The sequence below is a fragment of the Capsicum annuum genome, unplaced genomic scaffold (genome assembly GCF_002878395.1).
Source record: "Capsicum annuum cultivar UCD-10X-F1 unplaced genomic scaffold, UCD10Xv1.1 ctg79479, whole genome shotgun sequence".
Taxonomy (NCBI): domain Eukaryota; kingdom Viridiplantae; phylum Streptophyta; class Magnoliopsida; order Solanales; family Solanaceae; genus Capsicum; species Capsicum annuum.
In genome coordinates, this window is record NW_025890065.1 from 24,216 (window position 1) to 95,155 (window position 70,940).

Below are 70,940 nucleotides of genomic sequence, written 5' to 3' on the forward strand. Positions count from 1 at the left end.
GAAAAAGCATCTGAGAAATAGGTAGAGTGTTGAGACATTTGGTGACAAGTTGAATCCTTCTTTGAAAATTAAGGCAATTATATTGAGAATCACAAGAATAACTTGGCTATCAATTGAATGACATATCTCAATTAGGTCAAACAGTGGCTGAGTGATCCTATATCAAGAGGAACAAAAAGAAAATCAACTCCATAAAATCATGAATCATTCGATGTGAGGGATGCATAACAAAGGTGGAGTTGTATGTTGGACAAGTATAGAAGGAGAAGAAGTGGCACACATACTCAGTTAAAGTTAGTATTGTTAAAGTGTCGCAAGTGATCTTTATTTTTCATTTCATATTACATGATATGTGCTTGCATTTTCAAGGATTGATAGGATGAAGGCATTTTATTCTGCTATCCAAACATTGTGTCATTCTTTGTTTACCCTATTTGAGCCTTAGTTCTATTTTCTTTCGTACCCCTTTTTTTGAATCAGGATAGAGTCAGCAACATCCAAGAAAAGTGTCGAGTAAAAAATAAAGTCAGCAAAATGTCAAAAAATAGACAAAAATGTGTCCAAAAAGAAAGAAAAGAAAAGTGTCAAGAAAAATAGAGTCAGAAAAAAATAATCCAAAAGAGAAAAGAGCCAATAAAATAAAAGAAAGAAAAATTATATCAAAAGAAAGAACAAACTGTCGGAACTATGTACGACTTGATTCTCATCTCTTGGGAGTGAAATACGTAGGCTGCCCTACTCAGGGCTCGGTACAACCAAATTAATTATTTAGAGTCACCCAGCCAAAATGAACTGGGGTATGATTTAATCCTTATTGTTTGAGTCGATTCCAAAGGTTATAAGTCCTACCCTACTTCAAGTGTCGTTTGGACCCCATGCCATCCTTTCTTTCTAACCTTATCCAAAATTCAAGTTACAACAAAAGAAAAACCTTCAGATCAATCTTTGAGAATGTTAAGGATAAGAATGCAATGCATATGATAATGCAATGTGGGAACTACTTTTCTTTCTTGGCATAAGGAATCAGGAGAGGGATAAAAATAAGAGTATTATTAGTAAAAACCCTCACGGGCACTGTAAGATGATTGTAAGTTGAGAGAGATAAAAATGAGAGAGTCTTATTGGTGAAAACTCTAACAGGCACTATAAGGCGACTGTGAGTTGAGAGAAATAAAAATAAGAGTCTCATTGGTAAAAAACCCTTACGAACATCATAAGGTGATGGTGAGTTGAGAGAAAATGATAGAGGCTTATTGGCGAAAACCCTTCAAAGTGTTACTAGTTAAATAAGGTCTTAAATGCAATTAACCTAAGAAAACAACTCAGCTTCATAGCCATTAACTCAACAACACTTGGTGAAAGTTTGGGTGAAAAGATCAGGCATCTTAATCCAAAATGCATGGCATAATCACTAGAGTTGACTATCATTTTTAAATAAATTTTTCATTTCTTTGATTCAAATGGGGACATTCATTGTCTTTTCTTTGTTCTCTTTATTTTTATTTTATTTTCTTGAGTCAGTTATTCAAATGAAAATCATTATCATTTTTCTTTTGTCTTTGAGTCAAGTCTATGTCAAAACAAGTAAGAAAAGAGTTCAAAACTGGTTACCAGCTTCTTCAATTGCACAAAGCAAGACAAAAGCCAGTATATGAAAGAGACATGCCTGTGAGCCGAATAAGGCATGCAAAATATTTTATCAGCAGACAAGCCTGGTAACTCATGAAAATATCAAGGTTTAAAGAGTTTATCTGAAGAAACATGGCAAAGAAGAGATGCTATATTTGTTTTACAGTCACTCTTAATAATCTGAGTTTGGGTCAATGGTGTAGCAAGTAGTGATATATGCTAATGGTTGGAAGAAAGGTTAAATGTGATGAGGGAAAGAACAATTGCCGAAAAAGCTAAAGACATAAGCCAGCCACCATATTTTTAAACTCACAAGTTTTCTTTGTATGAAATAGGAACACATGTTACATTCAGATCAAGGATTTCAGAGCCTAAACATTAAAGTTCATAATTTCTCACTTCTACAAATGCAAAAGGCAATATTGCTGCACAATTTTGGTAATCAAAACCGTGGTAAAACTCATAATTCAATATCTCTAGGAGACACACTTCCTTGTCCAGGTAATTCAAGTTCATTTATTAGGTGATGCACTTCCTAAATTGAACCTTCACTCCTAGAAGTCGCACTTTCTAGTTGAGCCTTCCACTTAACCCTTAGGAGACACACTTCCTTGTTAGGGTAGTTTAAGTTTTGGCTTGTTAGGTGACATACTTTTGAACTTAAGCCTTTACTCCTAGAAGATGTACTTTTTGGTCGAGTCCTTCTATGCAACCCCTAGGAGATGCACTCCTAGAAGTCGCTTTCTAGTTAAGTCCTTCCACTTAACCCTTAGGAGATACATTTCCTTGGCTGGGTAATTAAAGTAACATTTGTAAGGAGACACATTTCCTTGGCTGGGCCATTCAAGTGACATTTGTTAGGAGACACACTTCCTTGTTTGGGTAATTCAAAAGACATTGGTTAGGAGATACACTTTCTTGTTTGAGTAATTCAAAAGACATTTTTTAGGAGATGCACTTCCTTGTTTGGGTAATTTAAGTGGAATTTGTAAGGAGACACATTTCTTTGTTTGGTAATTCAAGCGATATTTATGAGGAGACACACTTCCTTGTTTGGGTAATTCAAGTAGCATTGGTAAGGAGACGCACTTACTTGTTTGGATAATTCAAGCAATATTTATAATGAGACATACTTCTTTTTTGGGAAATTCAAGCAATATTTGTGAGGAGACATTTTTTTGTTTGGGTAATTCAAGCTGCATTTGCGAGGAGACGCACTTCCTTGTTTGGATAATTCAAGCAACATTTATAAGGAAATACATTTCCTTGTTTTGTTAATTCAAGCAGCATTTGTAAGGAGACAAACTTCCATGTTTGGGTAATTCAAGCGACATTTGTAAGGATACATACTTCCTTGTTTGGGTAAATCAAGTGGCATTGGCAAGGAGACACACTTCCTTGTTTAGGTAAATCAAGTGGTATTGGCAAGGAGATGCACTTACTTATTTTGGTAGTTCAAGCGACATTGGTAAGAAAACGCACTTCCTTGATTGGGTAATTCAAATTTTACTAGTTAGGTGATGCACTCCCTAACTTAAGTCTTGATTCCTATATGATGTACTTCCTGGTCGAGTTATTCCCCTTGATTCCTAGAAGATGTACTTCTTAGTCGAGTCATTCCCCTTGATTCCTAGAAGATGTACTTCTTGGTCGAGTCATTCCCCTTGATTCCTAGAAGATGCACTTCCTAGTCGAGTTAATCCCCTTGATTCCTAGAAGATGTACTTTCTAGTTGAATCATTGCACTTAACCCTTAGGAGACGCACTTCCTTGTCAGTTTCATTTGTCAGGTGGCACACTTCCTAATTTGAACCTTTACTCTAGAAGATGCACTTTTTAGTTGGAATTCCTCAGTTTAATTCTTACGAGATGCACTTCCTAGTCTTGGTCATTTAATTTTACTCTCAAGAGATGTATTTCTTGGTCATAGTCTTGAATCATCATTGCAACATACAAGTAATTATGATTGGATTTGATATTCATTAAAGTCCTCTGATGATAAACTGGGCAAAATTTAATTCTGGTTGTTTGGAACTTTACTTTTTGGAAAATGGTTTGTTTGGGATAATTTTCTTTTTAGTTTTGATGTTATTTTAGGAGACTGCCTGAAGAACATGGAAAATAAATGAAAGTCAAGCAACAAGGTGAAAAAGCTGAAAGTGAAGATATAAGGTGAAGAAATAGAAAATCAACAAATTAAAAAATATTAAGTCAGGAGCACACCTGGAGAACAGGGTAAAAAAATTGAAAACCAAGCAACAAGTTGAAGAAATTACAAGTCAGGAGCCCGCCTGAAGAATAAGGTGATTAAATAGCAAGTCGAGAGTCAAGGAAAGTTGCATAAATAGGACTTTTGTAATTTCATTTATTTTTTACCTTGAATTATCATTTTGATGTAATGACAAAGCCGCGGATCAGAACCTCGACAGAACCTCACTCGACTCTCCAACTTAGTTGTCCTTCTTTCTTCTATTTCTTTCCTTGAATAATGGTCGGGTCAAAATTTGGTCTCGTTATCTAAATTTTTGTCTGAAAACACTATGTGCTTACAACCAAAAAGAGGCATGATGTAGACACCCAATTTAGTCCCTCCCGAAAACCCAATTTACCCATTTTCACCCTCGTCTTACGACGTACCCAACCCCATGTAATTATCCCTCCATAAAATAATAAAATAACAAACTCTCCAACAAAATAACAACCCCTCTAACTAATTTTATCTCATCCTAACCTCACCACCCTAATCCAATCTCTCATACCTCAGCCCAAGTCACCTCAGCCCCCTTTCCTTCACGTTTTCCCTTTGTTTTCCCATAACGGAATAGAATAAGGAAGATATACACATTATATCTCCCACATTGACCCCACCATTTTTTGTTTTCATTTTATCATACATACATAGACACTATATTTTTTTTGGGGGGGGGGGGGGGGGGGGGGAGAATTTCCATTTTGGATAGAGATGCGCACATCCATAGTAACAGAGGGAATAGAGACTACACAGGAAAAACAAGGGAAAATTTCCATTGAATACAGAGACCCTCCATTTTTTATTTTTCTCTAAACAATAATTCACACACTACACACGGATAAATAGACGACAAATAAAATATTCACAAGAAAATCACACGCACAGTCACTAGAGAAAGAAAACAACAAAGAAATTGTATGATCGAGAAATGAAGAAAGAGAGAGATGCAGTAGAGGATCGAGAGTGCGAAAATCAGAGAGGGAGATTAATTTTTGAGTGTTCCGGCGAGATTCTCGCCAGAATTAGCACCAACTATTTGAATTAACCCACCCGTTCTGAAAACCCCAACATATCGCATTGTTTCTTTCCAATTTTCAGGTGATACCATAAAAAACAAGTGAGTAGCAGTAGATCCATGAGTCCGAAAACAATTTAACGCTGGTACTGTATTTGGATTTAGGTTTTGTTTATCTCAGTGGATTCGTCGTGATCTATTTCGGGTCTTCATTTCTTGATACCAAGCTGAGTGTTATTCATTTTCCTTCATGGGTTTTGTGTTCGAATCGAGTTTCGAAGATTATCATGTTGGAGTGGGCTTATAGTTGAGTTGCGGTATTCCTTGAGGTTCCGAAACGACTTTATTATCTTTATAATTCACTCAGAAATACCTGAAAGGTCCAATTCTCTACTCTCGTTCTTCATCTTCTTTATCCTAATTTATTTAATTAGCTCTGATTATGTGTTTGTTGATTATGATTGTGAGATTTTGTGATGATTTAATGTCAAACAATTGATCGTCATATGAGTTTTGGTGTGAAGGCATGGATAATTATCTCGTGGAAGTCGTATGTTTAAATGTAATTTGGGGTTGGATGTTGGAAATTGATATAAAAATAAATATCGATTAATTTTGTTGTATGGATGACATTGAACGTGTTGGAATTGTGATAAATTGAAATGAATAGGCAAAATGGTAGGCTCGGGTAGGCAAATTTAGGAATGTTGTTTTTGTTGAATGTTTGAATGTGAAATGTGTGTTGAATGTTTTCTAGTTTATCGTACTTGATTCAAATATATTCATTTGGCCAGGGAATGCCCCGAGGTTTCATGTGCTTATTCACCGAGGAATGCCCCGACGTATTATGTTTTCGAAGGAGGTTCGTGATCAAGGCCCAAGGCGTCAGGTAAAATATTGGAGCATAGTTTAGGATTAGTGTAGGTTTGCATTCTCATATTTTTTCTATTTTAGGACTGTATAATTGGATTGGACATTATATTTTTGGGATTTGTTTTGTTTGTTTAATTATGCGTGTTTTATGTGGTTTATACATTCGTAGTGCAAAAAATAGACGAAATACACCACCAAGCGACCGTGGCCAAGCCACGGGATCAAGGGGTGACTAACACCTTCCCCTCGGTCAATATAATTTCTTAGCCGGAATCTTTGTTCGCAAATCAGTTTAAAGAGTCAAATTATTTTGAAAAAAGATTTTCCAAAGGTGACTTGACACACCGGATTTATGTCAAGTGGCGACTCTGAATTTAATTGTAAAAGATCCTTTTCAGAACAAAATTTTTATCTTTTTGTCACTTAATAATAAAAATCCTTTCAAACTTAAAATGAATTCTTTTTGGTTAAAAAGGGGTGTGACAGCACTAGAAGCAGGCCTTTTAACTTCTCTATGAACTCTCACCATTTATGAACTACAACTAAAAATGAATATGTAGTGGTCGATTTATCGACCACTGATCTATTAATAAAAATGGGAAAATGGAGACAAAATAAATCTGCAGTGGTCGATCTATCGACCACTGGTCTATTAAGGAAAATGGGAAACTACCTCGGATCAAACATGCAAATCAAGCTCCAACTTCTCCACATATTGGCAATGCAATTCACAACATCAAGAACACCATTCAAATGGGTCCAATTCAGTACAATAAATTTAAAATCAATACGCAATATAAATACAAAATATTTTTAGTCATTATCCAAAGTAAAACACGATTAAACATGCAGAATCGACAATGTTAACTAAAAAAACTCAAATTTTGACTAAAAAAACTCCAACACAAAGAGAAATAAAAAAATATACTAAAATGGATCTAAACTGAATGAGGAGGAAGATTAAACTTACCTGAGTAAGGAAAACTGAAAAATTTTGACTTGGAAAGCAAGAGTCGCCCCAAACTTTTTTTCTCGAAAAATATCAAGAAAAATTCGGAGAAGAAGAGGATTTGAGGAGAGAAAAAAGTTTTTGAATTTATTAAATGATTTTAATCAATGTTTGAAAAATTAATAAATATAAAAAGGGACCATATTGTAGTTCTTATAAAGTTGTATTCTCTAGATTTAGTTTTAAAAGTGAGCTGTTGGAAATTTTCAACAGACATTTGCATTTGTAACTCTCAGGGTGCATTCGACTGTAGGATGGACTCTGAAAAGGGGTCGTGCTGTTTTCGTGTCTATGTGTTAAGCTTTGTAAAGTGATCAAGTTTTTGTGGCATTGTAAAAAGATTCGATAGCGATTAGACTAATTTTCAAGGTGCATTGGGCTCTGAGATGGCCTTTGAAGCCTCCCATTGCTTCAACCAGGAACAAAAATAAATATATTTATTGCCTTACCCCAAATTTATATGGTTGGGTTGTTCAGGGTGATGGTTATATGCCAAAAGGAGCCGTAGGAGAATACTTATGAGGGAAAGGGGGAGTTGATGAAAGCTTATATCATCTAAGAGCTAATTAAAGTGGAAAACATAGGGTACCAAGGAACTTCTAGCTAATCTGGACTATGTAGCTGAATTAGTACATGAGAAATCTGAATCAAGTGCTAATATGAAAGTGTATTCAGTATTGAAAATTCATCTATTGTATCTCTAAAAGAAAATTAGTGCAGCTGGCCGCTTTGCTCGGGAGCTGCGACTAGGCAGCATGGTCGGGATGATCACCTATATTAAAAATAACAGAACATAAAGAAAGCAGCTTTACAGAAAACAAGGGTTGAAATGATGTACCGTAAGTAAAGAAAACTTGGCCCAAGAACAACTGCATTTAAAATAAGCAATCTAAGAGAAGGCAACAATTTTTGAATTTTAAATTGCATCCCATGCTTCTTGTTTGTGGTTTCGATTAGGTCTACTACTATTTACCTGATCAGAATCATAAATAAGATTGAGTAGCATTATTTCATTAGCAATATGGATATAATTGATTGTGTTTTCTTGCCTTAGCATGCTTTCAACATATCTTGGAGAAGATCAGATGTTTGCTGTAGTATGTGAATCTCGATAATTTTCAAGCTTGCCTCCAGCTTGCTGATTCGGCATTCAATCTTGTCATTGTCGTCTTTGAGGTCAGTATAGAGTTCTCTGTCTTTTATGAGCTGGTCAGTAAGGGATGAACACTTTCTTTGAAGCTATGGTATTGTAAAAGGCCTTTAGAATGCTTCCAGAAGTCTTTCTTTGGAAGACTTAAATGATATATGGAGGGTCGCTATATTTCTTTTAGGTTAACGTCTTGATACACACTCAAGCAGTGGCCCCACCAGTTGAACAACTCACTTTCTCAAGCATTGTTCAATGCAGCTTGTTCTACCAACCTTCTAAGGATAGCCTAAACGATAGCCTATCAAATCCTTGAAGGTTGGTTGAACAAGCTGCATTGAACAACACTCAAGAAAGTTAGTTGTTCAACTGTTGGGATCACTGATCGAGTGTGCATCAAGACGTTGACCTAAAACAAACATAGTGACCCTCCATGTATCATTTAATCCTTCTGAAAAAAGACTTCAGAAAGCCTTCTGAAGGCCTTTTTCAATGCCACAACTTCTAGGAAAGTGTTCCTCCCTAATTTAACAACTCACAAAAGACTAAGAACTCTACGTTGACCTTAAAGACGACAATGAAAATATTGAATACAGAATCAGCAAACTGGAGGCAATCTTAAAAATTATCGGGATTCACATACTACAGCAAGCATATGATCTTCTCCAAGATATATTGAAAGCATGCAAGGGTAAGAAAGCATAATAAATTATATCCATATTGCTAAGGAAGTAATGATAATCTTGTTTGTGGTTCCGATCAGGTCAATAGCAGTGAACCTAATCGAAACTACAAACAAGAAGGCATGGGATGCAATTTAAAATTCAGAAATTGCCATTTTCGCTTAGATTGCTTATTTAAAATGTAGCTGTTCTTGGGCCAAGTTTTATTTACTTACGGTACATCATTTCAACCCTCGGTGCTTGCAAAGCTGCTTTCTTTATGTTCTGCTATTTTCTATGTAGGTGATTATTCCGACCACGCTACCTAGTCGCAGCTCCCCAACAAAGTGCCCAGCTATACTAATTTTCTTTCAGAGATACAACAGACGGATTTTCAGTACTGAATACACTTTTATATTTGCACTTGATTCAGATTTCTTATGTTCTAATTCAGCTACATCGGACAGATTAGATAGAAGTTCCATGCTTCCCTGTGTTTTCCTCTTCAATTAGCTCTTAGATGATATAGGTTTTTATCAACTCCCTTTTCCCCTCGTAATTATTCTCCTACAGCTCCTTTTGGTGTATAATCATCTTCTTGAACAATCCTTCCATATAAATTTGGACGAGGGGAATTTCTATTGGTATTCCATTCTTGTTTGATGCAGTTCTATGCTTCGAAAGCCTTCTCAGAATCCAATGCACACTTAAAGTTAAGTCCAATAGCTATTGGATCTCTACAATGATACCAAATATTGATCCCTTTTCAAGACTTGACACACATAAACATGTGCAACAACCATCATTAATTCGTAATAGAGTATCGACACATCTTTATAGGCCCCTCAGCCTCATAAATTCGAACCTATCAAACTAAAATATACAATGCAGGGTCTTGTTTGGATTATTACTGCCTAATCGGTTAAAAATTGCATTCACAAAATCATTGTACTTTATGTGTGTTGTACCGATGACCTTATCAGTAATACATTACTCCCACACATGAAAGTGGATCCATCCATCTGCACGCACCTTATTCTTCCTAGCCTATCTATGGCTTGATTTGAATAAACAGATGACTAACTTGTTGCAATAGATGACATATCTGTTAAAATTATCAAATAATTATAGATATCTATTACGACAGATGATCAATTTGTTGTAATATATGACTTATTTATTGGAAAAATCAAGCAGATAAATTCATCTATTGCAACAGATTGTCACTATGTTGTTAATTTTCAAACAGATATAATATATTTTGCAACAGATTACCCATCTGTTAGATTTATTTTAAAGAAATTCTCTTTTCATTTTGAAATATAATAAAAGATAAAATGTTGTATTTAGATCAGTTTTTTTATTTTACATATTCGAAAAGTCACTGGTTTTATTTAATTAAGGGATGCATTTATACATAACTCCACTTCTAGATATGGCTGATCCGGATTTGGACAAGGTTATTTTGTGCGACTCCTTGCGGAAACTTGAAAGACAGATTCATGAACTCTGGTGGGAGTTAGGCGACATGAAAGCAAGGCTGAGGATGGTCCTGCTGCTGCCGGATGATGGGTCGGTTGACAATAATGATAATAATAATAATTAGGTTATGTTTTTTCTTTTATTATATCGAATCTACCCAAGGATATATTTTTTTTTTACTGTATATATTTGTATATAATGGATTCAAAAGTCTATGTTTGGTCGACTTTGGATTTATAATTCTTATTTAATATTTACTTTTCATTTTTTCTATTCCTTATTTATGTCGGCCGTTGGAGGTAAGGATTGAGCATTTGTGGCAACGGATGAATCATATGTTGCAACAGATGGTTAATCCGTTGCGACAGATGGATCATATGTTGCAATAGACAGTTATTAATAAAAAAGAGTTATTATTGTTATTGAGGGTGAAAGTCATGATTTTTCAATTGTTTAATATGAAAAATAGTTCGTAAATAAATAATAAAGAAATAAATGCTAAACATAATTTATAATCGTAAAAGAACGGTTATTTAATTTTAATAACTGGCCGTGAATTTTTGCTATTTTTGTTTTTAAATTATTTATTTATTATATAATAAAAAATTCACACGATTGGATTAAGGTATATGATGATTGTTAAAAAAAGGTGAACAGTCGTGACTTTTTGTAAAAACTCACCAGCTTCATTTAATTAAGTCATTTCTTTTCACAGAAAACAATACGGAAATAAATGATAAACAAAATTTATAACAGTAAAAAAATATCATTTAATTTAAATAATTAATGTTAATATAAAATAGGTGACAAGTAATGACTTTTTGCCATTTTTGTTTTTAAATCTGTTTTTTAAATTTATATAATAAAAAAATTAGATTAAGGATGTGATGATTATTAAAAAAATAGATTATATATTGCAACAGATAGATTATCTGATGCAACAGGTTGTCGATTTACTGCAATAAATGGTATATATGTTGTCACAGATGGATTATTTGATGAAACAGATGGTGTATATGTTGTCATAGATGGATTATTTGACGTAACAGATGGTATATCTGCTGTCGCATATGTGTTATCTAATGCAACAAATGTAGAATCTGTTGCCACAACTCAATAAAAATGATTAGTGAAAAGAACTAATTATAATAATAAGCTTATAAGTCATGAATTATCACAATAATCAAAAAGTCAGTCAACAACTTCATTTAATTAAGTCATAACTTTTCAAAGTAATGGAACAGTCACCACTTTGTATGCAATTAATAAATGGAGGTGAACAGTCGTGCCTTTTTGCTTAACTCATTCAAGTTCAATCCTCTATAAATAGGTCTCTCCTTACTCGTTCATTCTACTAAATTTATTTCTTGCATCTTGTCTTTCATATTACACCTTCAACCACTTTCTCTTTTCTAACTCAGGTAAGTTTTTATCTTGCTTTTTGTGTAAATATACCCAATTGATAGTGTACGTTGTATTACATTCAGATTCTTTTCTGTACTTTTTTTTAATGGTATTTGTTAATTCATTTGTGTTCTAGATATGGCTGATCCAGTGTGAGACGTTGCTAAGACACCATGCGGAAGCTTCAAACTCAGGTTCATGACCTTTAATGAAAATTATCTGCAATGAGAGCCAGGATACTCTGGGAGATCTGAAGGCTGAGGAGGGCACTGCTGATGCTGGTTAAAGATTGGTCAGTTGGCAATAATGATGATAATAATAATTAAATTTTTTTTCTTTTAGCCTATGTATTTTTATTTAATAAAAAATTTATGTTTGATCGACTTTGATGTTTTAATTCTTATTTATTTTTCATTATGTCTATTTCTTCTTCTCAACAAACATGTCGACGATTAAGGAATAATTTAAATCCAGTGGCAATAGAAAGAATTAAAACTTAAAACTTGACCCAATACATACATTAATACTCAAGTATAAATCTCTATTAGATCATATTAATTAAGCACTTTGTAAATTATTAATGTTGATCAAATAAAAATACGAAAATAAAAACTACAACATACCTGGTATAATATAATCCCACAAGTGGGATTTGGGGAGGGTGGTGTATCTCCAGACCTTAACCCCCTATCTTGTGAAGGCAATTTTTTTAGCCTATGTATTCTTATTTATTAAAAAATTTATGTTTGATTGACTTTGACATTTTAATTCTTATTTAATTTTTCATTCTGTCTATTTTTATTATCAACAAACATGTCAACGATTAAAAAATAATTTGAATTCAGTATCAATAGCAAGAGTTGAAACATATGGGTTATCTATTGGGTTTGTGGTAGGAGTTGTGTTGTGACAGAATAAAGATCTGTTGCACCAGATAACACATCTATTGCAGTAAATTAACATGTGTTTGATTTATGTTACGAGCACTAAAGAACCATAAACATGAATCTAATATATGAGTCTTCTGTTGCAACAGAATATGTATCTGTTGCAACAAACTTAGTCATCCATTTAAATTGTGGGCTCTTATATTGTATTCATGAACGAGTTCTATCCATTGTTGAAAAACAACAGTAACAGTGTACCCAGATGACAAATTCAACTAAAAATCATAATTTTACTTACTAAAGTCACCTATAAAGTAATGCCAAAGTGCAGAGTGATATGCGAAATAAAATTTCACCTAAAAAATTGATCAAGTACAGTGGTAAAAACAACAACAATGACCGACAAGAAGAAGAAGAAGAAAATGATGATGATAATGAAGTGGAAGATGATGATAATGAAGCAGAAAATAATGAATAAAGCAGCTGCAACAATGAACAACAAGAATTGCAAAGAGAGAAAAAACAACAATGGGCGAGAAGAGAGTCTTCTGTTTCTCGTTATATTATAACTAACATTTGGATCAAAGTATAAATCTAAAAATTTATGGATTATTTTATAATTTTCACAACTTTCTTAATCCATAGTAAAGTAATTGTCACTTTTACTCAATTATTAAGACTTGTGTCACCTACACTTCATTTTCAAACTTTTTTGTTGTTACCTACAGCTCAAAGCACCAAGACTTACCTTATTTTAATGGCCAAATGGTTCAGTGGACCTTTGTACTATGTCCGTTTTGTAATGTGAATACTCATACTTACATGTTTGTCATTTGGACCCTTGAACTCACTAAAAAGCAATATTTTAAACTCTTTGACTATTGACCGGACCTATGTAGCATTAAAATGGCTGAATAGGACAAAGTGTGTATAGGCACGAGCCTAGGATGCAAGTGGAGGTCAATTTTTGTTTAATTTTATATTAAAATAATTCAAAAAATTTAAAAAATCCCCTAACTACAGTTTTTAAAATTTAAATAGATTTTTAAAAATTAATTAAAAATAAATTAAAAAAATAAAAATTACCTAATAAAGACATCAAAACAATCAAAATTACACATTTACTAACGACAAAAAATCAAATTTTTTATACCCAATAATTGAAACAATCAATCTACAAAATAGTTATTATGAATCTTGAATTCATAAGAAAAATCTACAATTTATTTTCTATAATCCAACAATTTTACATGCTTTTTGGTGCATTGGAAGTAGAAAAAAAAAGTCAAAACTTTCACACCTATTAGCTAAAATAATCAAAATTAAACAATTATTGCTAACAAAAAATCTAACATTTAACATCTTTTAGCTAAAATAATCAAAATATACAATTCATGCAACAATAAATAAAAAATTTCACACCCAATAACTGAAAAAACCAATATATAAAATGGGTATTATAAATCTTGATTTCAAATGAAAAAAAAAATCTATAATCCAACAATTTTAACTGCTTTTATGGTGTATTTGAAGTAGAAAAAAATCAAAATTTTCACACCTATTAGCAAAAATAATCAAAACACAGCTACCAAAAAAATAAAATTTTTTACACCAAATAACTAAAACAATCAATATATAAAATGGGTATTATGGGTCTTGAATTCATATGGAAATTTTTTTTATAAAATCCAATAATTTTAACTACTTTTTTGGTTCATTGGAGGTAGAATATATTGACTGACCTGGGGTTTATAAAGAAAATAAGAAGGAGAAGAGAGAGTAGAAAAAGAAGAAGAAGAAAGAGAGAGAGGAAGAATAGGAAATAGGGAGAGAGAAAGAAAAAGGGGAAGAGAGGGGAAACAAGAGGAAGGGGGGGGGGACTGTTTTGTTTTTTTATTTATTTATTTATTTATTTTAATATTTAATATTTTTTATATATAAAAATGATGTGGAATATGACATGACAACTGACGTGGAGTGAGTGTGTTACACTCACAAAAAAAGTGTTTAAAATATTACTTTCTAGTGGGTTTAAGGGTCCAGATGATAAACATCTAAATAGGAGTATCCACATTACAAAACGCACATAGTACAAGCCTATTTTAAGCAAGTAAAATTGTAGTAGGAGTCCTAACAAAACTAATATTTTTAAAATTAAAAAGTTCAAGTTATTTTAGGAAAACTAAATTATAGTAGGAATCCATCAAATTACCTATTTTTTTTTTTGGCTAAATAAAAAACCTGGTGACTATAACTGCCTATTTTTTGCCATAATACAAAGCCTATTACAGTATTACATACTAATAGATGTTTATTTTTAATGACCTAATATTTTGAACCAAATTTGATTTTCCTTGGTAGAAAAAAATTCTACTCTCACGTCCATTTTTTTTTCTCATTCAAAAAAGTATTTATGTATTGGAAAATAAAATTTTCGATCTTAAAATAAATAATCGAGACAAGAAAAATATATTGCAACAATCAATTTATTAATTTCAATGCGAGTGTTACAATTTCTATGAATTCTCTGATTCGCCTTTTCAAATATAAATTCAAGGGTTTAAAGCTTGATCTCGAATTTGAACTTGATTTGTTGATTTGAGAGACTTGATCTTGACTTGTGCTTGAATTCAAGGGTTTTTGAGCTTGTTTTTGAATATTGAGGTCTTGATCTTGAAACTTGATGAACTTGATTTGAATGCTTGAGCTTTTTAGAGAAATTGTGGCGTTTGATCCACGAGCTTTCTCTTGCTACTTGTTAGAGTTCTGGGGTCCCTTTTCTGAATTATGAGACCTCTATTTATAGTTGTGGAAAGGAAAAATCATGATGAAGATGGACTTCCTTTGACCAATCAAATACAAGTGACGTGACGTCTTTTATGGGCTTTCATTTCATTGGGTCTACTGCATCATTTTGACATGTGACACGATCCTATTGGCTCATTCACTTGAATTGGCATGCCATGTCATTTGACACGTGACGCTTATTTCGGCATCTAGAATATGACAATATCTTGGATTTAACAAAGTGGGCTCCTCATTTTGTAGCCCAAATCAATGGGTTAGCCCAATGAAAATTGGACTTTAATTAAATCCATATATTTTTGGACTTAAATAATTAATCTAAGTATTTTAATCTGTCATATTTATTTGGGACTAATATATTTTGAATTTAATATAATCCAAATTTTGTATGGATTTAAATTTAATAAAATTGCATCGCCCACAAATGACCCCTGCTTCTAAACTAGTCAAAATATTTAGATATTTGTAGACTAGGTTTGAAGCATCAACAGACCATTACATTAAATTTGGTGTGAATAAAAACAATACATTTAGCCATATCCATGCAATTCTTTTTCATTTCACTTCATTCACTTAAATATATATACTAGACATTGATATGTTATTTTTTTAATCTCAATTTATCTGACACAAATATATAATATTAAAATAATTTTAATTTTTAATTATGGTTATTTATACTACTATTTCTTCTATTTCAATTTAAGTGACACTGATATAATTTCAAAAGTTAACTTATGTGGTAGTAATATAATTTTGATAGTCAATCAAATGATTTATGTTGACATATCATTTTGTGTCTATTTTATGAAATATTATTAATTTTCTAATGCGCTAGTAATAACTAATTGGGGGTGGTATAATAAAATCATGATTGAAGCATCGAAGAACTCGTGTCTTAAATGAATTATAATAACTAATTGGAAGTGATAAAATAAAATTACTTTAAAAAATACTTGTGGAAAAAAACATAAATAGGCATCAAGTTAATTTAAAAATTAAAATTTAATTTATTAATTTTTTATCAATTTTATATTTTTTATTAAATATTATAATTTTTTAATACTTAAATAACCTATAGTAATTAATTTGGGGTAATATAATCAAATTACGATTGAAGCAACTGAGACAGGCAACACAAGTAGGCATGTCGATTATTTTATATTTTTATTTAATATTACAATTTTTTAAATACTTAAATAACTTATAGTAATTAATTAGGAATAATATAGTAAAATAACGATTGAAGCAGATGAAGCAAGCAGCATAAGCAGGCATGTCGAAGACGTGCCTGCTTATTGACATTTTATGTATATATATAGCTATTTTTATATATATATATATATATATATATATATATAATACTGCCAGGGATTTCATTTGCTATAAATGATTTACCTCTTTAGTTTATTTTATTTTTTAACCAATAATGGTAAATGCTGCCAAGACCATGTATATATTTGACATTAATCTGTGGGCCCCATACTCCCTTTCCCTTCTCTTTTTTTACAAGTCTCCAAATAGGATTAGGATAATTCCGCCCCCATTCCTTGGGAATTTGCCGCCACTCAGTTCTTCTGTATTGAGAAAAATCCCTCTTTTATTATCCAATCCAATTAGGAGTCAATTAACAGACACCTAATTTACCTATACTATTGATTGGTCAGCCTCCCTATGCTTGTATAAATAGAGTTAGAGCTCAACATATTTTCTCATTAGTTAATTTCGTTCGGTGAGGCCGGCATCTTCAGAGTTCTCCCTTTGGTTTGGTGAGTATTTAATTATTTTTTCTTTTTCACTGCAACATACGTTCTGAAAAAGGGAAAAATCCTCACCATTTGATTTTTCTTCTTCTTTCCAGTAGGTCTATTAAACCAAGACAACGACTTTCTCGCATATTTTGACGGTTAACATCTACCCATATCTAGGTAAATGTCTTCCGTATAATGATTTTGCTTTCTTTCTTGTTCTTTTCTCCTTTGTTTTTCTTGTTTTCTTTTTGTGGGATTGAAACAGATAGCAATATACAACAATCGGCTTAGGGTGTGAGAGTTTAAATTTGCCTCCGTACACTTTAAGACCGACCAATTTGACTTCAAGATGCTGTCTTTGTAACAATCGGCTTAGGGTGCGAGAGTTGAACTTCGCCTCCGTACACTCTAAGACCGACCAATTTAGCTTCAAGATGGTAACTGTGCAGCATTCGACTTAGGGTGCGAGAGTTTAACTTCACCTCCGTACAATCTAAGACTGATCAATTTGACTTCAAGATGCTGACTTTGCAACAATCGGCTTAGGGTGCGAAAGTTTAACTTCGCTTCCATACACTTAAAGACCAATCAATTTGGCTTCAAGATGGTGGATTTGCAACAATCGGCTTATGGTGCGAGAGTTTAACTTTGCCTTCGTACATTCTAAAACCGATCAATTTGACTTCAAGATCGTGGAAATTTCCTTTTTTCTTTGAATGAAGCCACAATATAGAGGAACTTTCTGTATGCAATCGTTTGTACAGGAATTTTGTTCAACTTCAACTTGTCTTTAACTAAACCTCCCTTGTTTATGCAAATTGCAGTAATGGTTCGCTTTAAAGACTATACCTCTCCATCCTCCAACAACAAGTATATTCTTATTGAGGCTGATAATGGTACAATTTTATCCAAGCTATTGACTTACACTTCATTGGTCAGTAGGTGTGTAGATCCATGGCTGCTCTTGGTGAATTCTCTTCATATGCCGAACTGGACTTTTGAACATGACCCTAATCGATCCATTAAAGTATGGACTCTTTAGGATCCAAACCAATGTCATTTGAATATTGCGAGCACCCTTCCCTGCCTAGGGCATCGAATACTCTAGGGAGATATACGTTGGGGAAGTGCCATTGAGATAGATGGTGAATTTCATCATATTCAAGGATATTGGGAATGGGCTGAGGATATTTTGGCAAGAAGTCAACATACTCTGAAGGCAGGAAAAGTATATGATGCTGTTTATGCTTCTTTATTTACCTATGATCAAAGTTCAAACATATTGCAAGCCTTTCTTGAAGCATGGTTCCTAAGGACAAACACATTGCTGACATCAATTGGAGAGCTCTCTATATCTCTTTGGGATTTACATGAGATTAGGGGCCTACCCATAGGAGGTCTTCTTTATGAAGAAGTAGTGCCTGAATTTAAAGAGCTCACGATGTTGATGTGAAGAATGAGAGATTCATCCCTCATACCTGTGAATTCTTATTTTTAGCCTTTCAGCATCTTCAATAAGGAGAGTCATAATCCAAGAGTTACTCTAAGAAAGTGGATACAGTTTCGGTGTAAAAGAGTCTTGAGATATGAGGAAGCTCCAGTGAGGAAAGAGAAAAAATCTGTTCGCTTGAAGTCAAAACATAACCCAACTGGGACTATTCCGAATGTAGCAAAGTGGTCAAGCACAGATGATATGACATTTTCTAAAATTGGAGTAGGGTATGAACATAGAGTTGATACATATTTGGCAACATTTTTATCATGTTGGTTATGCACCTTTGTGTTTCCTTCTAAGGATGGAAATTTCATTCGTCCAGGAACTTTTTGAATTGTAGCTATGATAGCCAATAAGAACACTTTTACTCTTGCCATTCCTATCTTGTCAAGCATTTATAATGGTTTAAACAGGATTACTAAAGGTTCATAACTTGAGCACATCAAAGTATCCTTTCCAATCCATTATGTGTATGGTTGGCTTGCTTACTATTTTAGCACACATTTTTCTCTAACTAATGGACTATCCATTCCATTAATGTAGCATATTATGGAGAAGGTGCTGCAAGATATTTTGACGAAGAGCATGCCAGAAAGTGTATCTATCGAGGAGATAATATTCTTGGACTTCTACCATGCCGAATAAGTCCAATATTTGTTATTTTGTGGATAATGATAAAGAAGCTGATTCATAGATATGTTACTTCATGAGCCTTCATTTTAACTTTCTCCCTTTTAGGTATGAAGACTTATTCATTCTTGAGTCATATAGGCCGCATCGATTTAGCCTTCAGTTGAATTTTATCAAATTCTCCCTGGTAGCTTAGCAAATGATATTCGCAGTGCATAACTTGATGAAGGACTAAGATTTTATCATATTTTTGTGTTGCGTGGATCTATGGCAAAGGCAAGTTTTCCTTTAGCCACACCTAATGTGCGAAAGCACTCCTCTACTGCGTATAAAACTAGGTGGGACAAAGTTCATGGGAACTTTCTTGAAGCTAACTTGCAATCTTTTGTGAATGCTGTAGGTCCTATTATTGGTACTCCTTAATAACATGGTGAGGAGGTCCCAATTGTGGTTAATCCTCCCATTTTTATCTAAGGTGGTTATTCCATACAAAGTTAAGGGACCTTCACATGTAGAAACTCAGAAAGAGGAGTTGCCTGTCCTGACTCAACAGGCTTCCAATAAACGACCATCTCAAGACGAGACCGATAGTAGTTATGGAGATCGTTGTTGGAAGAAGGTAAAACCATCCTTGGCAAAGCAAGGAAATTCTAACTTCCATGTGGAGATTCTTGCTAGTTCATTAAAGACTCTGCCAGCCATTGAGAAGGTAACAACTTAACTCTCTCCTATTTCATAGTATATAAATCGCCTTTATATACCCCTCATGTGAAGTTTATTTTTTTTCTTTGTGTGTGTAGCTAGACAATGTCCAAGTTTTGGAAGGTCCACAAGATAGTAATGAGTCTGTAGTAGGTCCAGACTCAAGAGAGTTACCTATGTCATCCAAAGAGGTTACTTTTAACCCTTGCGGTAAAGTCCAAGAAAATGTAGAGTCAAACTTTCCCCGGCAACCAGCTGTAACCATGTCTATTTTTAATGGCAAGAAGGTCGTTCCAAAGCTTAAAAAGAAATTTATCATGAAGGCTTGGGCTAGTATCCGCACCAAACTTGCAGCCCTTACTTCGAATCGTGCTTCTTCTATCCAAGATGATGTTGAAGTCATACTCAATGACATGATTGGGATAGAGGAAGATATTTCCCCTTTAAAGGACTTATTAGGGTCTTTCTTTGGGCTGGTGACTTCCTACTACTAAGCATGATCCCCCCTTGTTGATAAAATTATAATAATTAAAGAGTCAAAGCTATATTTAAAAGCCAAAGAACATCTTGATCTTGTATTGAGAGAGAGGGATGAGAAATTTGAGAAAGTTTTTACCGCCTGTAAATCTCTTGAGAAGGCGAGAAAGAAGGTGCAGAAGTTAAAAGATCATCGAGATACTGCCAAGTAAGAAACTACAGAGATGGAATCCAAAGTCTCAGCTACTGAAGAAGAGTTTTCCAAGTGTTCTAATGTCTCTTTTGCAATGAAAAAAGCCTCAAAGGTCGTGGAGAAGAAGAATAAGCAAGTCTTAGAGGCTGCTTTAAAAGATTTAGTCCATTATAAGCTATACTTATATTAACCTTAGGAGATGTCTTCCTTCAAACCTTCTTGTTGCTTTTCTTTACCCTTTTTATTGAGTAGTCAGATCTAATAGTTATAATGGAAACTCTTTTTCTATACATTGCACACTTATTTTAATATTTCTTTTGAATCTCAACTCCAAGAATTTCTTGCTTATTTTGACGTATTGATATTGTCGTATTAAACTCTGGTTTTTTCTCTCCCAAACTTGTTGCTCATTGGCTTCGCATTTTTGTCTCACAACTGAGTTGGACTTGCAACTTCAATTTAAAAGCCTTAAGAATTAAAGTTTTTGACTTCATAATTGATAATTACATATGTGGTAGATATATGTCTTAACTGTAAGCTTTGGGTATCCCAAATCCTATTGAAAGAGCTTCCTTTTCTTTTGATGGATTGCCCCAATTGAGCCACAAGTATTTGATATAATTCCAAAACTTAATTACGATGTATGTAGACTTGACTTTTATATGAAGGATCAAGCAGGGGTACGTATTTTTTTTACACTCATATACCTCAATGAAGAGGATCAAGTCACAACGTAGTTCTAGATGAGTGTTTTTTTCCTAAATTTTGTCTAGGCCGCCTCTTTTGAGGGTTTTAATCTAGCGGACTTTCATTTTTTTTGAGCCGTACACAGTTTATACTCTTATGGGATAGGAGTGTTATCTCCCATTATGGATAGTACTTCTTTAAGAACTTAGTGTTGATTGGACCAACTTTTATTCCATCTACATCGACAAGCTTGTAAGCACCATTTGAATATGCCTCTTGTATGACATAAGGTCTATCCCACTTTGGGGTGAATTTGCCCCAGACTTATGAGAAGTGATAATGGGTCTCCTTACTACAAGTACTTGATCTCCAACTTGGAAGGACCTCAAGCGAACCCTTTTGTTAAAAGAATGAGATAGCTGGGCTTGATAGCATTTACGATTTTATTGAGCCTCCAACCTCTTCTCATCAAGATCTTCTAACTTTGCAAGATGCAACTTAGAATTTTATTCATCCATTAGCCCTTCTTGAATAACCAGTATTAAAGAAGGTATTTGGCGCTCAAGTGGCAGGACTGCTTTAACTCCAAAAGTGAGTGGGTATGGGGTTGCTTGTGTTGGTGTATGATACATTGTCCTGTACACCTATAAAGCTTCTTCCATTTGCTTATGCCAGTCTCATTTGGATTTTGAGACGACTTTCTTCAACAAATTGCATAAAGTCTTATTGAATGCTTCGGCTAGACCATTGGCAGCAGCATGGTACTTAGAGGACTTGCGCTACTTGAAGCCAAAGAGATCATAAATCCTATTCATTAATTTGTTATCAAAGATCTTGCTATTTTTGGTTATTATATATTGAGGAATTCCAAAGAGGTAGATGATATTCACTTGGATAAAATTTACAACACTCTTTTTCTTTAATTCTTTGAGAGCTACAGCTTTGGCCCATTTTGAGAAGTAATCTGTTGCGGCGAAGATGTATAAGTGTCCACCAAAAGATTTTGGTAGTGGACCAACAACATCCATTCCCCAAGCATTGAGGACCAAGATGCTATAGTTGGGTGTAGTACTTCAGGAGGTTGATGAATGAAATTCGCATGGAATTGACAAGCTTTGCATCTTATAGCATAGTCTAAGCAATCTTTTATCATTGTTGGCCAATAATATCCCATTTTTTTAATGTGAAAATAGAGCTTCGGTCTAGACTGGTGTGATCCATAAACTCTTGAGTACGCTTTTTGCAAAGCTTGAATTGCTTCTTCCTCTCCCAGACTCCATAATAGTACTCCTTCAAATGATCTTTGATATAGTGTGTCTTTATAGTAAAGGAAGCGAGGTGCACGACGACGAATGTCTGTCCTTCTCCTTGGGTCCTCTGGAAGTATACCATAACATAAGTAATCAATGATAAGTTTTCACCAATCTTCTTTTTTTAGCTTAGATAAGGCAACAAGGTATTCAACTTTATTTCCTTCATCCTCAGTTGCTGGTGGTACATCCATTCTTGGCGGATAGTGACTTGTGTCTGATTTGGAAGAGTCAGGGTTGAGGCTAAAGTAGCTCGGGCATCAACTTACTTATTTTCTCTCCTTGGCATATATTGGAGGGTTACTTCTCCAAGCCACCCCATCAACTTCTGTGCATAATCATGATATGGTTGTAGCTCAGGCTTAGCTGCTTGATCACCAATTGAGAGTCACCAAAGACATAATTGAAGTTGTTTCATGTCAATTGCCATCTCAAGTCTAAGTATTAAAGATTTATATTCAACAACATTATTAGGGCAACGATTTGTTAGGGTAAACGAGTATGGGATGACCTCTTTTTCTGGAGCGACGAACACCACACCAACACCAGCTCTATCTCAATGTGCAACACCATTAAAGCATATCTTCCATGGGGATCTTGCTTCAATAACCATTGTATCTTCATCAGGAAGTTCATTTTTCAGTTCCCAATCATCAGGTATCGGGTGGTTTGCTAAGAAGTCAGCCAATGTTTGTCCCTTTACAGTCTTTTGGGGAATATACACAATCTCAAACTGCTAAAATTGAAGGTACCATCTTGCAAGTCGATCACTAAGGACTGGTTTCGAAATTACAAACTTGATGGGATTTTCCCTAGACACAAGACGGAAAACATGATCTTGAAAGTAGTGTTTCATCTTTTAAATTGAGAAGGCCAATGCCAAACATAATTTTTCAATTGGAGAATACTTTAGCTTATTCGACATCATTATTCTTCTCAAATAGTAAAGAGAGTTTTCTTTGCCTTCACTATTTTCTTGATCCAGTAGCACTCCAACTTACCTCTCTTGTACCGTAATATACAGTATCAATAGTTTCCCAGGTATTGGTACTGTAGACACGGGATTTTGTCCTCTTAAAGTTCACTTTTATTCACTTTTACCCATTTTATGTTATCCTACCGTGTACCCTCACCTGCATGATAATCCCTCCACAAAATGACAAAAAAAATAACAATCCCCTAACTAATTTTGTCTTATCCTAGCAGCCTACCCAAACAAAAATAGACACCTAACCCTTATCCCTCCAATTAAAAAACAACACCTACCTACCCTATCCTAACAAACTCTACCCCACCTTACCATTACCTTACCCTACCCCCCTCTCTTTTTACACGTTTTTGAACCCAAGGAAGGCACCATATATTCAAATACATATTCCATTTTTTTGGGGAGCTTGGAGAGGAATTCCACTCACTACAACATTCTACACCCACTGGAAACAAAAAATATTCAATATACACACACTGTCAACTACTCATCCTCTCGCCCCTCTCCATTAGTAGACCTCACCAAAGGAAACAACACAGATTCCTTTTACAATTCATACCCCACACTAGAATACACACAAAGAGGGAAAAATTGAGGGAGAGATATGAGAAAAGAGAGAATAAGAGAGAGAATCTGAGAGAGGGAGATGAAAGAAGAAGATTGAAATCGGGAAGGTAAAACAGAGGAGAAAAACCACAGCTTAGGTGAGATTTTTCGGCGAATAATTTGCCAAAATTCTTGATATTCTCCGGTCTAATCCACCTGAAAGTCGTCTCTATTGTTTGTCCAAAACCAGTCGAAGCAATTCCCTCGGAGAAAACCAAACTAGCGACTGAAATCCATTGTAGCAGTGCACGTACTGCTTGGCGTCGCTCTGAGTTAGGTGCGTTTGGCGGGCAGTCATCAAAAAGTTTCGGATTGGCCTTGGGTTGATTATTGATCTTTACTTTGAGTTGGTTTGTTTGGACTGAAGTTTGATTCGAGGTTTTCGCGTGGATTTTATCTCTTTAATCTAATAATAATTGGTTGAAAGTGGCATTGAGGTGGCTGGTCGTTGAGATCTTCTATTCGGGATTCGAAATTCGGGCTTCTTTAACATCATTATTCAACTGAAATTGATTATCGAAAGGTCCACTTTCTTAACTTCCTTTTTCTTTACCTTGATTTGTTGAATTGTCTTGATTATGTTGGTACAACCATGATTGGTGGATTTTTGTTGAAGTTCTGATGTGATGATTATATGCGTAATGTGATTGATAAAAAATAAAGTTAGCGGGGCGGGATCGAGAAATTGATAAAAAGAATGATTTTAGATTAATGTTAGTTTGTTGGTCGTTCTGTTTAGTACGGAATAAAATTTTAAATTTGTGAACATGATTGGTCGTGTTTAGGTTGAAATGGATAGGCAATATAGGTTCGGGTAGGCAAGAATTTAAGATTGATGTTTTGGTTGGATGTTGGAATGTGCGTGTGAATGTTTCTTTCTAGTTTATCGTATTTAATTCAATTGTATAATTTGGCTGGGGAATTCCCCGAAGTATCTGTATATATTTATATACCGGGGAATGCCTTGAGGTATCATGTACCTGGAGGACATTCATGGTGAAGGCCCGAGGCGTCGGGTAGAGCGTTAGTTTAGGATTAGCGTAGGTTTACTTTCAGTCCCTTTTATTTTGGATTGTAATAATTGGACTGGACTTTACATTTTGGATTGTTTTGTTTTGTTTGATTATTTTGCATGTTTTTGTGCGGTTTATACATTTCTTAGTGCCAAAAATAGTCGATACACTCTATCAAGCGACCGTGGTTGAACCACAGGATCGAGAGGTGCCTAACACTTTCCCCACGGTCAACAGAATTCCTTAGCCGGAGTCTCTGTTCGTAAACAAGTTTAAAGAGTCAAATGGTTTTGGAAAGGATTATCTAACGGTGACTTGGCACACCAGATTATGTCAAGTGGCGACTCTGAGTAAAAAATGTAAATAATCCTTTTCCGAAGCAAATTTTCATTTCTTGTCACTTAATAATTAAAACCCTTTCGAACATTAATTTATAACCACATTTTTTGGAGTACATAAAAGGGGTGCGACAGCTCTGCCGACTCTGCTGGGGAATCAATGATAAGTTTTCAGAATTCGAGCTATTTTTTGAGTCATATCGGCTTTGTTTGGCATTGCGAGTGTATAAGCATTGTTTGTGGTTATTGTTTGTGTTATTTTCATTTTTGTGCGTTTTCGTGCTCTTTGTTTATAGTATTTATCCTATGTGTTACCGCTTTATATCTGTCATCATGAGTCCACCCCCGACCTTCTTTTTGCAACAAGTCCGTAGTACACGTGTTGTACACAACCTCTAGTTGAGTCACCCTTATTTAAGGGGAGAGCCATCGGTGTTATGGAGTCGGTGGAAAGCAAAGCAACCACTATCGATCATACGCTCCCCCGAATAGCCTTGTTAGTAAACCACAACGTAGGTCAGCCTTTAGGTCATGCTTATGTGCATCATACGGAGACCTAGCGGGATCCACATGGCCCTTTGTAGGAGACTCACCTCTAAAGCATCCCTACGTACTAACTGCTACATTTTAAAGGGTAACGTGGTCATTTGACGGACTGATTTTTGAAAAAAAAATAAAAAAATTGTTAGGAGTAAGGTGCGTAGGCAAAAATGAAAAAGAAAAAAAAATAGAAAAAGTGAGTCGAAAAGAATGAAAAAAAAGAGAGGAATGTCGTAGTTTATTTTAGAATTCTTTATGGCTTTGGTTCTTCACGATCCAAAAACTCAAAAAGATTTTTTTTTACGTTTTACATTTGTCTTCTCAAAGTACCGTAAATTCAAAAAAAAAAAAAGAGTTTTGTTTGCCTTTTCTACTTATTTGTCAAAAACAAAAATACCAAAATTTTTTTTCTTTATGATTGGTGGTGTCAGTGTTTAGCTGAAAATCCAAAAAGTTTTTTTTTCGTTTGTTTTTGGTAGTGTCTCTTAAGTTAGGGTAAATTTATTAGTTAATCATTAATTGTCCAATCTGGATGAACTACGCATACCTGATTCCTTTCCCTTGGGTGGAGATACGTAGGCAACCCTCGGTGGGTTCGGTATTCTTTGTGTTGGCCTTTGTCTTAGTATTAGCCTAGGTCTCTCGCCCCATAATCTAGAGTTGTTTGCCAAGTAGACTGATTTTGCTCAGTACTTCTGTTTGGCAAATTGGAGTCATGGATGTGGTTTGTCCCATCGAATATGTTTGCGTTAAAAATCCCAAGGATTGGGAATCTTCTACTCCTGTCAAATTTTTGAGATAACGTCTTGTGTGTTATTATAGGATGGATTTGTCCACCAAGTCTAGAGTTCTGATGGTTGTCAAGGTTCCTAAAAAGTTAATCAAATGGTGGAAAATGTTTAACTATGTTGATCAGCAGAAACTGATTAAAATATTAGGTGATCTTACGGAACTTCTGCATGTTACCCCTCGTTCAGATTTAATAGAGGCTTTGTTGACCTTTTGGGATCCGAGTAGTTTGGTATTCAGGTTTGGGGAATGTGAAATGACTCCTACTTTGGTAGAAATATCCGATTTGTTGCATTTGCTCTATATCGAGAAGGATATGATCTGAGCACGAAATCATACTGGCGTGAGATTTTTCCAGTCTTGTGGTTTAAAAGTAAGGGTATGCGTTTGGGTTATTTAAGTGATTCGTGGGTTTCCTTAGACTTTTTGTTCGCTAGATTCGGGCCCTCGGAAGGTTTTTATTACTTTTGGGATGAATTTCATGTGACTAAGGAGAAGTGGGAGAGAAAGCGTCTTGAATTCTTCACCCTCACTTTGTTAGGTACTTTAGTGTTTCCACTAGAAGAAAGATGTATTAATACCCGTTTGAAATCTGTGGTGATGGCCCTATTTCATAAGGATCAAAACGACAAAGGCATTAATCAAAAGGGCAGGTTCACTCTCATACCCATGATCTTAACAGAAATATATAAGGGTTTAACCGAAGTGAAGGGGGGAAGGAGATTTTTTGAGGGCAGTAACCTGATATTACAGTTATGGATGATGGAGTATTTGCATGCGCCCTCTTTAGTTAGACCAGACGTGTTAGATTGTTGCATTCCCAATTGAGTGAAAGCCATGGACTCCAGGTTGCGTTTGGATAAATTCTCGTTACCCATGGGAGTCGACGCTTGGATTGAATTTCTTGAGTCAAGAACCAGGGATAACATTTTGTGGACTTATCTGTGGCTTCGCCCAAAGATAGTATTGTTGGGTTGTCAGACGCAACTCCCTTTAGTTATGTTAGGGCTCAATTGCACTAGACCATACAGTCCTTCTAGGGTAATGCGCCAGTTGGGTAGGCTGCAGGATGTGCCACCAGTAGTGGATCTTCTGAAGAATGTTGAGTACTTCAAGGACCAAGCCTTAGGTGAGAGCAAGTATGAGCAGTTTTGGAAGCATGGAACAAAGCTGGGTTTGGACACACTCAAAGAAAGTTTGGATAATCCGGGCTACACTCAAGGATATGGGGTTTGGCTTCAATCTATCCCTCAGGGTATCAGTCAACCCTTACCAGTGTAGCTTAGAGGGAGAATACAGGAAGAATGCTTAGTAGACGACCATCAGGATGAAAGTGTAGGGTCCAAAGTGGAAACACTGAGAGTTCAGTTAGCAGATTTGTTCAAGACGGTAGAAAGGTGTCAGAATAATCTTTCCAAGTGCACTCCTCATGAAGCAGGAATACGGGCCCGAAGATTCTTCCCCGGTATCAGGGTGTCTTTACAAGATATGCTACAAAGTTTAAATGGGAGAAAGAGAACTTCAGAGGCAAGTCCATATCAGCCAGGGTCATCACGTAGAACACCAGTCTGAAAGAGCACTTTTTATCTTTACTCAGTTTGAGTCTTTTATGTGTCTGTCATTATAGGGTGGTGTCTTCTTTAAGTCGAATTCAAGTTGTTTTTGGTATTAGAGTCTTTATTAGTAATTTCACCTATGTCGTCTTAGGGGTCTATAATGTTGTTTTGTATTTGTTGTTTAGTTTTAAAGTGGTCCCAAACTTTTTTACATTTTTGTTGTTTTTTTCTTAAATGTTATGATGTTACGTCTTTCCTTGGTTTGTTTATTTTCGTTTTCACAAAAAAAAAGTGGGTAATGTTTATGCACATGCTGCCCGAACTACGCAAGATCTGATTCATATACAACATGATACGTAGGCAACCTACTTTTGGGTTCGATCTAATCATTTTATTTCGTTGTTTTTCATTATTTTTCCTCTTTTAAAGAAAAACAAAAGCCATAATGAATGATAAAATAAAGGTAGATAACGAGAGAAAAGAAAAAACAGAGATGGATACGAAAAATATAATAATATAATAATAATAATAAGTGTAGATAAAAAAAGGTGTAGACAAAAATCAGGATGATGTTAAAATGACCTCGCTACCCTCAAAAGCTGGTAGAAATCAGGAGTGTTTCCTATAAAGATCTTTGCATGTTCCCAGACATCAACCTTTCCCTCGGTTTTAAGATGCCTAAGTTTGAGAAGTATGCAGGACACGGTGATCCCGTTGCACACTTGAGACGTTATTGCAACCAGTTGAGGGCTGTAGGAGGAAAAAAAGATTGTTCATGGCCTTCTTTGGCGAGAGTCTTTCTGATCTGGTCTCAGAATGGTTTATCGATCGAGATATCGATAAATGGAACAACAGGGATGATTTGGCTTCTGAATTTGTTCAACATTTTTAGTATAACATCGACCTGATTCCAGAAAAAAAATCCTTGGTCAACATGAAGAAAAAGAGCACTGAAGGTTTTAGGGAATATGCGATAAGGTGGCGTGAATAGGCCGCCAGGGTAAAGCCTCCAATGAAAAAAAGTAAGTTGGTAGAAGTTTTCATTCAAGCGCAGGATGAGACCTATTTTCAATATTTACTTCCGGCAATGGGAAAGTCTTTTATGAAAGTCCTCAAAATGGGGAAGATGATAGAGGACGGAATTAAGACCGGCTGAATAGTGAGTTTTGCCGCATTAAAAGCCACCACACAAGCGATTCAAGGTGGATTTGGAGGTAAAAAGAAGAAAGAGGATGTGGCGACTGTCGTAGCTGGAACCCATTCCTTTCCCAAAAGACCACCTCGCCCCTATCCCCAATCCCAAGCCCAAGTCTACGCCCAAGCTCCATATATTCCTCCCCACTATTACTACCCTTCACAAAACCCTTTATACTCTATTCCACCACCCTCGTACCCAGTATATAGCGCACAGCCATATGCTCAAACCCCTTCTTACCTACAGTGGCGCGCCCAAGCTCCACAAAATCGCCCATTCGCTCCACCAAATTACCAAAACCCCTTCAGAACCAGTTTTTAGCCTATGCCCGAGTATAAAAAAGATAAGGTGGTCAAAAATCAATTCACACCTCTTGGGGAGTCATATGCTAGCTTGTTTGACAGGTTGAGAAAGTTGAAGGTTTTAAGCCCAATTCAAGAAAGGCTTTCAAATTCACCGCCGAGGAATCTCGATTATTCTTTAAGGTGTGCATACTGTTCTGATATGCCAGGCCATGATGTCGAGAAATCCTGGCATTTAAAGAGAGCTATCCAAGATTTAATTGACACAAATCAGATGCTGGTCCAGGCCCCGAAGGGTCCAAACATTAACCAGAATCCACTGCCAACCCATGCTGAAGCCAATATGTTAGAATTGATATATGATGGGAAAGAGTATTTGAGGGGTTATAAGCCTATTGTCAAGATACAGACCATTGAGGAGAAATCGGTGAATGTAGGGGAGTCTTTGAAAGCATTGTCATTGAACCGGGAAGGAATGAGAGAAGATAAAGCCCAAAAAAGTCCAAAGAAACCCCTGATCACAGTACAAGGCACCAAAAGGTATGTTGATTTAAGTCAGGATAAACCTAAGTTGACAGTAGTGGGAGCTCTGAGTCAGCCCATCTTGATGGTGAAAGGAGCACTGGCAGCGCCTATTGTCCTCAAACCGGTGACCCAACCTCCGATAGTTGATACAAAAAGGGTTCCCTGGAATTATGGGCGGACTGTGATGACCTATCACGGGAAAAAAATTATGGAAGATATAGATGAGGTAGGGGGTTTGACTAGGTCAGGAAGATTCTTCGTGCCTGAAAGCTTAAGAAAGTCCAAGCCAACGGTGAGTGGACCGTCATCTATCAAAAAGCCTATCACCGAGGAAGAAGCCAAAGAATTTTTGAAAAAGATGAAATTGCCAGAGTATTCAATATTAGACCAGTTGAAGAAAACCCCTGCTCAAATTTCCGTTTTATCTTTGCTGTTGCACTCCAAGGAGCATCGTGATATTTTACTGAAGGTATTAAATGAAGCATATGTTCCAAGGGAGATTACAATCAACCAACTTGAGAAAATAGTTGGAAAAATCTTTGAGGTCAATCGGATCAGCTTTTCTGACGATGAATTGCCTGTTGAAGGTACAGGGCATAACTGGGGCCTTTACATTACAGTGAAGTGTGAAGATTTTTACGTCACTCACGTTATGATTGATGGAGGTTCAGGTGCAAATATTTTTCCTATTTCTACTTTGCAAAAGTTCAGTATTGGTGCTGACAGGATCAGGCCCAATAATGTATGTGTTAGGGCTTTCGATAGTGCAAAATCAAATTCCATTGGCGAAATAGAACTAATGTTGACCATAGGGCCTGTTGAGTTCGCCATAGAGTTTCAAGTATTGAATGTAGAATTCTCTTACAATTTGTTGTTGGGAAGGCCGTGGATCCACAAGGCCAAGGCGGTTGCATCTACACTGCACCAAATGATTAAGTTTGAGCATGACAGGCAAGAAGTAGTTATTCACGGTGAAGGAGATTTGCCCGCCTGTGAAGATTCTCCCTTGTCTCTTATTGAAACAAATAACGTAGAGGAGACATTCGTATATCAAATTTTTGATACAGTGCCATTGAATCGTATCCTTGAATGGCAGGCTATACCGGGACCGCAATTGTCTTCTGCTATCATGATGGTGAGTGAACTTTAGAAATACGAATTTGAGCCAGGAAAGGGTTTGGGAGCGTTTCTGCATGGTATAGTTCATCCCATATGTCTGAGTGAGAACGTGGGCATGTTTGGTCTGGGATTTGAGCCTATAGCTAAAGATCTGAAGAAAGCCAAGGGAAGGAAAAAGGAAACATGGTCACTCCCTCGCCCAATGCCACTACTCAGTGAATCATTTGTTAAGAGTGGTGTCACGAAGTATGTGGAATTTGAAGTTGAATTGATTGATGACTTCCAAAACCTTTTTATTGAAGTTGATATGGTCGAAGCAGGAGAAGGTACCAGTATGGCAGACGTGCAATTCATAGGTCCAGCTGTCCGGCTAAATAATTAGGAAGTCACTCCTCTCCCCGTCAGAAGGGAGTTTTGGTAGTTTATTTTGTTTTTCTTTCTGTTTATCCGAGCTATTTTAGGGTTGTAATTTGGATTTTAGTTTGTTTATGTTATGTTGGCATCTATGTTTAAACCCTCCTATCTTTTTATTTAATGAAATGCAATGTCCCTTTTGTTTCATGTCTAATATATTTTGTTTTTCTTTTCTTACACAGTTCTCTTTATGCCGATTCTAATGACATGACATGCATGCAGAATTTTCAGCCTGACCTTAAAATCCAAACTAATCAAGATGTAATGAAGCAGGATGGGGAATATGATAAAGAAGAAGCACTAGAAGAAATAAGCAAAGAGTTGGAACAGTTTGAAGACAAACCGAATCCTAATTTGAATAAGACTGAGCCAATAAATCTAGGGGATCAAGAAGATGTTAGGGAAACTAAAATCAGTGTACATGTTTTACCACAGCTAAAAGATGGAATGATTCAAGCATTAATGGATTATAAGGATATTTTTGCATGGTCTTATGATGATATGCCGGGTTTAAGCACTGAATTAGTGGCTCACAAATTGCCAACTGATCTCGCATTCCCTCCTGTCAAACAGAAGTTGAGGAAGTTTAAAATGGATGCAAGTATTAAAATTAAAGAGAAAATCATGAAACAACTTAAAGCCAAAGTAATTCGAGTAGCTCTCTATCCCATGTGGTTATCCAATGTTGTTCCCGTGCCAAAGAAAGATGGTAAAATTTGAGTGTGTGTTGATTATCGTGATTTGAACAGAGCAAGTCTGAAAGATAATTTTCCACTGCCTAACATCCACATTTTGTTAGACAACTATGCTAAACACGAGGTTGCCTCTTTTGTGGATTGCTATACCGGATATCACCAGATCATTATGGATGATGAAGACGCCGAAAAGACATTTTTTATCACACCATGGGGAACTTAATGTTATCGAGTGATGCTGTTCGGTTTAAAGAATGCTGGAGCAATGTACATAAGAGCCATGACCACTATGTTTCATGATATAATGCATAAGAAGATTGAGGTCTACGTGGACGATGTGATTATCAAGTCAAAAAGTCAAGCCGACCATGTTAAGGATTTAAGAAAGTTCTTTGAAAGGCTTCGCAGGTATAATCTCAAACTCAACCCGGCAAAATATGTATTTGGAGTTCCATTTGGAAAGATGTTGGGGTTTGTAGTCAGCCGTTGGGGAATTGAATTGGATCCCTCAAAAATCAAAGCCATTCAGGATTTACCCCCGCCCAAGAATAGAACGGAGGTGATGAGTTTGCTTGGTAGAGTGAACTACATTAGCAGGTTTATTGCTCAACTCACAACCACTTGTGAGCCCATATTCAAGTTGCTGAAAAAGAGTGCTGCGGTAAAATGAACTGAAGAATGTTAGGAAGCGTTCGATCGAATCAAAAGATATTTGTCAAATCCACCCGTACTGGTACCCCCGGATCCTGGAAGGCCTTTGATCTTATATTTATCACTCATGGATAATTCTTTTGGTTGTGTCCTGGGTCAACATGATGTCACAGGCAAAAAGAAGCAAGCTATTTATTATCTTAGCAAGAAGTTCACCACATATGAGGCCAGGTATACTCTTCTTGAAAGGACGTGTTGTGACCTAACTTAGGTAGCATAGAAGTTGAAGCACTATCTCTCATCCTATACTACTTATCTCATCTCCTGCATGGATCCTTTGAAGTATATCTTTCAGAAGCCTATGCTGACAGGGTGATTGGCAAAGTGGCAAATATTGCTTACCGAGTTCGACATTGTATATGTGACTCGGACCACCATGAAAGCCCAAGCCTTGGCAGATCATCTTGCTGAGAATCCCATCAATGAAGAGTACGAGCCATTAAAGACATATTTTCCTGACGAAGAAGTGTTGTGTGTTGATGAAGTCGTTATAGATGCTGATCTAGGTTGGAGGTTATTCTTTGATGGAGCTGTCAATATGAAAGGAGTTGGAATAGGTGTGGTTCTTATCTCTGAATTGGGACAACATTTCCTGATAATAGCACAACTTTGATTCTACTATAGTAACAATATGGCAGAGTATGAAGCCTGCATTCTTGGTTTGAGGTTAGCTGTTGATATGGGAGTCCAAGAATTATTGGTGTTGGGATATTTGGATTTGCTCGTCCATCAAATTCAAGGCGATTGGGAGACGTGAGATTTGAAGCTCATCCCGTATCGATAATGCTTGCAGGAGCTATGTCAATGGTTTGTGTTAGTAAAATTTAGGCGTATTCCAAGGATTCGTAATGAAATTGTTGATGCTTTAGCCACTCTGTCTTCAATGCTCCAACATCCTGACAAAGCCTACATCAATCCAGTGCATATACAGAGTCGTGATCAGCATGCTTACTGTAATGCGGTTGAAGAAGAGCTCGATGGAGAACCCTGGTTCTTGGATATCAAGCGGTACATTCAGTCAGGAGAATACCCAGCATATGCCACCAACGATCAAAGGAGGACTATTAGGCATTTGGCTAGTGGATTTTTCTTAAGTGGGGGAATCTTGTATAAGAGAACCCCAGATCTAGGAATTTTAAGGTATGTAGATGCAAGAGAAGCCTCAACAATCATGGTTGAAATACACTATGGAGTATGTGGGTCACACATGAACGGTCATGTCTTGTCAAAGAAGATTCTTCAAGCAGGTTATTACTGGCTTACTATGGAAAGGGATTCTATTCAATTTGTTCGAAAGTGTCTTCAATGTCAGGTGCACGGTGATCTGATACGTTCTCCTCCTGTTGAGTTGCATGCGATGGCCGCTCCATGGCCGTTCGTGGCTTGGGGAATGGATGTGATTGGACCGATTGAGCCGAAGGCATCAAATGGGCATAGATTTATTTTGGTAGCCATTGACTACTTCACAAAGTGGGTAGAAGCAGTAACTTTCAAGGCAGTGACAAAGAAGGCTGTACTAGATTTTTTTTGTGCCAATATCATTTGTAGATTTGAAATCCCTAAGATGGTCATTACAGACAATGCTGCCAATCTCAATAGTCATTTGATGCAAGAAGTATGTCAACAGTTTAAGATCGCACATCGAAATTCTACTCCATATTGCCTAAAGACCAATGGTGTTGTAGAAGCCGCCAATAGGAATATAAAAAAGATACTGTGAAAAATGGTACAAGGGTCTAGACAGTGGCATGAAAAGTTGCTGTTTGTATTGCTAGGTTATCGCATTACTGTTCGCACTTCAACAGGGGCAACTCCATATTTATTGGTGTATGGGACATAAGCAGTCATCCCTGCAGAAGTTGAAATTCCCTCTCTTCGAGTTATTGTAGAAGCAGAGATTGATGATTACGAATGGGTAAAAACCCGACTGGAACATTTAAGTTTGATTGAGGAAAAAAAGGCTAACATATGTGTGTCATGTCCAGTTGTATCAGAGGAGGATGGCTCGAGCGTATAACAAAAAGGTCCGTCCTAGGAATTTTGAAGTTGGTCAGTTGGTATTGAGAAGTATCCTTCTTCACCAGGTTGAAACGAAAGGCAAGTTCTCCCCTAACTGGCAAGGTCCCTTTGTTGTGAAGAAAGTGTTGCCCAATGGAGCCTTATATTTGACAGATACTGAAGGCAAAATGGCAGAAATGGCTATCAATGTTGATGCGGTCAAAAGATATTACGTATGATATTTGATCCTTTATTGATTTTATTGCATGTTTAGTACTTGCATTTTGAATATTGATATGATAAAGGCATTTTATTCTTCTATCCAAACATTGTGTCATCCTTTGTTTACCCGTTTGAGCTTCGTTATAATTTTTTTTCATATCCCTTTTTTGGAATCAAAATAGAGTAAAATATAAATGTCGAGGAAATAAGAATAAAAGAAAGAAAAAAAAAGAAAAAAATCAAAACAAAGAACAAGCTAATGGAACTACGTGCGACTTGATTCTCCTCTCTCGGGAGTGAGATACGTAGGCTGCCCTATTTTGGGCTCGGTCCAACCAAATAATGATCTAAGATTCACCCAGTCAACAAAGCTGGGGCATGAGTTAATGTGTTGTTTGAGTCGATTCCAAAAGTTGTAAGTCCCACCCCCACTTCAAGTATCGTTTGAGCTCCTTACCATCTTTTCTAACCTTAACCCAAAATCCAAGTTACAACCAAAGAAAGTCCTTCAGATTAATTTTTGATAATGTTAAGGCTAAGCATGCAATGGATATTATGATGATACATTGTGAAGTACCACTTGTCTCCCTCAGCATAAGAAATCAGGAAAGAAATACAAAAATGAGAGAGTCTTATTGGTGAAAACCTCCGTGGGCATCATAAGGCGATGGTGAGTTGAGAGAAAATGAAAATGAGAGAGTTTTATTGGTGAAAACCTTTGCAGGCACCATAAGGCGATGGTGAGTGGAGAGAAATAAAAATGAGAGAGTCTTATTGGTGAAAACCCTCATGGGCACCGTAAGGCGATGGAGAGTTCAAGAGAAAAGTGAAAAGTGAGAAGAAAGAGATTTGTTGGCGAAAGTCTTTTAAGATGTCGTAAATTGAATGTGATGTATGAGTCCAGTGTATTTGAAGAAGCGGCTCAGGGGCAAAAGGTACAAACTCAACAACAAATGGGGAGTCTGGATAGGAATATCAGGCAGCTCAATCCAAAAATGCATGTCATACTCATTGGAGTTGGTTGTCGTATTTAGATAAGTTTTATTTTTGAATATGGGACATTGCCCTTTTCTTTCATTTACATATTCATGCTTTTTTTCTTTTTATGTCATTTATCAAAATAAAAGTCACCATCATTTCTTTACATTTTAAGTCAAGTCTGTGTCAAAACAAGCGAGAAAGGATTTCAAAATTTACTACCAGTCTTTCCAATTATATAAAGAAAAGCCAAGGAATAGTACCGAAAGAAATATGATCGTAATTCAACATGAAGCAAAGGAAGTCTATCAACCGACAGACTATTGGATTCGTAGAAACATTCAGATTTGGGAAAAAAGTGTACCTCAGGGGCATGATAAAATGGAAACCCGTTGTTTGAGTCAGAACTCATTTCCCTCAATCTGGGTCCAGATCGATGATGCGGCAAGACAGGGAAAGTGTTAGTGATTTAGAACAAAGATGAAAGGAACGAGTGCTGGGGCAGATACCCGAGAAGCCAAGAGCTGCAAACCACCACTAAGTTTTTAACTGACAAATTTTCTTTGTTGAAATAAGGGGAAATTCGCTTCACTTAATTCAGCTACCATTGGAAATGTACATCCGTGGATTTTACTTTATGTTCAGGACCCTCCTGAAGAATGAGATTTTACTTTATGTTCAGGACCCTCCTGAAAAATGGGATTTTACTTTCTGTTCAGGACTCTCCTGAAAAATGGGATTTTACTTCCTGTTCAGGACCCTCCTGAAAAATGGAATTTTACTTTCTGTTCAGGACCCCCCTGAAAAAATAGGATTTTACTTTCTGCTCAGGACCCTCCTGGAAAATGGGAATTCACTTTATGTTCAGGACCCTCCTGAAAAATAGGATTTTACTTTTTGTTCAGGACCCTCCTGAAAAAATGGGATTTTACTTTCTGCTCAGGACCCTCCTGGAAAAATGGAATTTTACTTTCTGCTCAGGACCCTCCTGGAAAATGGGATTTTACTTTCTGCTCAGGACCCTCTTGGAAAATGGGAATTTACTTTATGTTCAAGACCCTCCTGAAAATGGGAATTTACTTTCAATTCAGGACCCTCCTGAAAAAATGGGACTTTACTTTCTGTTCAGGACCCTCCTGGAAAATGGGATAACGCTTTCAAAAATGATATACTACTTTACTATAATTTTTGTTTGGGATAATTTTCATTCTAGTTTTAATTTTGGGTTTCAGGAGACCACCTCGAGAACAGAGTGAAGAAATGAAAAGTCAAGCAACAAAGTGATGAAATAGCAAGTTAGGAGCCCGCTTGGATAATAGGGTAAAGAAATGAAAAGTCATGCAACAAAGCGAAGTAATTGAAAGCCAAGCAACAAGTTGAAAGAAATTGCAAGTCAGGAGAGTCAGGAGCCCGCCTGAAGAATAGAGTGATGAAAGTCGAGTCATGAGCCAACAGAAGTTGTATAAATAGGATTTTGTAATTTCATTTATGTTTTAACTTGTAATTTTCATTTTTTGATGTAATGACAGAGCCGCGGACCGGAACCTCGATGAAACCTCACTCGACTCTCCAACTTGGTATAGTCCACCTCCTTCCAATCCTTTGAGATACTCATCACTTGATCCCCTCATAACTAGGATGGGTAGGATGTCCTAAGTCAAGACCTGGTTTTTCACCTTCCTCTTGCTCCGTGCTTTTAAATAGAGGTCAGGACGAAATTCCGCCTCGTTGTCTACTGCTTTGTATGAAAATACCATGTGTTTACATCCAAAGGTGGCATGATGTAGACACAGGATTTCGTCCTCTTAAAGTTCACTTTTATTCACTTTTACCCATTTCATGATAATCCCTCTACAAAATGACAAAAAAAATAACAATCCCCTAACTAATTTTGTCTTATCCTAGTAGCCTACCCAAACAAAAATAGACACCTAACCCTTATCCCTCCAATTAAAAAACAACACCTACCTACCCTATCCTAACAAACTCTACCCCACCTCACCACTACCCTACCCTACCCCCTACTCTTTTTACAAGGTTTTGAACCCAAGGAAGGCACCATATATTCACATACATATTCCATTTTTCTGGGGATCTTGGAGAGGAATTCCACTCACTACAACATTCTACACCCACTGGAAACAAAAAATATTCAATATACACACACTCTCAACTACTCATCCTCTCGCCCCTCTCCATTAGTAGACCTCACCAAAGAAAACAACAAAGATTCCCTTCACAATTTATACCCCACACTAGAATACACACACAGAGGGAAAAATCGAGGGAGAGATGTGAGAAAGGAGAGGAGAAGAGAGAGAATCTGAGAGAGGGAGATGAAAGAAGAAGATTGAAAACGGGATGGTAAAATAGAGGAGAAAAACCACAGCTTAGGTGAGATTTTTCGGCGAATAATTCGCCAAAATTCTTGATCTTCTCTGGTCTAATCCACCTGAAAGTCGTCTCTATTGTCTGTCTAAAACCAGTCGAAGCAATTCCCTCAGAGAAAACCAAACTAGCAACTGAAATCCATTGTAGCAGTGCACGTACTGCTTGGCGTCGCTCCGAGTTAGATGTGTTTGGAGGGCAGCCATCAAAAAGTTTCGGGTTGGCCTTGGGTTGATTATTGATCTTTAATTCGAGTTGGTTTGTTTGGACTGAAGTTTGATTTGAGGTTTTCGCGTGGATTTTATATCTTTAATCTAATAATAATTAGTTGAAAGCGACATTGAGGTAGCTGGTCGTTGAGATCTTCTATTCGGGATTCAAAATTCGAGCTTCTTTAACATCATTATTCAACTGAAATTGATTATTAAAAGGTCCACTTTATATTGATATTTTGGTTGGATGTTGGAATATGCGTGTGAATGTTTCTTTCTAGTTTATCATATTTAATTCAATTGTATAATTTGGCCAGGGAATGCCCTGAAGTATCTGTATATATTTATTCACTGGGGAATGCCCCGAGGTATCATGTACCCGGAGGACGTTTGTGGTGAAGGCTCGAGGCGTTGGGTAGAGCATTAGTTTAGGATTAGCGTAGGTTTACTTTTAGTCCCTTTTATTTTGGATTGTAATAATTGGACTGGACTTTACATTTCGGATTGTTTTGTTTTGTTTGATTATTTTGCGTGCTTTTGTGCGGTTTATACATTTCTTAGTGCCAAAAATAGTTGATACACTCTATCAAGCGACCGTGGTTGAACTACGGGATCGAGAGGTGCCTAACACCTTTCCCTCGGTCAACAGAATTCCTTAGTCGGAGTCTCTGTTCGCAAACCAGTTTAAAGAGTCAAATGATTTTGGAAAGGATTATCTAACGGTGAATTGGCACACCAGATTATGCCAAGTGGCGACTTTGAGTAAAAAATGTAAATAATCCTTTTCCGAAGAAAATTTTCATTTCTTGTCACTTAATAATTAAAACCCTTTCAAACATTAATTTATAACCACATTTTTTGGAGTACGTAAAAGAGGTGCGATAGGTACCGCAATAACTGGTGGCTTCATTAAGTATAGGCACTACTACAAGCTTGGTCCCATTCGAAGGGAGTGTACTTCTTCATGAGATGACTAAATGGTTGACATTTTTTGGCCAGGTTTGAGATGAACCTCCTTAAATATGCTAGCCTTCCTTGAAGGCTTCTTAACTCATGAATATTTTGAGGCTCAGGCATCTTCAAAATTTTATCGACCTTGGCTTGATCAATTTCAATTCCTCGGTGTCGCACAATGAAGCTAAGAAACTTTCCATAAGTAAATCCAAAGGTACAATTCAATGGATTCATCCTAAGTTGATATCTTTGAAGTAACTCAAATACCATTCTTAGGTCTTTTAAGTGGTTGTCTCTCTTTCTCGACTTCACCACCAGATCATCCACGTAGCATTCAATATTTTTATGGAGCAGACCATCAAAGATGTTCTGCATATCCCTTTGATAAGTGGCTCCAGTGTTTTTTAAACCAAAAAGCATCACCTTGTAGCAATAAATACCTTTGGTAGAACGAAATGCAGTGAGTTCTTCATCCTTTGGTGCCATATGGATTTGATTGTAGACGGATGAACTATCTATGAAGGACATTTCCTCATAACTAGTGGTCGCATCAATCATCAACTCTAGTATAGGTATTGGAAAGTCATCCTTAGGGTAGGCGTTGTTGAGATCCCAAAAGTCGACACAAACTCAAATTTGGCCATCACAAACTCGAATTTTGCCATTTTTCTTTCTTACTAGAACAATACTTGAAATCCATGGGAGATATTTCACTTCATGAATAAAGCCTACTTCAATGAGGCTGTTAACTTCATTTTCAATCAAAGGAACCAACTCCAGCCTAAAGCATCTTTGGGGTTTCTTAACAAGACGGGCAATATTCTTGACTGCCAACTGATGGACCGCTACTTTTGGATCTAATCTAGGAATTTCCTTATAGCTCCAGGAAAATACATCCATATATTCCATGAGTATGTCCATATAAGTGATTTCCTTCTCCACTTCTAGAAACGCACTTAGGTAAGTTGGTTTTGGGTCTTCATCGGTTCCAAGATTAACTTCCTTCAAGGGATATATTGTGGCCTTTACTACTTCTTCTAGTTACGATGGAGCATCTCCAGTATCTTCCTCCTCTTGAGAATCATCGTCGTTGACGGATATATGATAACATCAAAAGGCATCTTCTGTCTCTTCATCAACCTTTTATTTAAGATAAGACATCTTTCTTATTCTGGGTCGTAACATGATATGAGGAGCCAAAACTCTCTTCATCTTCTTTGCATTGTTTGGTATAAACCACAATATATGCCTTTGATTTTAGCACCTCATTGCATGAAACTACCAGTTCAGTCTGTCGCTTCATTCTAGAAGGAATCAAACTTTAGAAATCCTTCTGTATTTTAAGTGAAGAGTGCATCATTGTGCTTTGACGACTCTTCTTACGCTTGTTGCTTTTCTTCTTATTTAGAGATCCCAACCTTTCAAACATGGAAGTTCTTACAGTTGACCCTTCAAGTCAGTCAAATACAGAGGGTCTTTTATTAGCATCAATGGATTTTTCTTCCATAGTGATATAATTGCTGACTACCCTTCTTACGGAGATGCGAATTGGAGGTGGCTGCGTTATCCTAGGACTTCACGTGCCTGCCTGGTTGTACCCTCCAACGGATATTTTCCCAACCTTGATATCTCATTAAGATTGTATCCAGCCTTTATAAATAACTTATATGCAGTTGGGTCAAAGCCTTCTTTCGTACACTTCGTAGGGAGTGTCATATCTTGTGTCGAATTTTGAGTCACAGACTCTTCAAGAAGTCTTGAGGATGGATTTATTGCATCAATCTTCCTAATAGGTAAAGTTAGCCCCTTTAGCACATTATCTTGGGAATTAGATGGGTGATCTTTCTCTTTCTTTACCTTCGGTACGTAGTGAAGAATGAGAGTTTCCTTCTTTTTCGTAGAAGTGGCACTTTCTTTATTTGAAGTGGAGAGAGGCTTCTTAGTGGCAACTTTTTCGACAGTCACCGTGACCTTATTAGATGCAAGATCATCACACTTGGTCTTGGTGATATCTTCAACCCTTTTATTATCCACAATATGCTTCTTTAAGTAGAATTTTACATCGGCAAAATGTGACTCAGCTTTAGTGAATGGCTTATCATCGGCAACTATCTTTCTTTCCACTCCGCCTTTGCTGAACTTTAAACATTAATCATAAGAGGACAAGATAATTTTGTTTTCGTGCACCCAAGGCCTACCAAGGAACATATTATATAAAGTTTTGGCATCGATCACATGCATCAATGGGTTTGATTGAAAATCATCCATACGAATCCCCAACTGAATACATCCCATGACCCTCTGGCCCCCTTGGTTAAAGCCTTGGATCATTATATGGCTTTCGTCCAGTTCGCTAGTAGCGATGCCAAGTTTCTTCATAGTGCGGATAGGCAGGATGTTGACTCTAGATCCCTTATCTATCAAGATTCTATTGATCTTCTTTCCTAGAATTTGACCCACCATGTATAAGGGACGGTTATGTAGGGTCTCACCGAGTAGAAGATCGTTATTTATGAATGTAATTTTTGTATCACATACATGTGCCTCTTGTCCAAGAGGTTCAGAGAATGAAGGAACTTCTATGTGTATATTTTTACCCTTTTCCCCCTCTTTGGCAGTATTAAAATAGGATGCCTCAAGGTTGACTTAGGCAGTCTTTACACTAAACCAACTCGATAAAAATTCCTCTAAAGTCAATGGACGCCAAGATTTTTGGTGGTGAAGCTCCGTCACCCTCATCTTCTTTAGAAGTTCATCCAACTTCTGTTTCCTTGGTTTCTTCACCATTCTCCTTCTAGTTGGTTGCATGGATGACTCCTTTTGTAGACCCATCATCTTGTGTCTGCACCTGGTCACTAGAGTCCAACCTTTATCATCACCTTCGTTAACTGAAGGCTTGTCAGGCTCTAATTTCTTCTTATTATACTCTTTGACATATATTTAGAATGGGTCGAGTGAGCCAAAAGTGATAGATATTTGATGAGAATTGGCCATCACATCATCGAAGAAGATCTTCTTCTCTTTTGCCTGTTGCATGACTTTATCTTTAAAGACAAAGAACTTTTCTAGAGGATGACTTACGAGCCTATGATATTTGTAGTAATTAGGGTCATTGGTCCTTCCAGCTTCATTGGGATGCTTCATCTCATGGAGTTCAATAATATTATGCTCAAGGAGTTCATCAAAAATATCAACAACATCAGAATCAAGGAAGGGATATTACTTTACTTGTATCGCCTTTAAAGTTTTTTGATTCAGACGTGCTTCAGAAGTCGTCTTCACACTTTGCTTCTTGCTCACCTTTGTGGTGACCTTCACAAGAGACGCATCGACATTCATGGACTCTTTATTATTATTTTTGGGGACAAACTTTCCCCATTTTTTGGGCTCTTACTTATCCTTTCCCCTTCGAGGATTATGGATAAGCACTGATCCCTTTCTAGCAAAAGATATGCTTAACTCCATATCGTGAGCACGGGTAGCTATCTCTTCAAAAAATTTAGGATTAATGCCTTGCAAGATGTAGAGAACCTCCTAGTGCATTCCTTGGATGCACATCTCTATTGCAGAAGCTTCGCTGAGCCTATCTTTGCAGTTTAGGCTAGCATTTCTCCATCGACTAATGAATTCAATGACTGGTTTATACTTTCTTTGTTGATTATTTGTGACCTCTACCATGCTCACTGTATGCCTTGTGTTATAAAAGTGATTTAGCAACTCATGTTCCAATTACTCCCAGCTATCGATGAAATTAGGCTCAAGGTCTGTATACCAATCGAAGATGTTTCCCCTTAGAGAGCGAATAAATTATTTGACAAGATAGTCAATCGTAAGTTCCAGCATTGTTACATGTCTCAACAAAGTGTGCGACATGCTTTTTGGGTTCCCTTTGCCCTCAAATTGTTGAAATTTAGGGGGTTGATAGCCAGCAGGCATTTTGAGGCTATCTATCCTTGCAGTGTAGGGCTTGTCATACTCAAGGGAAGATTTGGTGACAACATCATACTTGTCTTTAAGGGTCCCTTCAATGAATTCCCTCAATTGCCCAATTGGGATCATTCCCTTAGAAAAAACTTTCACATCTTTAATTGGTGGTATTTGTTTCATAGGATTTTTCTGTCTCATGAACCTCTGGAGATTTTTCAGGTGCATGGATAGACTTTTCGTCTATCATACCTTCCAACATATCCAAATCTTATTAATTTGAGAATCTTGATTCTGAATATATTTGGTTAGGCTTTCAATTGCCTTTGTCAGATTCACAAGTTGCTCCTCCATAGATGAGGAATCAGTCACCATCGCTTGCATGATCACTGGAGATGTTGGAGAGTATCATGGATTATTGCACAAATTGATCTTTGAAGTGCTTAAGTTATGTGGTGTAGCCGGAGATAATGAGTTGCTTGAACGATCATCGCTCTTTGCGCTAGAGTATTTGGAAACAGAATGCTCAAGTAGAGATAGAGTCTTCTTTAGCGATTCTTCCACACTGCTTCCTCCTTCTGAGGCACTTGTATTGGACTTCGTTCCTTTTGGGGTTGAAGATCCAAAAACTGGAGTTGGCGCGGATGACACTAGATGTATTTGTTGTCCTAGCAAGCCTTCCTTGCTCCTTGTGACAGCTCCTAAGCTTCTGAAAGTAACACCAAGGATGCTTTCTACTTCAGCAGAGAACTTTGAATCATCAGCCTTGGAAGCAGTAGATTGAGAGTTGACCTTTTTGGAAGTCATTTTGGTATTGTTGAACTTTGCAGTTGGAAAAGTTGAGATGAGAGGTAGAGATTATCCCACTGGGCGTGCCAGAATTTTTTGGATAGTAAAATTCTTGAGGCCGAAAATAAATAATCGAGACAAGAAAAATATATTGCAACAATCAATTTATTGACGTCAATGCGAGTGTTACAATCTCTATGAATCCTCTGATTCGCCTTTTCAAATATAAATTTAAGGGCTTAAAGCTCGATCTCGAATTTGAACTTGATTTGTTGATTTGAGAGACTTGATCTTGACTTGTGCTTGAATTCAAGGGTTTTTAAGCTTGTTCTTGAATATTGCGGTCTTGATCTTGAATCTTGATGAACTTGATTTGATTGCTTGAGCTTTTTAGAGAAATTGTGGTGTTTGATCCACGAGCTTTCTCTTGCTACTTGTTAGAGTTCTGGGGTCCCTTTTCTGATTATGAGACCTCTATTTATAGTTGTGGAAAAGAAGAATCATGATGAAGATGGACTTCCTTTGACCAATCAAATTCAAGAGATGTGGCGCCTTTTATGGACTTTGATTTCATTGAGTCTATTGCATCATTTTGACATGTGGCACAGTCCTATTGACTCCTTCACTTGACTTGGCATGCCATGTCGTTTGACACGTGACGCTTATTTGGGCCTCTAGAATATGACAATATCTTGGGTTTAGCAAAGTGGACTCCTCATTTTGTAGCCCAAATCAATGGGCTAGCCCAATGAAAATTGGACTTTAATTAAATCCATATATTTTTGAACTTAAATAATTAATTCAATTATATTAATCCGTCGTATTTATTTGGGACTAATATATTTTGAATTTAATATAATTCAAATTTTATACGGATTTAAATTTAATAAAATTACATCGTCCACAATATGTTTTCTTGCACTTCTTATATTTTTCTTGCATTTCTTTGTTTTTATTTATTCTTCTAATTTTAACTAATAATTTTTCTATGTGTTTCATCCTTTTTCCAGTCTTATCTAATGTGTATTTTTTTTTTTTTAATTTTTCAGGTTATTATATCTTTCATCTAGCACTGATCAACTCTTTTCGGTATGTTTTTCTACTGTCCTTTCTCTTATATTTGTTTAATTACTTGCACTATTTTGTTTATATCTAATTCTAACTTTATTTTACTGATTAAATAAATATGCAATATACAATTGTTAAACACGTAAATAAAAAGTTTATTTATTAGTATAGTCAAAACTATCTATAACATCATATTTATATAACAATACCTCACTATAAATAACAATTAAGTTTTCAAAACTCAATTTTTATGTTATATTTACTTTTCTATGACAACTTTTTATGTATAACAATAATTATTTATATAATAATACATTCTTTCTATAATTGTCCACAGTAAGTTGTAAGGAGGATTAAAATAAAGAAACGAAATAATTAAAGAAAAATTAACTATTAAAACTAGAAAACTTACCTTATTTTAGGCACACTAAATTGTAGTAGGAGTACTATCAAATCTAATCTATCTATCTATTTATACTATATATTATATACTATATCTATAATCTATAGTTTATAATATATTAAAAGTGTGAAGACCCTTAAAACAGTGATTTGAACTTTTTATCCTTCATTAAAAATCTCCTCTTTTGACAAAATCGTCTTTTCACTATTTTTATTTTTATTACTATTTAATTATATTTATAATATTGACTGAACTCCTAAAATTCATAAAAAGAAATATATTTGAATTAGACATTCCTAAAGTATATGAAAAAGGTTCTTTTACATCTTTGTTTATTGTAGGTAACTTTTGAAAACTTTCTATACCTATACAAATGCAGCTTTTATTTTCAATCTAAAAATAAAATTTAAAAATAATATAGTTTGATAAAATATAAATTTTAAGCAATTAAATTTAAAAGTATTCTATTCTAAAAGGGAAAAAAGTACGAAGGTTTGACTTTCCTATAAAAAGTATATTTGTACAAATAGTTTAGCTTTCTTTTTTATATTATATTAACCTCACTCCTAAAATATATGAGACTTTTAAAATATATAGAAAGAGAATTAATTAATATTTTTCGTGATCAATTAAACAAATACTCCTAAAATAGGATAGAGAAATACTCTTAAAATAGAACTGTATTAAGGAAATACTTTTATAAATATTGAGATGCACGTTAAGCTAGAGAAGAAATTGATTTACTTATTGAAAAAATATAATTGATGCCCATTTAACTAGATTCGATTACATGTCTAGATTGGTAGATGCTTGATAATAGAATTCAACGCGTGTGTATATATATCTTCTTTATTTTCATTCAATGTCGGTCTGCTTTGAAGAATTTTTGTAAGTTAAAAGTTAGGTTTAATTGTATTATTTTTATATCTCTATTGTGAGATTTTTTTTTTTGTGTAAAAGCTAAGTTTAGTTGTATTATTTTGATATTACTATTATCGTATTATTTTGTTATAGTTTACAGATGGTAGATGAGTGTCAGACGACTTTTAGAAAATTTTTTATGTGAAAATTAAACTTAATCATATTATTTTGATGCCTTTATCATCATATTGTTTTGTTGCAGTTTATAGGGGTAGATGAATGTCGATCGATTTTGACAAATTTTTTTGGTAAAAGTTAGATTTAATTAAATAAATTCTCCAAAAGATGTTGAATTTAATTATTGTATTCATCTTTATTATTTAAACAAATATCCTATTTAGTATAACGTTTTGAACTCAATAAAGTGAGGTACACACGCGAGGTGCGTACACCTAAACTAGTTAAATTAAAAGTGTAAATGACGTTAGAAATATTGTTTGAACTCTTTGCCCTTCATTAAAAGTCTTTACTTTAGACAAAATCGTCTTTTCACTATTTTCTTTAACATTTAAGAGCTGAAAATTAATTAAATATTTAAAATAAAATCTTTTCTTATTAGAAGTCATCAAATTTAATGACAACTAATGTCTTTTTTATTAGTTTACTAATTCTAAATCAATTAAAGTTGATTTTAAGAAGATTTGAAAAATCTATAAATAAATATGAAAAAATTAGAATTAAAAAAAATATAAAAGTACCACATTCTAAAGAGTTTTAAGTATGTAATCAAAGATTTTATAAAGATTTAACTTTAAAAATAAAGAAAGATTTGAAATATATAAAAAAAAATAATCGTACTACAAATATGATTCAAATCGATGCGTCTCTTTTAGCCTATAATAACACGAAAAAGAGGTACTTCATTACAAACTCAAAAGTGACGATCCGTTGATCATTTGAAATTTCTGGTGGTAAAATATACACGTGCTTATAATAAAATATATATTATGTTTATGTTATTTTATTAAAGTGTGAAGGATCTTTGAGAAATGATTTGAATTTTTTGTATTCCATTAAAAATTTTCGCAATACACAAAATTATCTAATTTTAATCAAAAATTACATCTGCGATTTAACTAGTGGAACTAAACACCCTAATATTCTAATCCTTCTATAACAAAAAAACTGAAGAAGAAAAAGGATTTTGGCTTTTTGGCTTGCCATTTTAATTTCGTTAATTACTATTAATAATTGGTTAAAATTATCAATTAACCCTTCATAAAATAAATAAGTTGGCTATAACACTAGGTTGGTGTAATTTCACATAGCAAAAGAAAATGAATGAATTACTCTTATATCTTACTATTTACATTAATTAACACAGAGCCCAATAAAAAACAAAGCTAGTTACTTAAAAAAAAATACTCCTCCGTTTAAAAAAGAACGACCTACTTTCCTTTTAAAAAAGAATGATTCCTTTCATTTTTTGGCAATACTTTAATTTTAACTTTCCACATGACATGTTAAGGACCATAAGATTAAATGATATTTTGGTACATTTGACACAATTAATGAATCCCAAGTTCACCATTTAATCAACTATCGTCTAAATTCCCCGCCCAAGCTCCCAAGATATCAATGATTACATTACAAACACTCTAAATCTATACTATTGGTAAGCCTAACCTACCTTAAATCCAAGCAACTTATGATCTAACGAGCTTTCTCTTTCCTTTCCAAGAAGCTTCCCCTTCCACAAGCAATGCAATCAAAATATTCAATCTAAGTATTACTACAAGAATGACAATACCCATTATAGCACCATTGTGCCACGGGCTTCAAATGGACACCAAAATCCAAATTGGGTTTCACCCTGAAAAGGAGTTTCTAAGACCAACCCATAGCCTAATTATCTTTAAGGAGTTAAAACCCTCAAGTAATTTGAGTCAATCACTCAATTTTTTGGTTACAATTGACCCACAATGATTTAGGGGTTTTGATTCAAGAAACCATAAAATCAATATCAAATTAGAGGAATTCTTACCTTAGATTTGTAGCAAAATGATGGATTACACAAGTTACTAAGCTCCCAATCAACCCACAATGCTATTTTTAAAGTCACCAATCTCCTATAGCTGCTGGGGTTTTAATAAAAATGAGGAATGCTCCAAAATCTACCAAAAAAACCCTTTTATACGATTTTAGATGGGCCCGTAACATCAAAACTTGTTTTTGACCTTTCGGACTCATTCAGACTCTGTTTTTCGCAAACGAATTATGTAACCTCACTAAATTCGATATTATGGATGCATTAGTAAAGTAATATTTTCCATCTAAGGTCATTTAGGACATTTTTGGGTATCATACCAAAGAAATACTAGAGGAAGGTGATTAGGTATGACATGAAGCAACTTTAGCTTACTGAGGACATGACCCTAGATAGGAAGGTGTGGAGGTCACAGATAAGGGTAGAAGGCTAGTGTGAGTGTGTGGGTTATATAAGGCATTCAGGAGAGATCTTGTGTAGCCGGGTTCGTAACCCTAGGACTATGTACATAGGTATCGTTGGTATGTGATGGTATGTTACTACTAGGTGGGGGGCCTATTTCTTATTTCTTAGTTCCTATTTTCTTATTTTATGTTGCCTTTATTTCTCGCATTTCATTTTCTTTTGTTTTATTTATATTATTTTTTATTCCTGATTTTTTCGTTGTGTCATCCATCCTCATTGTTTATTATTCTTTATCTTGAACCGTAGGTCTATCGGAAATATCCTCTCTACTTTTTCAGAGGTAGCGGTATAGACTGCGTATATCTTACCTTTCCCATACCCCACTTTGTGGGAATACACTGGGTTTGTTGTTGTTGTAACTTTTTGACTAATGGGTCAAAATGAGCCCGGGTGCTGTGGGATTTGAACCAAGGGTCTATCTATCCTAAAATCGATATTACATAGCTGTTGGCGCAGTTGAAATTTGCATCCAAAATTATTTTACTTAATTTTTTGCTTGACGGCCATTTGGAATTGATGAAAACTTTAAATTGGAAAAGTGATTCTAAAAATCAAACGAACCATCAGGGAACCGAACTATCGGTTCCATCAAGTCACTAATGAGTTGGGACGGCTATGGAGGAGCTCAATCAGCAAAACTAAGCAAGAACACGACTAATGAATTGAAGGGTCATTACAGTAGGAGAGCTCTTAAGCTATTCAACTGGATTGTTCATCCCTTAGCAATCATCTCCGCCTCTTCTTTTTCTACTGGTTCTTCACATCTTGTATGTATATATAAAAGTGTTAGAGTTTGTGACCCACATTTTTGTTGATATGACCCTGAAATGATCATGGTGCGGCCCATGTTTGAGATTTTTTTGGTGGTCTGTATGTTTTTGGGCTTAGAGTTTTCTTGTATGCACGTATTATATAAGTGTTTTAATATGACAATTCTCGTGTGTTATTGAGAACTTTGGCTCCTCCTTGTTTTTCTCTCTGAGATAGTGAATTTCTCCTCCTCTACCCATGGTTTTTTTCGTCAAGGGTTTCCACGGAAATCTGTGTTTTAATCTTGTTTTTCTTTTAGTTATCATATTTCTTATTTCCTATTTGATTTCATAACAATAAGTTGTGTAGACATTTCACTTATTGTGGTCATACGCATTAAAAGGTATTTTGATAAGTCGTCACCCAGGTCGTCACTCAGGTGATAAGTCGTCACCCAGGTCATCACTTTTGGGATGGTTTTCATTATTCAATACCTTAGGCTGATGACCAGGTCTGATGGGACATCACACAGCTGATAAGTCGCCAGCCTCATCGTCACGTTTTGGCAGACAGATGCTTCAAAGTAAAATGAGCATAACTTTCTACTCCGACACCGGATTAAAGCGAAATTAGTGGCGTTGGAAAGAGGTCTCAAAGAAATTTCATTTGATATATATTATGCCACCTAGTTCATCATATACAAGGATTTATAGTTGATTGAAGTTGATCCAAGTTTTGACACTCACTCAAACTCAAACGATAGGAAAGCTTTCAACTCGTCCTTGAGTTTGGGGACCTCTATGATCTCAATTCTTGCTCAAATAGGTTCCCACACTACATAATTGATTAACATTCCAAATTTGCATAGGATTTAAGGCTTTTAGATCATCTACGTATAGAAATGACGGTTTTCATTTTAGCCCAAAATGCGGGGTGTTACATTATCTCCCCCTTGGGACCATTCATCCCCGAATGATGGGTAGGAATGTTTAAGCTTAAAGGTATGAAATAATGTAGAAATGATGAGTCTTCTAAGAAAGGATATAACTGATCCAAAACATTTAAACTTCTATCATGAAACTGAATTCTGTGTTGAATTGACTTTACTTGCTTCATGCTAAAAATTTAGGATTCCCTTGAAGTGTTGATGATCCAATCATATATATTGAATTGAGAAGTGATAAATTAGGCGAGTATGAATCATGAGGTAACAAGACTTAGATTGTATCAGGTTATTTCACTGTCTGAGCTAAAATACTAGGAAAAATTTGAGATTATGCACTGAACTCTTATGAACTGAGTCATGACTAAATAGCTAAATCTGAAACATGATTCTTGGACTGAACTGGATTCGCAATTTACATTGATGGAATAGATTATCTCTTGGGGATGGTCATACGTATGAGACTTCAAATAGTAAGACAGGGTGAAAAGGTGAAAAACCATAGTAAATTGCCTACCTGACTGTTAAACTGAATTGCTGGCTATACAAACTGAATTATACTTGGAAACTTATGCTTAACTGGAGTATCTCTTCAAAACTCTTTCTGAAGAAGTTCTAGTAACATTAGATAGCAAAAGAATCTTTGGCATAATCTACACCAGACATCTAACTAAGGAATCACAATATTGACACTAATCTATAGCATAGAATATAGACATATAACTCATAAACTATGGTAGAATTACTAGGCCTTAGGCAATGCAACTTCTTACTTTCCAGCTTAGTAGACTTCCCGAATACTCCCTTAACTATACTATTTTCTTTAAATACCATGCTCAATCAATTCAACTTAAAATTCTCATATGGGCATTGATAAATCTTTCTACCAATGAATTAAATCCTCTCACCGCGATCAATTCTAACTCCAAACCACAAAATACAACATGCCGCACAACGATACTAGTCTAAACCATATGATTCAGTCTTCTGTATCTTTTTAGAGATCACACCCTAAACATAACATGCCTTACCACTTCAATGATGACTAACTCTGAACTCTTACTATGGATTTACTAGCACATATTACATTCCTCCACTTAAATCCCAACGTGTTATTCAAGCCTATCTTTATTACTACATATGAACTTTAAGGCAAACACCCGTAAATACATACTCCACATAGTCTCTAAACCACTATCAATATAACTCCCACGCGCTATCCTAAGAACATACACATATAAATTTCCACTAACCATCACATGTATCAAAGACTTGGCCCCAAATCATACTTCACACTTATGGTCTTTTCTAAGACAAGCATACAATGATCTTTCATCAACAAGAAACATCTACTCATCACCACTATCATTACATAAGGAGGAATCACTAAAAGGTTAGAGCATAAGACCTTGAAACACGAAAGGATATTATATGAGAATTGACACTTAACTGAGGCTTGAAGAACAACGAATCAACATCAGGGATTCATCAAAGTGATCTAAATTGAGAGTATACCTGTCTATTAACTAAATCTCGCCAATTATTTGGCGTGTAGTATGAGTTATGGGAATTAAGCACGCTATAAAATGTGAGTACATGAATTATGAGCTGCATGACCTTAACTTGGAGTTCATAACTTAGGGAATGTGATTCCGACTATTGAAATGAGCTGGAATTCCTCATTTAGGAACTGGAAGAGAACATGATTTTCTATCATATGCATGAACATGGACCATGATAATGGAACTGAAACATAAGGCATGAGTAGGTATTGGGATAACTGAAAAATACTGAGATAAGAATGGGTTGAGTCTCACCCATACTTTCTGATTTCTATATCATACTGACCTCACTACTAGAATTTGAGAGCCTATCTTGGTTATTCGTTCTATCATATCCTTCTTAGCTTCAAGCCATCATCTTAAGTTTGAGAGGCCCCTTACTAGACTCTAACTGAACTACACTTACTGCACTCTAGGGTCTAGAAAAATGACCATACACGCATATCATAGAACTTTACCCGAATGGCTACACCTGAAAGTGGAAAACCCACTATTAATACTACCTTCTGAGATACACTCTATTTTCTATAGCCACCAATAGTCATCATATAATACTTGAACACTTACTAACTTTGAATGTTCATGAGTATCCTAATAGTTGAAGTGCACACCCTCTGGTGATTCTACTCTTATTTCTATTAGTTCAATGTTCAAAACTTAAACTTAGATTCTTACACTTAACATGGATATCACCAAGCTTTTAATAAACCATACTTTTTCTGTCATAGCCTACTAATATCGCGACCCCAAACTTATATCTCTTTACCATGAGGATCAAGTTCATATCAAAAGGCTTAGCACTAGAAGTCAAAACTCCTTAACTTGGCCATTTAGAGCACCATGTACCATCTAACTAGTCTTTCTCCACCTAGCAACTCAACAGTACTACTAGCCACACACAATATGTAATATCCTTAAAAGGAAAAAAAATACTGCAACCTCATATCACCTTGACTTATAACCCCTTCTCTACCTTATACTAAACTAACACACAAGGACGTATCACTTCATTACCAACACAATCTCATGCGAAAAGATTTGGCTATACTTATATTCAACCAATACAAGAATAATAAGTTGAACAACAAGTTGCTAGTGAATCAAAATAGGCCTCACACGGCTTCACTAGACTTTGATTTGGTGTTTTGAACAAGAAAACGAGATGAATGACAAGGAAACTATGCTAGTGAATCAAAAAAGCCCCACACAGCTTCACTAGAATTTTAGTTTCAACAACACAATGATAACAAGATTACAAGAGATAGAAACTTGACAGTCTATCACTATAAAAGGGGTAAATCATCCTCAAACATCAATTATTCAACTAAAATATTTATCTACATAAAAGTCACTCTCACTCTGACTTCTAACTTTATGACTTCATATATCCAACTTCTTGGTCCAATATCACTACCAATAGGTGATGACAACAATACTTTAACTCAGACTACTATTCAGGTGAAAATATTATTCCAATATTTTGCTACACATCATTCCCCTTTTTAGGCATGACATCTACAACATAAATTTTGAAAAGGACTGAATACACTTAATATTGCAGGCTGAAAAACACGATCACATTAGAATCAAAGCTCACACTAGAATCAATACACTCTGAAGCACTAACTGACTTTTCTCAAGCCCTTGCAAAATTTTTAAAATCTTATATGGCTCAATCAGAAAGGACCATACAATTTAGACTCTAAACTTCTGCACTTGAATCACACCAATAATAAGACATATCTGAGCACATCAAAGTAAAGAAAGAATTGGGATAACTTTACTTTGATATGGGTTACACTATAGCATGAATTAGAGTATAAAATAGGAACATTCTGACTCCATAGCATGAACTAGAACATGAATAAATGAGACATTCCTAAATGCCTAGTAGCCTCCTTCTTATAAGTGGGGCGCCCTACACACCCATAAACAAGACTCTACCCAGCACAATTTTGTAGACACCCTGGGACCATAAACCGTGCTTTGATACCAAGTTTGTCACGACCCAAACTAGGGCCTGGCCGTGACAGACATCCCAAACCATGAAGGCCCGGATGTCCTACTCTATCTGGTAGTCATGCACAACATTCATATAATAAAAGAAAATACAGAATTTTGATCTAATATGGAAACATGGTCATAATCTGGATTAATTTTAACAATAAGGAATGAAATCTAAAATCAACTAAACAACATCTAGAACATTCTGTGGAATCTCTACTACATGAAAATCTAACAACTATCTAAAAACTAGGACAAGGCCCCCAATAGACCAAAACTATAATAGATGAAATAATCTGAAATGACAGGCCTTCTGGAATAGAGAAGGCTCACCACTATACAATCTGATCTGCTGTCTGAATTATCTACTGCTTATCTGGACCCCTAAACTGAGCCTTCAAATATGAGAGGTAGGGGAAGGGGGTCAATACAGATGTACTGATATACAGAGCAAATTCAAAATAATTATTTATATTCAACATATATGAGAGCAATTTAAAGCAGTTCATAAACATATCATATAGTAAGAAATCACATGGGTATTTTAAAAGACTCTGTGAAAATATCTAAAATCTGTGACACTCTTTAACTTACTTGCACCTACAATCTGTAATCCCATGGTCGATATGGGATCTGCCATTAACTCGGCAGCCAAGCCCCAACCCAAGTGTGCCGCAAGAGTCGGAGTCTCTGAATCTACTATGCCACATGGCCGTCGCTAGTGTACAGTAATAATCTACCCATATTGGGAAATACGATTTTAGGCTAAGAGTTACTTGAACTCATGCCTTCTTCGGGTAACCACCTAACCTTCTTTATGCCCATTTTTAGTTCTTTAAACATGCATGCTCTAAAATCTTTAACTGGAATATGCACATATATGATATCGTCATACCATTGACTTGCAAGTCACATTCTCTGAGCCATTTATAGTAATTTATATCTCTGTTTTCAAATCATAAAATTTAGGATCACCATATCAACAATTCTTTCAAGAAACTCATGTAAAACCATGCATTTAATTCTCTTTATCAATGATTCAGTAAACAAAGGTGGTCATGTTAAAAGTCTCAATCTCATGCAATTCTTTTTCTTTAACATCACATAGTTATATCAAGAAACACCCTCTCAATAATTCAAAATCTTATTCAAGTACAAGGGCATTGAGAGAACATCTTTCAAATCATAAAATATGCATTTAAACTCTTTTCCAACAAAACCATAAGCTTTAATCTAATACAAGAGAGGGAGTTCATAATTTATGCTCTCAAACAATCTTAAATCTCAAATCCCATACATATACGTATACATGTAAATAAATTTAGGGGATAGTACCACAAGTTCAAAAAAATAGTAACATTAAAATTTCGGAGTACGTAATTTAGAACATAGATTCCAAAAACCCTTTGAAATTCATGCATAAAAATCTTAAAATCATGCTCTAATAGTTTTAAGCCCATGTAATTTTTAGGATAAACTCCACGTACCTTCAATTATAAGATCTGAAAGATGAAATCTAGATCTTGATAGATGAAACCTGGATCTTGATTTGTTTCTTGGAGATATTGAACTTAAGACTTGATTTTCTGAAATTTCTTGTTCTTGGAGAAAACCCTAATTTGATCTTATTTTGAGAGTGAAGACGAAGTTTTTGATGTTGTAAAACTGATAGTGATTGATTAATAACACTTAAGGTGTGATTTAATTCATGTGAAAGGTTTTTGGATCGAGGGAAAGACTAAAATACCCCTAAGGAACTCTAAAAAATTGCATAATTACATTAGTTGACGACCAAGGTTGATGGGCTGTCACTCAGGTGATAAGTCATCACCCAGGTCATCACTTTTGGGCTGGTTTTCACCATTCACTTCCTTAGGCTGACGACCAGGTCTAACGGTCCATCATACAGCTGATAAGTCATTAGACTCGTCATCACCTTTTGGCAGACAGACACTTCAAAATAAAATGAGCATAACTTTCTACTCCAATACCGAATTAAAGTGAAACCAATGATGTTAGAAAGAGGACTCAAATACATTTCATTTGATATATATTAGGACACCCAGTTTATCATATAAAAAGAGTTATGGTCATTGAAGCTTATCCAAGTTTTGACGCTCACTCAAACTCGAAATATAGGAAAACTTTTAACTCGTCCTTGAGTTTGGGGACCTCTATGGTCTCAATTCATGCTGAAATAGGTTAGCACACTAGATAATTGATTAACATGCCAAATTTGTATAGGATTTAAGGCTTTTGGATCATCTACGCATAGAAATGACGGTTTTTGTTCTAACCCAAAATACGGGGTGTTATAAGTACTCCCTCTAATTCAATGCTATGCTACAAGTGTAAGAATAGGTAGTATTTATTAATAGTGATTCTTTTTACTAGTACTATAAATGAGATAGTTTTGGGTTTATTGATCAAAGAGTAGTATCAAACTGAGAAAGACATTTGTTGTTTTGCACTATAATGTTGCATATCTGATTCTTTGTACACAAATCTTTCTATTAATAATTCAAATATATGAGTATTCAATTCTGTCCTAGGCTGGTCTATTCACAAATCTCAGGTTGTTGCTTTCTTGCAAGAATTCGACCTTTGTGGGGTTGAAGGCATAAGCTAATAGAAAACTTTCCTTTTTATCAATTTTTGTTTTGACATGCTAACAAGTGCAACTCAAAATCTAACGTAATATAAACCAAGATTCTCCTTTTCTATGTGTGTAAATAGAAAGGCTAGTTCATGTGTAGATGCAATATGATTTTACTTGTGTTTTCTTGAAAAGTACGATATTTTTCTCTGTTTTTTTTTGTTGAAAAAGTAGTAGTATAATCTTTTATACTCCGAACATTATGGGGTTTGGGTAACATTCCCCTGTGTGAATGATTTCCTGTTTGATCTTACAACATACCAGGGAATCAAAGTAGTTTAGTGTTGAATAAATACAAAATAACAACAAAAGTATTTGTGAAAAAATAATAGGGAAAAAATGAAAAATAATGACCGAGAATTTTATGTAAAACCTTTTAAATAAGGGGAAAAACACAGGCCAATAAGAGCAGCTAATATTACTATAGTAAATAATTTAACATTGTAGTCACAAGTACAATACTCAAAACGACTACTACACACTTAAAAGAAATAACCCTCTTTTGACTTCCACCTTAATAAACTATTGTTCGCTCTAATTTTTCTTTCACAGGTTGTGAATACCTTAGTGGTCTCTCTATATTATTTTTCTCTTAGTTTTTAGTGTGTCTATCAGATGAGCCAAAGCCCTCAATATATAGAAAAAGAATACCATGCATAGGTCATTGCTTACATTAATAAAAGTTGCAATGTCAGCATTTGCAACTATAGATATACTTGGTTGATTTTCTCCCTGCCAAAAGTTTGAAAAGATTAGCCATAGGGAATAAAAAATTTTCCATCTATCATGGAATGCCATCAATTTTTCAATGGCATTTATAGGGCTGGACCTGATAAATCTCCCCCTCTAGTCCCACACATTTGAAAGAGGTATCCTCATCTTCACAGAGAGAGCTCATGCCGACAGAATATTTTCACAATTCGAACTTATCTTTTGGCACCACCTTTATTAGTATATCCACAGGATTTTCACTCGTGTGATTTTCACATAGAATGACTCGTTCTCCACTTGTTCACGAATTCAATGGTACCTCACATCAATGTGTTTTGTTCTTGCATGGTACATGGAGTTCTTGCTTAACTCTATTGCACTTTGATTCTCACAATAGACAACGTACTTCATTTAGTGCAATTTAAGTTCTTGAAGGAACTGCTTAAGCCGTATCATTTCCTTGCAAACTTCAGTAATCGTAATATACTCACTTCAGTTGTTGATAGCGTGACACACTTTTGTAACTTGGCATGTCATCATATAGATCCCCCTGAAAATGTAAGAAAACCCAGTAGTGGATTCTCTGTTATCAAGATTACTTGCCATATCAACTTCTGTATAGTCATTAAAGATTAGATTAGATCCCCCAAAATAAAAAGGTGCCTTTTAAGTACTGTAGTATTTATTTGATTGCTTCCCAATATTCCTTTCTTGCATTTTCAAGAAACCTGTTGATAACACTAAAAACTAAAAAAATTGGGTTTGGTACACACCATTGCCTACATTATATTCTAAGAACAGAGGAATATGGAATTTTAGCGATGCTCTCTTTCTCCTCGTTCATTGTAGGACACATTTTCTTGCTCAGCTTCATATGACCAGCAAGGGGTGTGTTAACAACCTTGACATTCTTTATGTTGAAGAACTCCAGTACACACTCAATGTATTTCTCTTGTGACAAGTAAATCTTGGAGCAATCCTTATGACCAAAATCTGCTTAGCATAACCCAAGCCGTTCATAGTAAAAAACTTACATAACTGTTTCTTTAACTCGTCAATCCTGGAAGCATTCTTACCCACAATAAACATATCATCCACGTATAGCAAAAGGATGATAAAATCATTATCTAAAAAACTTTGTGCAAATACACAATAATTTGAAGAAGTCTTCTTATAGATTTGCTCGTCCATGATAGATTCAAACTTCTTATACTACCATCTAGGAGCTCTCTTCATGACATAAAGACTCTTTTTAAGTTTGCACACATAATTTTTTATACATTTTACCTTAAAGCCCTTAGATTGTTTCATATAAATTTTCTCTTCGAGATCACCATGATGAAAAAATGTCTTCACATCCATCTGCTTAATATAGAAATGAATACTAGCAACCAAATCAAGATCTGTAGGAATATAGTTTATTTTTACCACAGGAGAAAATATTTTGTCAAAGTCAATACTCTTTTTCTGATCAAATTCTTTGACAACCAATCTAACTTTGTATCTGGGCTACAAGCCGTGTTCTTCAAATTTTACTTTGAACACCCACTTATTCTTCAAAGATATTATGCCCTTAGGCAATTTCACCAACTCATAAGTGTAGTTTTTATGTAGAGATTTCATCTCATCTTGAATGGCTTTAATACATTAATCCTTATGCTCATCTTTCATGGCCTCCTTATAACATTCAGGTTCTCCCTTATCAGTGAGTAATGCATACTCATTAGGATAATAATGAAGCGAAGGAATACCATGTCTTGTAGACCTTTAAGTGAGATATTTGACTCATCCGCTTCTTGAATTGGAGTATCGTCATCAATAATATCATTGTCATTATCAATATCAATATACTGATTTAGAACATGGTTCTGGGTGTCAACACTATTATCAAGCCCACCAACATCATGCACACTTGTATGATAAATTTGATCAGGATTAAACACACTATCATAACTTAAAGATTCTAGCTTTTCTACTTTGTTAATATCTTCAATGGTTTGATTCTCCACGTAGATAATGTCACAACTTCTTACAAACTTCTTCTCAACTGAATAATATAGACTATTATCAAACTCATCAAGGCCATAACTAATAAAGATACACTGGCTTGTCTTAGCATCTAACTTTGACCTCTTATCTTTGGGCATATGCACAAAAGCTTTGCAACTAAATACTCTCAAATGGTCATAGAAAAAATCCTTCCCATACCAAACTCTATTTGGTACATCACTTTGCAAAGCAACAATAGGAGATAAGTTAATAATTTGTACAACGGACAATAGAGCCTCTCCCCAAAAAGAGTTCAAAAACTTTGCTTTTTAAAGAAAACATCTAAATCTTTTCATTAAGGCCCCGTTCATCCTTCTACTAAACCATTAAGATGAGGAGTCTTACGAGGAGTCTTCTTGTGTCTAATACCTTATTTATTACAGTTGTAATACCCTGTACTTTTCCTAAATTAAATTCGTCCCTAGAATTTCAAGAATTTGCTTCAAATATGAATACCATTTATTTCATACGGTATTTTAAAATTTCAACTTTTCATTGTGTGGAAAATTGAATAAGATTTTTATCGATACTAAATTCTTCTAAATCCGACACTCAGTGAAGAAGTTAGAGCATTTTAAGTAAAACTGTGTGCCACCTGAAGTGTTAGCGCATCGCAGAGAAGGCAAAATCCTCAATGGTAAAATTCGAGTGGCCCTCCGCAATAGCCCCGCTCTTGGAGAAGCCCATTTTCCCAATTGTCCCACTCCAGTGAGACCCCGCAATTCTGGTGCATCGCGCCAAGGGTCAAAATAGCAATCCAAGGGGCACCACGATTTGGCGTATCATGGTGCGTCCCCAGTTCCCGTTCATCCATTTCCAGTGAGCCACCGTGATTGTGGCGCATCATGGTGGCCAACCAAATCGGGAAAAATATTGCTTTTTTTAGTTCCGACTTGAAGTTTAAAAAGGGCTCTTTGGTGTTTTCCAAGCCCCAAGTCATCAATAACAGAGAATTTAATCCATTCAAAGCTCATCATATTCACTTTTCATCTTTTCACTCTCAAAAGAAAACCTTAAAGCTCAAACTTTCTCTCCAAGAAATCCAAATTTCTCCATTAATTCTCCAAGGAAACTCAAGATTAAGGATTTCCAATACAAGAACTCTAAGAATTCATCTTCAAAGCATCAATAGAGATCCAAGATTCAAGTTTTAGCATTTAAGATCATCAATTAAGGTATGTGGGGTTATGAACAAGGAAATCCTTTCGTCCTTGTGCCTAAAACTTGATTTTATTGTGAAGGTTATTTGATTTTATATGTTTTTCTATGAATTTGAAGTTTGGGTTTACACCCCATATTGTTATTCATGAGATTATGAGATTTTCAATAATTTAGAAATTGAATTACATGAGTATGTTTATGTTTTTATGCATATTGCTGAAATTTCCAGATTTTAAGATGATTTATGAATGTTTATTTTATCAAGCATGGAATTTGAGATGTTTCATAATGAGATTAATACATGGATCATTAAACTCTATTTAAAGATTATTATTCAAAGAACTGTTGTACTATGAGCACACCATGATGAGAATATTTTCAGATTATCGAGAAAGATTTGACCTTTTGGTCTCAGAATAGATTTGAAATCCACTTTACAGATTCAGATTACAGATTTACAATTGGTTTTTATTATAAACCATTAGATTACTTTTAAAGTGGATTTTCTAGAGATCTTGAGCATGAGATTGGGAGTAGTATTTAGCACCGAGATTGGTACATTATTACGGTTTTATACCCCAAAACTATGTGCCAACATAGGATTTAGATTATTCCTACTTCTACGTAGATGACTGAGATTGTGATCTCTAAGATGAGATTGTTCTATTTTGGATGGAAAGGGTAGAACAACCCTAACATTATGGGGATTAGTCGTGGGACTCCAATGATGCTCATATGGTGTATGTCGGTTAGAAGAACCTCCCAACAAATGTCCCCCACTTTTTAACGATCTATTGATTTTAAGATTTAAGATAAAAGAATATGTTTCAGAAGCTGTGATTTTATATTTTTAATCCTTAAGCTAAGATATTTTACATACTTCAAAACTAAGTGGAATAGTTCACGAGATTTAGAAAGTATGTTTTGCTTCTTATTATTATAGATTTCAGCATTTCATAAATTCCAGCTTATGTGAGTCATTTACATTTATTATGAATGATCTTATAAACTGTGATGATATTTTTACTTATGCATTTCACCCCCATATACTCAGTATATCCTCAAAGTAATGATACACATATATGTCTATGTGCTACATTATCTCATAATGTAGGTATCAGCTCAGTTGTAGCACGTATACTATATTCAGACAGTTGCAGATTCCAGCTAGCAGATGAGAAGTCTTCCTACTTTGGGGACTTTAGTTAGATGTTATTGATGTAATTTATTTTCTTATTCATATGTATTGATTAGTGATAGTTGGAGTCGCATCACAGCTATCTATAGTCAGTATAGTAGAGGCTTCACAGATGTCAGTTAAAGTCAGTTGTGTATTTTCAGTCCCTCTTTTCAGACTTTATCTTAATGTAAAAGTTGTATTAATATTGTATTTTCCCAGATTCAATCATTGTTATGTTTCCGTACAATAATCTCAGACATTTTGTACATATTATTCAGTTGTTTATGGGTTATGCTAGTGGAAGGGTTAGCTTGGGACCACTCATGGTTCTAAGTACTGTGTGACATCTCAGGACAGATTTTTGGGGCGTGACAAAATGGTATCAGAGCCGCTCCTGTATCTTTCCTTATTGATGAGGGCCAGAGTTCAAACTAAGTATAGGAAAATCCCGAGAAGGCGAGGCAAACCTCAGTCCTAAATTTGGTAGGGCAAACCTCAGCGAGGACACTGAGTCCATAAGAGGGGTGTATGTAACACCCCAACTTAGGAAGGAATCCCATATCAGCAAAACATAGGAGTAATGCTGGGAATATAAGTAAGAAATCCTTACTCCTTAGTAACATATTTTAAAGCAGTGTGGGCCTGGCCCAGATCGGACAATATCATTAGTGGTTTAGGGAGTTATAGGGGTGTCTCGAGCCTTGATAATTCGGGATGCCCGTCGCATCCAGGGCCTCGGCTTGGGTCATGACAACAGTATTTGTCAAATGGTCCACAAAATTCACCATCATTATTAGTATGAATAAATTTCAAGTTTCTTCTTATTTTACTTTCAATGGAAGCCTGAAACTATTTAAAGACAACCAGCACTTGGTCTTTATTATTCAATACATAAACCCAAAGCTTTCTTGAGAAATCTTTAATAAAACTTACAAAGTAAAGTGCACTACCCAAAGTCCTTGTTATTATTGGACCACACAAATATGAATGCACCAACTTAAAAAACTTTATCTTTCTTGAAGGAGGATGAGACTTGAAAGAAACTCTATTTTGTTTTTCAGCCAAACAATGCTTCCATTTTTCTAATTTAGCACTTTTAAAATCTACCAGTAATTTTTTCTTAACTAGAACATTAAGTCCTTTCTCACTATTGTGACTAAGCCTCCTATGTCATAATGTTAAAGAGCTAGAGCTTTCAACTATATTTACCATAGTAGCATAAGTAGAAGTCGTAGTCCAGTATATACCACAATGCTTGTCTCCATAAGCCACAACCAAAGAGCCCTTAATGAGTTTCCATTTTCCATCACCATTGGTACTAACATATCTCTCATTATCTAGTTTGCAAATAGAAATCTAGTGTAAACAAACATTAGGTGCATGCTTCACATAGTTTAAAACTGGTTTAGATCCAGTACTAGTTTTTAAACAAATTGTACCAATACCAACCGCTTTGGAAACAACCTCATTGCCTATACTCAAGGTTCAAAAGTCATCTGGAGTATAAGATACGAAAAAATCCTTCCTTGATGTCACATGAGATGCTGCACCAGAATCCACAACCCAGTTTGACTAACCACAAGCAATATTTATTAGTTTGCATTAGAGACAGTAACAAGATCTTCAGTCATGATGGGGGTTATGCAATTTTCATTGTCGTCTTCTTTATTTTCCTCCTTGTTTGTGTTCTCTTTCTGTAAATTTTGAATAAATTTTTTTGTGTGCCCTTTTAAGCCATAAAGATAGCACTCAATATCTTTAAATTTACCTCTAAATTTGCTTCTATAGTGTTCTCTATTTTGAAAACCATGATTCTAGATTCTCACTCTAGTGTTAGTCACAAAGACATTGAATGAAGAGGAACATTGAGACTTTTATCTCATATCTTTATTAAGAACACTACTCTTGGAAAAATCCATACAAATTATGCCATTAGGAGATGAATTTGATAATCAAGTTCTAAATGGTTTCCACAAGTCTGGTAGGGAACCAAGTAGAAGCACGCCTTGAATTTCTTCATCAAACTTAATTCCCAAAGCAAATAACTGGTTCATGATCCTCTGAAAGTTATTCAGGTGATCTGTCATTGGAGAACCATAATGGTATTTTAACCCATACATTTATTTTATAAAGAACATCTTTTTATTTTCAGTCTTTCGAGCATACAAACTTTCAAGATGCTCCTATAGGGACCAAACATGCGTCTCTTTAGAAATATGGTTCAACACATTATCATTAACCCACAGTGTAATAAAATCGCAAACCTGTCTATGTAACAGGTTTCACTCTTCATCAGTTTTATTTTCAAGTTTATAGTGTCAAAGACTGATTGATGAAAATTCTTGACATAGAGAAGATCTTCCATTTTTCCCTTCCAAATGGAATAATTAATGTCATTCAAAGAAACTATTCTACTTGTGTTGGCTTTCAAAGTTTACCAAAAAGTACAGATCCAGTTTGTTGAGTAAACACGAAATAACAACAAATGTATTTGTAGCAAAATAATCAGAAAAAAATAATGACACCAAAAGTTTTATGTGGAAACCCTTTTAAATAAGGTAAAAACCACAGACCAAGAGGAGCAACTGATATTACTATAGTATGAAATTTTACACTGTAGTCATAAGTACAATACTCAAAATGACTAGTATACACTCAAGAAATCATTCTGTTTTGTCTCCCACCTTACGGAAATATCACTTACTCTATTTCCTTCACAGACTATTTTTTATCATAGTTTGTGGAATACCTCACACTCTCTCTATATTATTTTTCTCTTAGTTTTGGGCATGTCTTTCAAATGAGACAAAGCTCTTAATTTATAAAGGAAGAAATACCATGTGTAGGTCATTTCTTACATAAATAAAAGATGCAATGTCAATATTTGCAACTATATATATAATTGGATGATTTGCTCTTTGTCAAAAGTCTGAAAAGATTAACCATAGGGAAGAAAACATTTTCCCTATATCATGAAATGTTATCAATATTACAACAGTATTTATAGATTTGGACCACACATTTAGTTGTTTGATTACTAAATTGATGATGGGAAGTGGAAGCGGGAAGTGGAGAGAAATAGTGAAACTTAAAATTTTCAAGACACACATGTAGATCTCTCTCTATTTTAGTACACTCTGTTTTTGGCGTTAAGTATCAAAGAATCAATATTGTGATTTTGTAGGAGTAAAATAAGCGGTAAAGGGGAAATATGTGAGAGGATTATCAGATTTGAAATTAAATCCTTGTCAACCAAGTCAAGGTTTATGTAGTTAACTAAGTAAGGTATTGAGACTCCCCTAGATTAATAATTCTGTTAATTGTATGTACCTAAATATTCTTGATTAATCATTGTGCTTTGATATATAATCCACTTAAATCAGAGCTTTTTAATGGTAAAAATTTGAATAGTTGATCTTATTCGACCTTCAATGAGCTGTTGTAAATCAATCCAAATCATGGCAAATCTAAAACAAATTGTCCCAAATTTCAAATATGAATTTCCTTCATGTTCGCCCCATACTCTCATCATATGTTTTGATAATTATAAACTAATAAACAAATATCTTGCAGGATACACTGAAAATACAATTAATCAAGAAGGATCCCTGAGGAATCAATCCAGGATATCCTAGAATCTCCAAGGATGTCTCGCAAAAGGAAGATGGCACCAAACTTAGGAGGAGAATCAATCATGAATCATATTGTATCCCCAACTATAAGGTCGACAAGTTAAGAAAAAGGAAAGAAGACTGCACCCTCTACATGGACATATTTCATATGGACATGTATGGGTGTAATAATAAAAGGCTGTACCATGCATGGACATATCTGATATGAACATACCATATGGTTCCATGCCTCAATAAAGGAATCAATTCAAATCCTTATAAAGAAAAGAAGCCAAAGCAGCTGAAGAGCATAAAAGAAAAGGCCAAAGATCGAAGCACTTACACAACTTTAAAAGAAAATCTTAGTGGGTCTCAAAATTAGTTTCAATAAAGCTTTGTACTTCTTAGTTTACTGTTCTTGTATTAGACTCTACTTTGAAAAGATCTAAGAAAACTTTGAAACCCAAGGGGACTAGAAGTAGGCATAAATTGGTGTTTCAAATCAGGATAACTCTTTGTGTTCTTATTTCAAATTACTATTTACTTGCTTATTCGCTTAAATCTAATCTTGTTTGTTAAGTATACTGATCTACAGGTGAGTCAACTATGAAGGCTTGTCATTTGGCTTAAAGGAATTTTTCACTTCACCCCCTCTTAAACTTCAATTGGTATTAGAGTAGGTTTTACCAATAGTGTTGCTTAACCACACGTAAGTAAAGATCAAATGGAAAACTACCAAATTTTAGGAGTTTACCTTCAAGACAGTCACTCATCTACGATCCCTCTGTATTTAAATAGACAACACTACTCCTATTAGAAGAACAAATTCAGAATCTTCATTCAATCAAATGACTTCTAAACACGGGTTGTCATTAAGAAGAGACCAAAGCCTATTCCAGGACTCAAAAAAAAACAAAAGGACACGAAATCAAGAAGTACTGACGTGGAGGACCTAGAAATTTTCAAAGTCACTAAATAATAAAAAGAGGTAATTCAAACTAATGCACGAGCTATAAGTTTACTCCTATGTGAACTGAGCGGAGAAGAATACAACAAGATATTAACTTGTGAAACCATAAAAGAGATACGGGACAAATTAGAAGTAACTTATGAAAGAACCACCAAAGTCAAAAAGGCAAAAACTAGTGCTCTGGTCAATGCGTAAGAGCTGTTCAAAATGGAAGAAAATGAAAATGTGGAACCAATGTTTGCTAGATCAGTAAAATTGTATGTGAGCTGAAATCATTAGGGATTTTCAATCCGCACAACCTGCAAGTTCAGAAGCTTGTTAGAAGCCACACTAAATCATAGGAAACCAAAGTTACCATTTTAGAAGATAGGGACTTTCACAACATGACATATGATGAATTATGAGGTAATATCATTACGTAAGAATGAAATTATATCAGCAGGTACAATAAGGAAGAAAAGAAGAAACCAGTGGCCTTCAATATTGTAACAACTGGAGAAGAAGAATTCCTGGAAAAAGCCAATAGTGAAGGAATGACTCTTATAAATTGTAGAGTAAGGAAGATCTTAAAACAGAGACAACAGAGACCTTAAGGAGTCAAAAACAATGAACAGACAAGGAATGATGATCACAGCTATTACTATTTAAAGATATGCCACTTTAAACAAAAACTGTCCATAATTTAAAAGAAGATCATCCCGAAGAAACAAAAACTTTAGGACTTGGAGTGATGAAGATAAAACTGAGGAAGAAATAAAAGTAGCCAATATATGCTTCATGGAAAAAGGTGAATCAAGTGAGGTAAGGTCCTAAAACTATCATAACTGTAACATCCTTGAATCAAATATAGATACGATTACTGATAAGCTTCAAAAGATTATTGATGAATCTAATAAACTAGCTCAATAAAAGAGAACCTGAGAAGCTCTGTTGAAATGGAAACTTGAGTAGGAATAAAGGGATTATTAAGTTAAACTTGAAGCATGTCAAATCGAAATTGACTTACTTCACGAAGAACTTGATGATGTGAAGTATAATTAAATAGCATTAGAAAATCACACAGTCACAGTTTCGTAAGATCAAATTCTTTTAAAAGAAACTCAAGTTCCTCATTAAGATTGTTTGAATCAGCTAAAACCTCTTTCTCTTTTCAAAGATATGGATAGAAAGGGCACAAATCTCATAGATATAGATAAATTTCTAAAGTTGAATGGGTTTGAAGACCGAAAGGAAGTACCTATAACATTCAAGGACCCAAGAACACTTGGGTACCTAAGCAAAATTAATTCTTTTATTTTGTAGTAACACATCCATAAAATCTATAAAAAGGAATGTGGGTTATCGATAGCCAATGTCCAAGACATATGATAAAAAATAAAGAAAAATTTTGTACTATAAAGAAAATAGAGGGAGGATCAGTCAGATTTGGTGAAAATACTAAAGGTGATGTCATTAGAGTCAGCTCATTAAAGCTCAACTCCTCATGCAAACTCATTGAAGTGTATCTTATAGACGGAATCAAACATAACCTGCTTAATATCAGTCAACTGTATGATACAGGGTTTAGAGTATCCTTTAAAGCCAAAAGTTGTTCCATCAAACATAAATAAAGAGATATTTCTCTTATCAGTGAATGCATCGATAATAGTTATGTTCTGAATAATCCTAATTTTTCTACTCTTACTTGCCTCACTGTGCAAACTAATGACACTTGGTTGTAGCGTAGAAAGCTTGGGCATGCCAGTATGCATGGGATTAAGGAATTCTCCAGACTTGAACAGGTGAAAGGTTTGCGAAAACTCAAGTTTGAAAAAAATCACATCTGTGATGCTTACCAATTGGGTAAACAGACTCGAACATCATTCAAAGTCAAAAACCTGGTCATCACTATCAAACCCCTTCAAACGATCCATACGGATCTATTTGGCCCCACCAAGATCAAAATTATTGGTGGAAAAAGGTTGTCTTTATTATTGTTGATGATTATTCTCGCTTTACCTAGATAATGTTTCTTGCTCATAAACACATGGCTTTTATAATTTTTGAGATCTTTTGTAGAAAAGTACACATAGAAGCAAGACACTTCATTACATATTTTCACAGTGATCATTGAGGAGAATTTGAGAACAAATATTATGAGGAATACTATGCTTAGAATGGGTACTCTCTAAACTTCTCCCCACCCCAGTCTCCTCAATAAAAAAGTGTGATGGAAAAAAATATTGATCTTTTCAAGAAACTACAAGAACTATGCTGCTAGACAAACATACCAGACCAGTTTTAGATAAAGGCAGTAAGAAAAGCCTATCATCTCATCAATAGATGCCTCATCAGATCAATTCTAAAGAAGACTCCCCATAAGCTGTGGAGAGGGAAAAAGACTAACATTAGTTACTTTCACCTTTTGGATGTAAATGCTTCATCCTAAACAATGGTAAAAGTAACTTAGGAAGATTTGATCCACAAAGTTACGAAGGTATGTTTCTTGGGTACTTTCCCACTAATCATGCCTACAGAGCATAGAATGGAAGGACTTTATATGTTGAAGAAACTATGCATATTATATTTGATGAAGCTAACTACTCTCCTATGAGCTTGAGTATTGATGAATAACACGTAAATGATCTATAATTTGGAGCCAAAACAAACACATATCTTGAGCTGACAAATGACGAGTCGACTATAGCTCTTTTAGAGTCGACTCCCGCTAATGAAACAATTAAAACAAATTTTCCAAGAGAATTGAGACACAATTGTAGCTTTCCAAATTAATTTATCATCAAAAACCTAGATGATAAAATATAGACAAGATCGTCATTAAGAAAGCAAGCAGCCCTTGCTCTTGTGTATCAAAATAATCCTAAAATGATTGATGAAGCCCTCACAGACGAATCTTCGGTTGTGTCCATAAAGGAATAATTAGATAAATTTGAATGAAATTAAGTTTGGAATCTGGTTGAAAGACCCAAAAACACTTGGGTCACTAAGCAAAATTAATTCTCTTGTTTTGTAGTAACGCATCCATAAAAGCTATAAAAAGGAATGTGGGTCATCGATAGTGAATTTCCTAGACATATGATCGCAAAAAAGAAAGATTTTATTGTATAAAGAAAATAGAGGGAGGATCAGTTAGATTTGGTGACAATATAAGCTTAGTTTATCAGTAATCTCAGCCATACATTCATGAATCATGTTCAGTTATGTATTCATGCATTAGATATGCATGTTTAGTATATAAACTCGGTATATCAGTAATTTCAATCATCAAGTCATGCTTCAGTTGTGCATATCCAGTGTCTAAATTCTATCTATTAGTATTCGCAGCTTAGTCTTATTCAAGGATGAATGTTCTCAAGGGGGAGATATTATAAGACCCCACAAAATCCTAAGCTTAACTCACTCCCTAAAATCTTGTTAAGGGGTCCCAAACATAGAAAATTTCAATCAAGTATTCAGACTTAGTATTATTTTAGCTATTTTAAGTTGGAAACTCTATTTCACAACTCTTATGACCCTAAAGTATCAATCTTTAGGTTGATTCATAATCAGGAATGTCATTAGGTGTTTCCGAACAAATTTTGAATATTTTGAACCTCATTTAGACCATGTTCAAATGACAAAAATAGTGAGTCGATGCAATCTTGACGCGTTGCGTCATCCATCGTGTCGACAGATAATTTTTCCCTCAGCTCAGTGCAATTTCTAGTGAACGAATGCGGACTCGACACGGCACATCGATGCGTCAGTCTGCACATCGGTAGTTTAGTTTTAAGTTATTAAAAAGCCGCGTACTTAGGGGTATTTGAGTCTTTTCCCATGTCCTTCAGCCCCCAA

At 35.3% G+C, this 70,940-nt stretch overlaps 1 long non-coding RNA gene across 1 annotated transcript; it reads left to right on the top strand.

Moving 5' to 3' along the window:
- Positions 1–16,720: 16,720 nt before the first annotated feature.
- On the top strand, positions 16,721–37,687 carry LOC124895053. Its single transcript, XR_007051502.1, has 3 exons — positions 16,721–16,933; positions 17,026–17,092; positions 37,631–37,687. It is a non-coding gene; the product is annotated as an uncharacterized LOC124895053 (long non-coding RNA).
- Positions 37,688–70,940: the final 33,253 nt, after the last annotated feature.